This window comes from Coturnix japonica, chromosome 1 (genome assembly GCF_001577835.2).
Source record: "Coturnix japonica isolate 7356 chromosome 1, Coturnix japonica 2.1, whole genome shotgun sequence".
Taxonomy (NCBI): domain Eukaryota; kingdom Metazoa; phylum Chordata; class Aves; order Galliformes; family Phasianidae; genus Coturnix; species Coturnix japonica.
This window is the reverse complement of record NC_029516.1, coordinates 161,413,995-161,482,192: the sequence shown is the minus strand read 5'-3', so window position 1 is coordinate 161,482,192 and position 68,198 is coordinate 161,413,995. Positions and strand designations below refer to the sequence as shown.

At 41.2% G+C, this 68,198-nt stretch overlaps 2 protein-coding genes across 5 annotated transcripts; one reads left to right on the top strand and one right to left on the bottom strand.

The window, feature by feature from the left end:
- The first annotated feature begins 9,847 nt into the window (after nt 1-9,847).
- On the top strand, nt 9,848-49,953 carry ELMOD1 (ELMO domain containing 1). 4 transcript variants are annotated; one of them, XM_015852229.2, is made up of 12 exons: nt 9,848-10,083; nt 26,005-26,097; nt 33,288-33,433; nt 33,587-33,615; nt 34,666-34,763; nt 37,807-37,936; nt 40,787-40,920; nt 42,145-42,213; nt 42,504-42,527; nt 44,915-44,965; nt 46,116-46,249; nt 47,848-49,953. In XM_015852229.2, exons 2-12 carry the CDS (start codon nt 26,081-26,083, stop codon nt 48,018-48,020), a joined length of 1,005 nt encoding a protein of 334 aa, XP_015707715.1. In that variant the 5' UTR covers nt 9,848-10,083; nt 26,005-26,080; the 3' UTR covers nt 48,021-49,953. The 4 variants fall into 4 exon arrangements, with proteins under 4 accessions (XP_015707715.1, XP_015707714.1, XP_015707716.1 ...); XM_015852228.2 differs by lacking the exon at nt 9,848-10,083 and adding an exon at nt 10,288-10,508; XM_032442175.1 differs by lacking the exon at nt 9,848-10,083 and adding an exon at nt 30,663-30,815.
- A 15,974-nt stretch (nt 49,954-65,927) lies between these two features.
- On the bottom strand, nt 65,928-67,907 carry SLN (sarcolipin). The gene is made up of 2 exons (XM_015852231.2): nt 67,773-67,907; nt 65,928-66,544 (listed from the first exon to the last, which is right to left on the bottom strand). The coding sequence occupies exon 2, from the start codon at nt 66,437-66,439 to the stop codon at nt 66,344-66,346; it is 96 nt and encodes a 31-aa protein (XP_015707717.1). The 5' UTR covers nt 66,440-66,544; nt 67,773-67,907; the 3' UTR covers nt 65,928-66,343.
- Nucleotides 67,908-68,198: the final 291 nt, after the last annotated feature.

The window sequence follows — 68,198 nt, the reverse complement described above, 5'->3', positions numbered from 1 at the left end:
ATTGTGACAGCACAGCTTTTCTGATTAAGGCTTCTCACACGTACAATATGAATATTTATGGAATCATAGAATCACCAAGGTTGGAAAATACCTCCGAGATCATCCAGTCCAACCGTCCACCCACCACCAACACTTCTCACCAAACCACATCTAAGCATTTCTTGCTGCTGTCTCTATCAGAATATACTCTGAGGCTCACAACACTGGACAGCATGCGACCTGAAAGCTACTGAAAAACTAATTTTAATTAATTCTCTTTGTACTTCATTACCAGTTTGTTCAGACAAGTAGAAAATACCTGCCCAAAGGTTGTTTCTGTTGAATGCCCACATTCTGATTCAAAGCCCTGACTGCGTGGGCTCCCAGTTCCTGTACTTGGCTGTCTGTGTATGTTTTATCCCCTTGGGTTGCATGCACTGATGGTGGGTAGGAAATATAACACAGGCTTAGTGGGTTGTTACATTTCAGAGAACAAACCGAGGGATTTTGGCAGCTGCCTCATCCTGTGTTCTCCCACCATCATTTGGGTTTATTCAGCCTTATTCTTTTCAAAATTGCTCTCTGGGGGAGAGCAGACTTACTGTGTATTTTCTTTTCTTGAAATATCTCTTTATGATTAGTAGAGTCCAGAATTTTGGATATATGAGGGAGTAACCTTGAATAACTTTGGAATAATGTAGCCTGGTCTAGTGGTTGGTGATCCTGCCCATGGCAAGGGGGTTGAAAATACATGATCATTGTGGTCCTTTTCAACCCAGGCCATTCTATGGTTCTATGATTTTTTTCCCTTGTAAACACATTGAGATTTTGCCTCCATAAACAACGTTCACACCTAAGAAAATTCCACCAATTAAAAGGAAAAAAGTTAAAGATTGTCTGTGTTTTGTTTTGTTTTTGTTTTTGATATAAGTTCAGTTTGATCATGTCAGAACTTCTATTCCCTTTACAGCTTAAGACCTTGAAGCATTTTGCAGTCTGCTCTAATCCTAGGGTTAACATGGGCACGTCTACAGATACCACTGTGCTTATTGACCACGTGTTAAAATATATCTCCATAAGGTTAATGATGTTGTCACTGACTAACCCACAAAAAGCTCACAGAGATTCAAAAAACATTTGTATTTATGTTCTTACAGTCTCTGATCAAAAGTAGTCCCTATGCTGTTAGCTATTTGCCTATTCCCTATCCACTTCAAATGACAGTAAGTAAACAGGTAACAACATTTCTGTTTCCTTCAACAAAATAGAGGTTACTGATCCATATGTGGAAAGAAAATCTTACTTCCTTTTATGCCTAGCCACGCTTTAGCATAATGTGATCACACTGGATTTCCATCACTTTCAAACCCAATTAAAAGAAAATTACAGCAAGATAGTAGGATTTGATGTATTAAGTCTCTTGATTTAAGATGCTGCAATTTAAGAATCACGACAAATAGGATATGTTTCAGGATAACAGTTTGTTATAGAAATAAGAAACCTCTTAGCACGAAATTGTCCTCAAAATCACCCAAAAGCAGTACTGTAGAGGAGCATGATAGTCAGTGATGAGACACAGATGGATTGTTTTAGGATAGCTTTCATGTAATAGTTAGGGACTTTGACAAGTATCTGTTGACCTAAATTCAAAATGTGCCACTGCTGCCACTTAGAATAGTAAAATTCTCCATAACAAACCTCTGCAATGCCAAAGGCTTACATTTTTCAGGAAGATAGCAAGACTGGCTCTGCGCTGCATGTCATTTTGATTCTGTATTTGTAATGTTCAATGCTAGATTTCATATTTCTTTCTAAACACTGAAAAACAACCCAAAAATCCAGTTTTCAGAATTATTTAGCAATTACATAAGACCAAAATAGAAACAAGGAGAATTCTAGGCCCAGTGAAATCAGTGGGAACTGTTCCAGTTAGTACCATGAAGGCAGTGCTTATCCTTATTTTCAAATACTAGTAAACAAAAATCACTCATTCTCAGGAGACTCAAAAGTTCAAATAATATCACTATGCTTTCTGATTTTGACTACACTCTCTGTGTCACTCTAAGGTTTTTCTTCCCTGAAACATGAGACTTTGGAATGCACATATTTTTTTCCTTTAATAAAAGCTGAACTTATTCTGAAATATTTTGAATCAGAACTTTAAGAAACATGTGTAACTGCATAAATCTCACAAGAACACTGTAAAATTTGGCAACGCTTTTTTGTTACGAATGTGTGACTATCCATACATTCACTACCAGCAAAAGTCTCTACGAGGACCATTCTCCTGTGGAGCAAGTTTCTTTGACATAATGATAGTTGTACCTCTGAGTTTTTAGATTTTCAGCTCTGTACTGGGACAGGTTCAGATCTCATCATCCAGAAAGTTTAGAAGGTCAGCAAATATTCAGATAGAGGTTAACTGAATCAAGCACTTCTGCTATGCAGTAAGATTGTATTAATGGAACATAAGCATGTGAGTTTTTAAACTCAGAAGGGAGGAATTGTTTTAATTTCCACTTCTGGATACGCTGCAAGTGTTCCTGTACTGCTGGGTCACCAATGACATGTCACTAGAACAGGGAGCACAATCCTGTAGGCTACAGTAAACTAAAACATTTGACCCCTTCCTGGAAAGTCCTCAGAATATTCTTCAGAACTTTCAGGCACAAGACACAAACAACTGCATCTCTAACATGCACAATGCAGGTCTGAAGAACTTTCATTATTGGTACTGCCACTACAGATCTCCAGCTCTTGTGAGGCTCATGACATGCACGCATAAATATTGACAGAGATTTTCCTCATTTGATTAAGGAAGACTCTAAGAGATTTAAATTCCCTAAGCACAACTACTGGAAAGCATAATATACACGAAGATCAACTAAAATCTCCCAGTGCGGTTCCTTAAATGCTATCTGCTGACAGCTTTTTTCTGCTCACTTAAAACCTCTCAAAGAAGGGTACCTGGCCTCCAAAATCCCACATGCACCAATACTAATCAAATCACACCCCGCAGGCAATTGTTTTACCTCAGTTTTAATGTTTTGGATTTTCTTCGACTATAAGCAGTCCTAGAAACTTAGGGTTTTAAATCATTCCAAAGCCTCATCTCCTCTCACATAAGAATGGTAATGGTATTTCTGCTGCTCTAGAACAGGGGTTTTCATGCAGTTTGAAGCAATAGACCACCATTAGTTTCTCAGGCTCCGTGCACCTCTATAATCACATTTTTGTTTGACAGTACTGTACAATTGCAATACAACATGACACATTCATGGACCATCTACTTTAAGCATGGAGATTATTAAATCTGTATATTACTGCTGGGAACATCTCTCAAAAACAATTCCTGAGCCCCCTGCTAGCCCCCTGATAAATAAGAAATGCTGTTTCCATTGCTAGGTCTTGTGCTAGTCCGGTGCCATTTCTAAGGTGTTGGAAAGTGCAGAACAATACTGTATCATTCAGTACTGTACTGAATGTATCATACTGTACAGTACTGAATGATACAGAATATTGATCTCCCTCCAACTTACTGAACATATATTTTCATTTAGCCTTGAAAACAATGTTCTTGCTTTTTACAACTGTTTCCCTCAATGAGACGGGAAGCATTATCTTTTGGAATCGCTTGTTGAATTGTATTATTCTCTTCTGGCCCTACAGTCAAAATCTTACATTAACCTGGCAAAACCCAGTTCTGTCACAAGCAGTTAGGATTTGGTAGGCGTTCAGAAAGCAATCCTGCACAGGGATCCTCCCTGCTATCTGTACTAGGCAGGCACTCTTCTCTCCTGCATATCCTTGGAAATGATCATCTGCACGATTATCCTTCAGGGTATGAATGTATCATAAGGACAATTATGGAATATCAGGCAGTGAATTTGTCTACTTCATCAGTCAATGCATTTTTAAGCATATCGCACTTGCAGTCCAGAAACAATATGCTAAGCTTATTTTTAAATGCACAGTGTATTACTATTGAAAGTTTTCTCAGTCTTCTGCATTTTCATTATAAACCAGATCCGCATTTCTCCAGTAGGACTGAAGAAAATATCACCATGCGTTCCATAGGCTGGGACTCCATACATCAGCCTCTTTTAGGAATCATCTTAGGAGGTCTCATGAGCTCTTCCTCATGCAATAGATTCACCTTATTTGGAGGAATAGCTGTGCAACCATGCATAAAGCAACTGAAGCTGAAATCTTGAAACATGACCATTTATTCAGGTCACCCCACTTGCTGCTCTTTTAATCCAGTTTTCATTGACTCCTCTGCATCCATACACATATTCAACACATCTGAAAAACATAGAAGTTGCAAGTTTTTCAACTGGATAGGCTAAAAAAAGAATGATTCATCTAAATTTAGTAGGCTTTTTTGTGTGTGTTTTGTTTTTTTTCCAAACACCTCTCTGTGACTCAATTTGCCAATCAGGATGACGTTTGGATAAATATTTACATAACTTGTCAGGGGTTGTGAATCCTTATGAATCATTGTTTGTGTAACACCTGGTAATCCTTGAATGAAATGCAGCATATGCAGTCAGGCTATTGATCTGAGCAGTTGCAAAGGATACATGAGAAGAAGAATGAAGAATGTTCCTTTTCCTTTGATCAAAATTTGTTTCAAAGAAATTCTTCGTTATAAATATAAATCTTCTTCACACATGCATAATGTGATTGCTACACATCTTAGTGAATAAGATTACAACAGAGTCTGATGAAAATCAGTATATTGTTCGTTTTTATTAAGATAAAAATGCAAGTACTTTTATTTTAATAAAATAAAGTGCTCATCTACATCACTGTTATCCCCCTTCTATTTCATAGAATCACCAAGTTTGGAAAAGACCCACAAGATCACCCAGTCCAACCATCCACCCATCACCAATAGTTCTCACTAAACCATGTCCCTCAACACAATGTCCAAATGTTCCTTGAACACCTCCAGGGTCAGTGACTCCACCGCTTCCACTGCCTAACTCCACCATTCCACTGCCTGACCACTCTTTTAGAGGAGCCATATTTTCTAACATCTAGCCTGAACCTCCCCTGTCGCAGCTTGAAGCTATCCCCTATAGAGAGCAATAAGGTCTCCCCTGAGTCTCCTCTTCACCAGACTGAAAAATCCCAGCTCCTTCAGCCGCTCCTCATAAGGCCTGTGCTCCAGACCCTCACCAGCTTTGTAGCCCTCCTCTGAACACATTCCAGGGCCTCAGTGTCTTTCTTGCAGTGAGGGGCCCAAAACCAGACATAGTACTCAAGGTGTGGCCTCACCAGAGCTGAGTACAGGGGGACAATTACCTCCCGGTTCCTACTAGTAACACTGTTTTTGATGCAAGCCAGGATGCCGTTTGCCTTCTTGGCCACCTGGGCACACTGCTGGCTCACGTTCAGCCGAGCATCAATCAATACCCCCAGGTCCACCTCCTCTACACGGCCTTCCAGTCACTCTGCCCCAAGCCTGCAGTGCTGCCTGGGGTTGTTGAGGCCAAAGTGCAGGACCCGGCATTTGGTCTTGTTGAACCTCATCCCATTGGCTTCAGCCCAGCTATCCAAACTTTTACTTCATATGATGTCCTTTCTGACAGAATTCTTTGGTTCAGGAGATGCGTAAGCTAAATGAACATACTGGCTGCTTCACTTAGCTGTTGTCTCTCTGAAGGCTGTATGAGTAAGCCTGGCAGTTCGTCTCCCATGTTATCGTCATCTACTTGCTTTTGTTATTGCCTCCTGTGTTAAGCTTTCTGGCATCTTCAGTAAAAGGAATACAAGAGAAACCAATTGTGGCACTGTAAATAAATAAAATAACAAGAAGAGAGGTTTCAGAAATGATCATGAAGGTTATGTGCAGACTGCTTTAGTTGCTATAATATCAATGCTTGAGAGCCACATAATACACATCTCAGGATTTTTCCGTATTTGGTGCTTGTCCTGAGCTAGACACAAATAATTCACAGCTGTTCAGTATTTCAGAGCAGAATGTTGACACAAATACTAAGTACCACAATGATTTCACACACTAAAAGAAAGTAGATTTCATCAAGAAGAAACAGACTTCCTAAGCAACAAGATTATAGAAGCTGAAGTTCGGAAATATATTCTCCCATCCCACCCTTCTCTTCACCTCAGCAGGATGGTTCTTTATAACATATTTCCAAAGTGTTCTGCAACTCATTTTTAGGAATGCACTCTGAGGGCAGGATCCCTGCAGGTAGTTACACAGGACACTGTCCCAGGAATGGAGACAGCATGTGTAGACCAAAGAAGGGAATCTCTGACTGCATCACATAATTCAGGATCATTACCTGGGCAAGGCTTGGAATGGGGATGAATGAACTGAAGGTCCTACACAGTAAATCTCAGCATGGATGATTACACAGAGTAAAACCAAAATGCTTAAACATATATTGTACACTGTCAGACTTAAAAGAGAGGTGCTAACTCAACTAGCATGAGGATCCTAAGATGAAAGGCTCAAAAAATGCAACGAGTTTTTAATATAAGCAAATTTGGAGATGATTAATACCATTTCTAGACTTGCATAGATCCCCAAGAGGGCCTGTTTTCATACCTCTTATATTTCTTCTCGTTTATTAAATGTAAACTAGAAAGCTTCAGGCAAACATTTAAAAGTTTCTGGCTATGATGATGTAGGATCAATAACTGGACTGGAAGCACCTGTCCTGCATGTACAGCACAGAAAATTATTTACTATGGACACCTTTCCCTACAGAGCTCAATAGCTAACATGCCTCTCCTGGAATTCCTGCTCCCACTAGCAGCCTCTTGGACTTCAGATTCTCCCCACCCCTCAGTGAACTTTTTATCTAGCAGGGAACTCACACCCCCAAATGCACGTGCTTAGAACAGCTATAAGCTGGGCTCAGACAAATGCCCTCCTGTCTGCACATGACACCTTCCAGGTACCACTGGTTGTTTGTTGGATGGCATTCTACACCTTGGGTAATTTGAGCTTGGTTGGTTTCTGAACATCTTGACAAGTGCATTAGCATCAGACTTGCTAATTACAGCATTCTGTTGTCAGCTGCTACTAGCTCTGGAAAGCCTCCTCTGCTTATATTAGTGTTGGCCATTTCTTACAGAGGTCTTCAGCACAGTTTCATATAGAACACAGATTTTCAGATGACAAGATGCACAATGCATTTCCATACAGAGTGAGATCAAAACCATTGAAAACAAAATCAGACTTCATGCATTCCATCAAGCAAAGGTACCAGGAGAAAGTAAAGCCTACATGATACACAGCTTTTCCCACAAGCAAAAACTTAGATCAGCTCAGTCAAAGTAATAAAGAAACACAGCAGTTGGTCCTGTGGTACTTAATCCATTATTGTTCCTTTGTTGGTATCACAAGCATCATTATACTCAACAGTATGCTCCTATTATAGCAATTTTCTTCTAAACACACAGCACTGTCACCAATCGCCAAATGTACTGCGGTCCCTTAAATTACACCCAGCCTAACAGAGCAAGAATACCAGCCACTAAGAAATACGTATACAAACTGTCATCTGATCTACAGTTCCCAGGAAGAGTGCTATCAGTGTGACTAACAGCAGAGGTGTGGTTCATCACATCCCAACACTGCCCAGCTGGCAAAAGGGCCCCTGAAGGCCAGGGTGGGTGAGGAGGATTGAAAGCAGAGTCTGAGAAAGTTTTGATTTATGCTGAGAGGATCATGTCTTATCCTTAATAAGGCTATGGGCTTCTGAAACTGAGGTAAAAAAGCCCTTTGTGCAGATAGGGTTGTTTTTCTTTTCTCTCTTTCTTATCTTTCCTTACTATCCTTATGGCTGTTGTGGTGTTAGGTAAAATGTATCCTTTCACCTGTACTGGTAATGGGATGAAAGTACAACATATGAATGTGCGCAAGAACTTCTTTACAGTGAGGGTGACGGAGCACTGGAACAGGCTGCCCAGGGAGGTGGTGGAGTCTCCTTCTCTGGAGATATTCAAGACCCACCTGGACGCCAACCTGTGTGACGTGGTGTAGGGAGCCTGCTTTGGCAGGGGGGTTGGACTCGATGATCTCTAGAGGTCCCTTCCAACCCCTAAAATTCTGTGATTCTGTGATTCTGTTTTATGTAAAATAAGCACAAGTGTTTTAGCTGCCATCTGTGCTACCAGAAAATGAAAAATCTTACTTGTCAGAAAGAAAACAAAACTTAATGATACCATGAAAGCATTTGTTGAAGAGTAACTCCTTGTGGTGCATTTAATAATGCTTGGGTGGTGCTTCTGAGAAAAGTGCTACATGGTGTCAAAACATGGCAGGTCCTTCACAAGGGCACAACGTGTGTTTTCTTTATTGATCTCATCCTTATCAGTGAATTGTACAACAAGAACTTCCTTCCAAAACAATGAGGGACTGTTTTTTTCTCACAAATATCTGGACAAGGTTGCTGTCTGTTGTTGTTTTTTGTTTTGGTTTGGGTTCTTTTGGTCATTTCTGTCACCTTCTTTAACAGACTAAATTAATCATGCAGGTGACCTTGCTGGTTATTATTACTCACAGCAGGCTGTATTGGCTATTGCTGAGTGTGTGACATTGCTCAACTAGTGGAGTCCCCTTTCTGTTTGTTTTCTAATGCGTTTGTACACTGGGATGTATTAATGTTCTGCTTCTAAATGCAGGCTGTGCTTTTGCTGTGGTGCACAGTATATTCAAGTTGTGGCAAATAAAAGGTAATTATGCTGTTAAAATAAAAGTACAGTGTAGGAAAAGCTTCTCTAAATGCTGATAAGCAGAAGAGCTGAGGGCTTTTTTATCCATGCCACTGATAGCTTTAAAATGCTGTTTAGTTTTAACTTCACATAGGACCTGATAACGAGCATGAAGCAGGTACTGCAACCTGGTATCAGTTAACAGGCAGGAGGCCCTGGGAAGTTCCAGGCCATTATTCTAATCCCTTACCTTGCTGCAATGGGAAGGGACTTGCAACATGAACCCTTCCCAGCTTATGTTCAAAATGCATCTACATCTGTGGACAAAAGTATGATGTCTGGGAAGGAAGGTTAATATGGATCTGGCTTTTGATGTGTCTTGCATAATTATGAGTACCCTGTGCTGCTCAGTTAGAAGTCCTTGGGAAGCATATTTGAACTGCTGCTGAAGCCCCTGAGCGTGGCTTCTCTTACCTAAAGCGGTTCCTGACAGGTTCAGAAATGGGGAAGTTGGGTCTGTAGAGAGGAAAAGTTTATGGAGATACAGTAAATAGAACTGTCACCACAATACAGAAAACAAGAAGAGGAACCAGTTTACTAGTTGTATTCATGCATGGAATTAAGCTTGAAATCTTTGGATGTTTGGATGTGCAAAACATAACTGAAGTGAGAGGTGAGGCAGGAGTGCTGCTGCCTGATGCCCAGTGTTTGGTGGGGCTGCTGTGCCTGCCCTGCCTTGCAGCTGCTCTGCAGATGGCAACAGCCATCGGCACCCAGCTGAAAGAGGGACAGCGTTCCCCAGTGCAGGAGGAGTAAAGCAGCAGCCTGATGTGCCTTCAGTGCTGAGGCATGGACGGCATTTCTGAGCCATCAGTAAACGTGCAACTTTATGACCTTCATATTTTCACTGTGCTTCTTGAATGTTATGGTTGATTATGTGACTGGGGAAAAAGAAAGAGTCTTGGAGGAAATTAAACTATGTCCCCTGTAACAGTCATGCCGAGAGCTATTTTCAGGTTAGACACGGAAAATACTTTGAAAAATAGGTTAATTAGCATTTCCAAAGGACATCGGAAAAACACGACCCTATTGGGCGCTGTGGGGATGGGAACGCGGCCTGCCAGCCTGCCCCAGCCCAGCGCACATCTGGGGAGCTGCGGGTGGCAGTGAGGGTGGGCAGGCTGCCTGCATCGGGCCGTACTTACGGCTCTGGGCAACTTTAAACACGTCTGTGGATGCCTCAGACGACGATCAGTTTTCTCTTGGAGGGGGGAGCCTTACAGCCTGGCAAACCTGTGATCCCGATGAGCAGATCGCAACTTTGAAGGTCCTCAAGATAACGCTGCTGGAGGGGAAGGGACGCGGGTCTGCGTGCTGGGATACAGGGGCAGGGCCGCGGCGGGCACACAGGTACCGTGCGGCCGGGGGCGGCCGGAGGGGGAGAGAGGTGCGGGAGGCCGGGCTGCCTCAATGCCGTCTGCATCTCAACCTGTATCTGTGCAGCGCGCCCGGGGGCCGCCCTCTGCCCTTGAAGGGACAGTCCTCGGCGGGTTGCCGGGGACCGGCAGCATCCTCCCGGCCCCTTCCCCTCCCCGGGGCGGGCTCGGGTCCCCGCCTCAGCCGCGGTGCGGGCGGCCCTCAGGCTGCGGCTGGGCGGCGAGCGCTCCCCCCCTCGCCCTCCGGTAGGCGGCACCGGCACCCGCCTTCCTCAGCCGCCTCCTCCTCCTCCTCACCTTCTCCGGGCGCCGCAGGAGCGGAGCGGAGCGACCCGGATCGCGGCTCCGCACCGCCCGCCGACGGTGGCCCGGGACGCGCCATGGGGCTGTAGCGGCGCGGTGAGTGAGCGGCGCGGCCCGGGGCCCGCGGGCGGCTCCGGGGGTGGCGGCGGGCGGGGCGGCCGGGCCCGGGTCGGGGTCCGGGTCCGACGCCGGGAGCGAAGTTTTGCCCCTCGGGACGCGGGCGGACCCCGTGCCCGCCGCAGGCCGCTCTGCGGGGCGGCCCCGGCGCCGTGCCGAGCTGTGGCCGCGGGCTGCGGAGCGCGGGGGGTCGGGGTTCTGCTGGCGCTGCGCCCACCCATCACGGAGCGGTGATGGCGCGGCGAAGTTCCGAGCGATCCCGAGTTCAACTCCGGGACCGATGAGCGCCGTCTTTGTGCCGGATCCGTCCTTCCCCGCCGCCGCTTTCCCTGCCTTCCCGTGAGAAGGGTTAAAGCGGAGCGGCTGAGCTGCTCGGAGGGGAACGCGGTGGCACCGCTTTATCCCGGCCCGGCTTAGCAGGTAGCTGGGTTTGTGACAAAGGCGTTCGGAACAAAGGAGCCATGTTAGCAACTGTTGGAAATAAATTAATTCTCAGGCTCGCACGCTTTAGTAAACCCGGCTTTTCATTCATCTCTTCCCCTGTCCCCGCCCCCGACCAGCCCAGTGTATCCCGAAGTGAAATAGGAGAAATGGCATCACTTCCCGAAACCTGCATCACCCCCTGCACCGCTGCTGACGCGCAGTTCGCCTCCCGCTTCGAACAGTTCTGCGTTTCTAAAGGGCATCGTTTTGTGCTGGGAGAGCCTCCAAGAGCTGAGGCAGCGGTGCGATTGTGATGAGAACATCTCCTCTCCCTGACACCAGTCAGCCTGTTTGTAGCCCAGTTTATCTGACGTTTTTAGAGGAACCCAAATCCAGAAAAGACTCACTGCTTTATGGGAGAACCTGCTTTCCTCTGACTTTTCCCTTGTGTTCCTCTGACTTTTTGGTTACGTGCAACATTGTGTTTGCAAACTGAAGAGGAGGAGCTGCATCTAGAAAGATCTCCTGACTTGCTCGGTTCTCATAATTTGTGTATTGCTTTCAGTAGTATTTCAGCTGAAACAAGTGCAAACCCACATTCCTGTAGCACTAGATTTATCAGCTGGGCTAATAGATGCTTGGAGACAGGAAGCCTATGGTTCCTCAGGAATGAAATCATGTGACAGCACCAGATATTGTATGTACTGCTGTTGACAGAATAACAGTAGAAAATACTTCCAGGAAAGCACTAGACAATAGGAAATGAGCTAACAACACATTGGTTAACTTTCCTGCTGGCTTGCTGATGAATAATACAATACTTTTTGCTATGTAACCTGCTAGGGCCGAGCGTGTAACTGAAATGCCCACATTTGAGGGACAGCTGTGGGATAGAATTGTATTATTGGCTGCAATTGCATTGGGCTCTTGCAAGCCCAAGGGTCTCCTCTGGCTCAGTGATCTTTCTGTCACTCTTGCCCTGGAATTACAGTCCCACAATGTAACCGATGTTAGCAAAACCTGTTCAGTTATACAGACAGGCACGGGTGGTAAACAGAGCTGGGGCAGCTTTATTTCTCCCAAGGGACCATGTGAAGTGTTAGCGGTGAGTTGCAAGAGCAAGCCAGGGCTGCCTGGAGATCTGATCTTGTGTGGCTTAATGTCCCCTGGCTCATGAAACTATTTTATTTTTATTATTTATTATTATTATTATTATATTTTTAATGAACATCTTCTTGTTCCTCTTGATTGGAAAGCTTGTTTTATGTGACATTCCCTTGGGATCTTTGGCTCTGTAATGTAGGCCAGAAGATTGCATAGAAGAATTTACTTTTCTTGAATGCAGGCTTTGATAGCAGACTCTGATCTTTAAAGAAGGCTGGTCTGACTGAATATTGGAGAGGAAGACAACTGGTGAAATTCCAGTCAGGAAAGTGGAATAGACTGAGGAAAAACAAAATGAAAAGAATCCAAAAACTTATGTGAAGAGATGCAGGGAATGGCCACGGCAGCATAGCACTGAGACTGTGATTCAGGCTTAGCATCCTCAGTATCTGCAGGCACTGAGCTGTGCTCTGTGCCATGTGCCAACACCAAGCTGGGAGAAATGTGGCAGTGCCTGAGCTTGAGCTGGAAATGCTGCTTGCTCCTGCCAGGCTGTGGAAAGAGAAGTGAGACAGCAGGGGCTGCAGGAGCAGCCTCCTGAGTCACTTCACATCATGAGTGGGGCTGCCTGAGTGCTCCTTTTCAGGGTGAAGTCAGGCATTGAACCTGTCTGACTTTGCCTTGAAACAAATTATGGATATGTCTGCACTAGCAAGCTGGCTTGCAGCAAGCCTGAGTATCTGACACATCCTCTGGAGACCCTCTCCTGTGTCCCTGTGCTGGTTCAGGTCTCAGCAGTCTCACTACAAGAGAACTGAACTCTCCAAAGAAACGAAGCCAGGAGTCCCGCTCCAGGAGCACTCCCAATTGATGTTGTAGTCTCCTGTAAAGGATGTTGATTTCAAGACTCAGCTGTAATCAAGTGAGCAGTTCCCATCCACCCACGCACAAAACCAATTAAGAGCCCCACACCAGCTTGGTACTCCTGGCAGTTCATTCTCAAGTGAGCTGTCCCTCGCTTCCAACAAGATGTGAGAAAGCACTTCTCAGCTTTCTGCTGCAGCTGAGAGGCCCTTCGTAAGAGAGTTTCCAGCACTTGTACCTGACTGTAACCAAGGGCCTGGGCTTGGTGTTTTTAATGTGTGCTAATCTGTCTGCAGGTCCCTAGGTTGAGTGATCAGTTATGTTCCGGCCAGCTACAGTCACAGGTGTATATAGGAGTATGGAGAACAGGAGAAATGCAGGAGTGAAAAGATGGAATATGAAGAAAAAACTGTAGATTGAAGAGTTGAAATGGCAGCTTGTAAGAGAAGATTTGGGAGGTATAATCTTCAGCACTGTCACCATAGGAAACCATGTACCTGCGAGTATCTCCTTTCTGATATCAGTTACTTCATCCAGCATTACTTCACATGCATTTTTTTCATCTTAATAGGCATGCATACACTAATGGTTCAGTTCAGTTTGTTCATTTCTTCCTCAGCTGGTATTGTGGGCTAGTCTGGGAACACCTGAAAATAAGTGGGAGGACATGTTCTGGGAGCTGTCTTACTGCATCCTGCCTGCCACCAGTCAGCCAGCCCCAGAGACAAGGCTGGAGCTTGTCTACTGTCAGTATCAGGTGCTTTGTTTAAAAACAAACATCTGTTCCTCCTGCTCCCCACTATGTAGTTTCAGTTTCAAATGGTTAGCATTGTTGTTTTTTTTCCCTTGGCTGAGACATTTCTGTTGGTCTGTGCTAAGTGCTGATGTAGCTGTAGCTCATGTGATATGTATTTTCCTACACAGAGATGGATGCTCAGACAGAGCTATCGTGGCCAAGAAAATGAGTCATGCAGGATCCTGTCTCCTCATCTCTTTGTACCATGCTGCTAATTCACTCACAGTTAACTGATATCTTCTGAAGGTACATAAGGTCCTAAAGAGGCATTCTTTACACAAACAGCCTGTGTACAACTGATTATCAACATTGCAAGCATAGGACTTATATAATCATAGGACTGTTTGGAAGGAATCCTTAAAAGTCATCCAGTCTCACTGGGCTGGATCATCATTTGATGCAGCTAAGGGCTCGGTCCTGGCTCATGTCCAGCTTCCCATCCACCAATATCCCCAGCTCCTTTTGTCAGGGCTGTACTCCATCCTTACAGCTTGTACTGATAGCAGGGATTGCTATGAGCCCTGTTCAAGACCTTGCACTTGGATTTGATGAACCTCATGAGGTTCACCTGGGCCCACTCCTCAATTATGTCTAGGTCCCTCTCGATAGCATCTTGTTACTCATGCATTTCGACTGCATCCAACAGCTTAGTGTCATCCGCAAACTTGCTGAGGGTGCATTTGATCCCACTGCTGATGTCATTGATGAAGATGTTGAAGAGCACTGATCCCAGTAGTGACCCCTGAAGGATGCCACTTGTCACTGATCTCCATCTGGACATTGAGCCATTGACCATCACTCTCTGGGTGCAATGTTATAACCAGTTCCTCTTCCTTTGAACAGTCCACCTGTCAAATCCATATCTTATTAATTTGTAGAGAAGGATGTTAGGGGGACTGTGTCAAAGACCTCACTGAAATACAGATAGGTGACATCAGTGGCTCTTCCCTTGTCTGCTGAAACAGTTACACCATTATGAGAAGCATCAAGTCTGATCAGGCAAGACTTAAATCATAGCTTATTCTTTCTGCCATATATTATGTGCCTGTTTGCCAAAAATGAACGGATAAGTTTCCTTGGACCCCAAAACTCTGATGCTTCTGGGGTCAGCATATTGAGTACGGCTTCTTGTGGTCATTACCAGATTGCACTGATGATGAATAGAAATTTTGCCACTGGACTTTACTACTCTTCATATAAGAAATATAAAGCAAAAATAACAACAAATCCCAAACTACTTTCTGTTTTTTTTCCAGAGTGCTTCAGATATTGCGATTTATCCATGACACAGAAACAGTTTATTTACCGTACCGGTAATACTTTCACAATCTGGTAGGCTGGCAGGTGATAGAAGTGGGCACCTTAGTATGAACCAAACCTGTGTTCATGGAAACTGTCATCCCTTTCCATATCTCTAATAGGCAGTTATAAGAACAAGTCTTTTACTCTCTTTCCCACTTTACCTTCACAGAGCCGCATCCATATCAACATTGGCTTGGGTGCATACTATCAAGCAGGCTGTGCCTCTAGGAAACATGAAGATCAATGTGGGTTTTGTTACATTTGGGCTTGCTAGGCCTTCATGCTGTCAGTGTTAAGGCAGCCTGACAAGAACAGATGGGTTGAAGGAGGAAAAGAGGAGTTCTTGCTGTGCCACTTGCAGAAGGGAGAGGAACGAGGGTGCTTCCAAAGAAAGATAAGGGAAATGGGATATACTCTGGGCACAGATTAAGAAGTCATACAGTCTATGCCCATCTATTTGGTGGGGATACCAGATTGGAACATCCAAGGATCTTAGATAGTCATGTTCTGTGAACTGTGCTTGCCCTGGCCACTGCCATTACAAGTGTTTTGAGTTAGAGATGTTCTTTGCAAAGATCAGTGCTGGTACTACATCTCAGGTACTATATGAGCTCATATTACTGATTTATTGTAGATAAGTCTGCTGAAAAGGCTTAGAAACTTCTTTTACTTACTTTCTTCAAGTAATATCTCTAACTATCGCTTTGCCTTTGTGGTAAAGGTTAGGAATATAAAAAGTACATGCCCTAAGTCAAAAGAGATGTTGAAGGAAGACTTTCAGTGTGCATTGTATTAAGAACGAGTGTATTACAGCAATGCTGTCAATCATCCTGCCCTAGTTTGCATTCTTCCTGGCTTTGCTTTGTTCTTCCCCTTCAGTAATAATATTCCAAGAACCGTTTCCTCTGTTCTTTGTGCTTCTTCTCTCTCATCTTCCCGTGTTGTCTTATTCCCCTTTTTCAAACTTCTGACATCAAATCCTTGCCAGCATCCTGTTTTGTCTGAAAGTGAGCACCTAAAAGAAAGCAAAGGACATAACAGGAAGAGGTAGAGGGAAGGAGGAAACTATGGTACCTCCCCCTTTCCTTGCTATTGACCATCCTTCTACTCTTTGAGAAAGGACACCTCCCATGATTACCATGGGAGGATGTGAGGATGTTTCTTAAGCCCTATATGAAAGTGTTTCATACATTTTGCTTGCCAGCTGGTATGGCTGTACTGACCTTCAAAGTATTCTGTCTTCATTTTGCAGGTTTTCATCATCTTTTCCTTTTACTTGGTCATCATAGTGGGGTGTTGGTGTTACAATTTTCCTTTTTGCTGCAAATGTCCCTGGCACCAAACTCCATTACAGTTTCCATTCTCCACCACTGATAGAGCTTGATTTTGGTGCTACTTAGAGTTTTCTTAGGGTACAGAAGGATGAAAGGAATCTTAATGTAACCCATTTCAGTGTTTTCAACACCTGTTAATGGAAACTAAAACTTAGTAAGATACTTGTGACTCTTTTAAGCTGAAGATTCAACTGGTAACTGTCAGTACGTAAGCCTGTTTGAATGACAGACTTGGAAAGATGCCCCTAAGATGAGTTTTGAACGTGTTACCATTTCACTTTTTTTCCTAAGAATGGCTCCAACCAAAGCATGAGGTTTGCACTGTTTATAGCAACAACTTAAAAAAACTTTCTAGTTTCCATGGACAAATAGATTCTTTCTTCAACTTCTACATGCCCCAGACATTAGTAAAACCAGAGAAATCTACCCTGAACTAGTTGTGTGCTTGCTGCACAGAAGACCCAGAGCTTCTAGCAAGGTCACGTACTTGGAACTGTCCTGGTTTCCTACTCTCTTGGATGAAATTGTAGGTTGTAAAGCTTGCAGAAGAAAAACCACAGTGGGATTTCCAGTCATCTTTACTACAGATAAAGTATGTTGCTCATTTATTGTGGTCCCTCTGCAGATTGCACTAATTTGGGCAGCTAATGGTTGGAGCGTAACACTTGTCATAGGATGCTCAAATACTTCAGTTATTTTTTGACATTATCTGCTGACTTGCTTCATAGGAAATGGTTACTCTCAAATCTTTTAGGGAAAACTGTGCCTGTAAATTCATAGGAGGACGTGCATAAACTCATACATGCTTTACTCTTGCATGCCTACCTTGGAGAGCTCCATACAAAAGTCGTCACTGGTATGTCAAAAGAATCTGAGTGCAGTGATAGAAAAAATGGGCATCAAATGGAGCAATTTTTTGATAGATCAGTATGAACTGTATGACTCTCACCCAGTTCCAGGGTGAAGTGCTTCTCCAGGGGAAAGCACTGTCTGACCTATAACCTAACATCCCTGCTGTCTTTTCGTTTGTTTGTTTTTGTAAGTTAGCCACCTAAATATGAAAGTCTAGGGTTATACATGATTTCAGGCTGATAGTTGATGGGTAGTTGTATTAATCTAATGGCTGCATTTATCCTACCATTTCCAAGTAAAAATAACACATATTGGAGAGGCTGGGGAAAGAACAGAGAAAGAGTGAGCCATTGATAGGATGTTTTTCCACATAGCTATTGTTTACTGGGAACTGGTAAAAATGTGGCAGATCTAAGCTTCAGTTAATTTTGAAGGCAAGCCCGTAGTTCATTTTTACTCTTTACCTTATACCCTCAGCTAATCTAAGTAGTGACGTAGAAACAAAGAGGGAAAGGCAAGGGGGTCTAACTTATTCCCTGTTTAAAGTAGTCATTTTGAAGGATGGAGGGGAGGCTTGATATTGTGTTGGGTTTTGTTTGTTTGTTTCCTTTCTTTCATGGAGCTTGTGCAGTAATGAGTCTGAGAGCTAACCAGGTTTCCTCTTCTGGATTTTATGCACCTAGTCTCATATTATTTATTCTAAGCTTGAAGGAATGTTGCTACAAAGTATGATATTTTATTTAGAACAGGCTGCCTCACAGTACAAGCTGTTCTGTAGTATGTATGGAAACAGAGGAAGTAGGCCAGAACCATGGCACCGTAAGCCATATAGACAGACCTGAGCCAGTGGCTGCTGCTCTACTGGGTGAACTCATCAAGGGCCAAGTTGAAGGTTCATAAGAAATGACGAAATTCCTTTATATAAGACATGAATTAATAAATATTCCATTTGTTGTCCATTGAAAGCTCTTCTCAAGCATGAGACTTCGTTTTCATTTAACTTCTCATTTTTAGCTGACATATTACCTACTCAGTCCTCTTCTGGATCAAATATACTTCCTTAAAAAATAATAAAGTAAGCTTGTTTAAGATTGGAAATACTGAAGACAGAGACAACACTTAAAAGAATTAATGTATTTAAGCGTCTGTTTGCATTTCTGGAAGACTGCAGTATTCTGGGGTGTGGAGAGCTTCTGCTTTTTAACTTCATGTTTTGTATTAGAAAAAGAATGTGCCCATTGAAATATTCACTACTCACCTGAAGGGACTTAATTTTCATTTTTCCCACGTCTTTCAACACTGTAATAGAGCATAACTAATTGAAATCAGTAAAAGTAGTTATTGCCATAATTCCACATTCAACATATATGTGTACGCATATGTGCCTCCTTTGCTGAATTTCTAAAATTTAATTCCTTATAGAAAGCCAAATATGGAACAAATGACTTGGTTTTCAGGGGCAGATAACAACAATGAACTGGAGATGCTTCTATGATGTTGAGCTTCGGCTTGATGTTATCTGTGGCAAAATGTGGCTTATCTACTTAGTAGTTGCCAGGTGATCCTTATCTACTGACAAATTTTAATGTGGTAGACCTAAGTAGATGGTGTTAGAGGTTTGGTAAGTGAGTTTCCTTGAATCCAAGTGCAGTTTTAACTCTCAGTGACTCTTACAGGCATTGTAAAACCCTCCTGCAGCTTCCTTGTTTCTGTCACAAATCTGTGAGATTATTTAGCATTTTAAAGAGGCATTAATGGCCTGGAGTGAAGTGCTGGTGAGATTGCAGAATTGTAGGCTTTAAAAGTATTATTTAGCGTTTTGGGGGAAGGCTTTTTTGTGCTTGTCCTGATTTGAAGCTTTTACTTGGGGCTCCTTCTTTGAATTGCATAAGCATTGTAATATGCTTATGCTTGAAGGACCTTTTAGAGATGAGTAAAATTCAGTGAGGTTTTACTTCATATCCAGCCTTTCTTTCATTCTCCCGGTGAAATACAGAATTGTAAAATGGAGCAGTTTCCAAGGTCATATTGTGAGTTGGAGAAGTCTATGTGGTATTTTTTAAGAACCTATAAGTAATCATAGAACCATAGGATGGCCTGGGTTGAAAAGGACCACGTGATCATCTGGTTTCAACACCCCACTATGTGCAGGGTTGCTAACCACCAGACCAGGCTTCCCAGAGCCACATCCAGCCTGGCCTCGAATGCCTCCAGGGATGGGGCATCCACAACCTCCTTGGGCAACCTGTTCCAGTGCATCACCGCCCTCTGGGTGAAAAACTTCCTCCAGATATCTAACCTAAACCTCCCCTGTCTCAGTTTAAAACCATTCCCCCTTGTCCTGTCACTATCCATCCTCGTAAACAGCCATTCCCCTTTCTGCTTATATGCTCCCTTCAAGTATTGTTCAAGTAAGTACGCTGCAATTAAGACTAGCAAAAATCCTGTTTTTATTGGGTTATTAAATATATACTATATAATTTGTATATTTTTATATAATTATATATTAAACTAACATATTATATATACATATTTATATATCATTTTTTAAGCAACTTTTATTCCACCTTCAGGTATCAGTGCAAGTTGGAAAGTGCTGTTAGGTACTTTTCATGGTGAACAGTGCAATTTATATAGGATTTTAGTGAGAAGTTGATAGCTCCCAAACTAATAAGATAGCAAAAACTTCTGCACCTGATGCTACCCTGTCCAAGTAATCTGTAAAGCAGACATAACTCAGGGTACCTGAGATCTCCCCTTAAGAAGTGCTGGGGGAAGCAGGGGATCAAAAGCTAGGAGGGAGCCCAGGAGATCTTCTTCACAATCTCGTTTGCTGCAGGCTCAGTTCTGAGGTCAGACCAAGCTCTCAGGGCCTTGTCCTCTCCTTCAACATCTGTGGACCCTGCTGAACCTGCTCCACTTAATTGGTGTACTTCGTGTTTTGTTGGCACCCAAAATTAGATACGGTCCCTAAATGTGGTCCAATAACCACTAAGTAGGAGAAGACAATTCCTTTCCTTGATCTACTGGCTGTGCTTCTCTTTTTGCAGCCATGAGCACTGTTAGCTTACTTTGCATGCTGCTGGCTCTTGGCCAGCTTGCTAGCCACCAGGATCTCCTGAGACATTTCATGACATAGATACTTGTCCCCTTTCTAATTCTAGCCATTGCACATTGGTGCTTGGGGTAGAGAAGCGTTAATGATTCTTTCTTTCCATCTATCTATCTATCTATCTATCTATCTATCTATCTATCTATCTATCTATCTATCTATCCATCTATCTCATGTCACACTGTTGGTGACCTAAAACTCAAAATTGTTGTCCCTCACAAATAAATATTTCCAGGCTTTTGAGGTCAGTGATGTGTAGGTGGCAATTCAGGATGCTGCTGGAAACAAAAGCTGAAACCTGAGTTGACAACAGATGGTATGAATGTTGTTCTTCATACCATCATGAAGTATGTGAACCATGTACTTCAAACATGTATTTTTCTTTTTTTATTTGTGTGAGGAGGGAAACTTGAACTAATGGTAATCTAATGATCCACATTAACAAAGTCCTATATTCAGCCTGCTCAGCGGTGCTCATGATATGTGTCTTCAGCAGAGCTATTCCTTCTTTGCGATTGGAATATAAACCTTCCAAATATGTCTAAAATATGTCAGGTGAGTCATTGGCTTGGAAAACAAATGCTGTGAAGATTACTTTTATTATATTTTATCCTGCATATATGGTGATTTTTTCCCTCAACTGAAACTACATCTGTCTTGAGGACAGACAAAGCAACTCCTCGGCTTCAGAGCAAGATATGACTTTTAAGTCTTTCTCGACTTCCTTAAGCCTCCAGCCACTGTTAGCCTTTCAGATAGATGCCTGTTTGGTTGTGCTGCTTAGCAGGTTGTAAATAGCCACAAGAGTCCAACTAGTTAGTGCTTGTTTAAGGAATTTATATTTTGACAAAGAACTTGACATAGTTTTGCTGTGTTGTATAACAGTACTACATCTCTGCCAATTTTTGCTGCTCGTTTTAGGAGTGGGGACTCTTATCTCTTTTAAGATAAACTGAATTAAACCATTTACAGTGAACAGGTATCTGTGTATGTTGTGGGATGGAGGAGTTAAATTTCTTATAAGTGGTGTGGATGAAATTGCACAAGCTGAGAAACTTGAGCCCATGGGAGATCCAAACCTGTATCCTTGCTGTGTCATCTCCCACCTATAGCCTCAGAATGCAAGTCTCAAGTGCAAACTTAATACATTCTGCCAAGAGGTTTTCAGAGGTGGATCTGTGTGCTGTTGGTGTGAGGTGCTTATTGGGTACTAATATCTTGCAAAACAGCTTACAAAATCAAACCTGATTGTGTTTATATTTAGCCTAGCCTGACTGGAATTTAACGGAAAAAAACAAACAAAACAAACAAAAAAAAAAAAAAAAAAAACAAAAAAAAAAACCCACCAACAACAAAAACTTAAAGGCCATCTACAAATAGAGAAGAAAGGAAGTGTTTTCCAGGTTTCTCAGTGAGCAAATGTGAGTCTGTATAGCTTAAAGTAGGAATGTTATTCTTAGGCTGTGGGTGAAAGTGCTGGCGTGGCTCCTGGAGCACTGGGTGGGTGCAGTGACCAGCATCCTGTCCTCACTGGGTGCCTGCTGGCTCTCTGTGTTCAGATGTGACTTCATGACAGAAGTATTTCTGCAGGAATCTGTGTTTTGAGAAACTGACCAAAACTCCCCAAATAACCCGTGTGAACTTCTCAACAAAGGATAATTTGGCTAATTATTTTGCTTCTTTCTGCAAGCTCACTAACTAATTCAGTTACTGTCACTTGCAGACTGTTTCCTTTACTATGAGTGGAACTTAAAAGCCTTTCTTGTCTTCAGATATCCAACTTACTGAGGAAACTCTTATAGTGTACCTTTCCTTAAGATAGGAAGCAGAGTTAAATCTCAGCACACACTAAGTGGCAGTTGCCTGAAATATGGTGGGAAGGCTTCTCTAAAGCTGTGTAAATGTAGTCCAAAGCTATAGCTGTTTTTCTTACTGAAATGTTGTAACAACTTTGGAAGTGAAATTGATCAGTCATTAATTTTATTTGATATATTGTTTTTCTTTTCTTTTTTCTTTTTTCTTTTCTTTTTTTTTTTTTAAGGTAAACGGAATCTATTACATTTTAAGTAGAAAAAGGCTTATAGAAACTAGAGTTGTGGCTCTCAAGGTTTATGAATAATTGAAGTTACTCAGCTGTGAATTGTGGAAATGTATGTTTTTTTCAGAGTTTAAATATTCTTCACACACACACACACACTGTCATGGTTTTGTAATTTTGTAATTTTGCTATCAGTATTCCACATCATAACATCATGTCAAGTATGGATACTTCTATTGAATGTGCAGTCCACAGAAGAAGACTACATATCCCAGAGAACAACAGGGTTAATGATAAGTCATGGGACCAGGACTCTATATAATCTCGTTCCCAGGCTGGAGTGCCCTCCTTCTTCTCTCGAACTTCTTGGAGAGTGGGAAGCGTTCCAGCCGTGTCGCCTAGAGTTCACAATAGGCCTCTCGTTTTTCGGGGACTCTCTCTCTCTGTTTCGTTCAATTTGTTAGCCTCAATTATATTATATTGTGTTATCTTGTATTTCGGTATCATATTTAGTAAAATAAGTTTTTCCTCCTTAGATTGTCGCTGTTTTATCCCACTCCCTTTTTCCCCCTCCTTTCCGGGCCCCGGGGGGGGGCCCACGGGGTGGCTTCCCCTGTCACGGGCATAGGTAAATCTAGGTAACCCGTGACACACACACACAAAATCTTTATCAAACTCCACCTCCCAGGGTTCAAGGAGCGTTTGGACAATGTCTCGGACAAAGGACTTGAACTTTGGATGGTCCTGCATGGAGCCAGAAGTTGGATTCAGTGATGCTTGAGGGTCCCTCAACTTGGGGTAGTCTGTGGTCATAAGGCATCAGTGTAGGCTCTGTGTGATCTGTTTGCACTGAAAGTCTTGCCTCCAGATTCTGAAAGCTTACTTGGTGGTCTGGTGGAACACGATGGCTTTGGGCTTCAGTGAAGAAAGCTGTTCTTACTGCTGTGTTAACCTGGCTGAGGGCTGGGTCCGTGCTGTCAGGGACTGGCTGTAGAACTCGATGAGGTGAACTTCCATTACTCTCCACTCTGAAAAGCCTTGATGTAAGCTTTTGTGGTATTAGGACTTTAGTGTTTCTGTAGGATGTGAGGTAATGGCTTTACGTTGCACCAGGGGAGGTTGAGGTTGGACATTAGGAAAAATTTCTCCTCAGAGAGAGTGATGAGGCAGTGGCACAGGCTGCCCAGGGAGGTGGTGGTGTTCAAGAAATGTGGAGATGTGGCACTGAGGGACGTGGTTAGTGGACATGATGGGGATAAGTTAAAGGTTGGGCAGATAATGTTAGTGGTCTTTCCAACCTTAATAATTCTATGATTCATTTTTGTGACTTTTTTCCTTTCCTTTAGTTAAATGGAGAATTATTCTTTTGAATGAATCTAGGGGTGAGTTTTTAAAAAGGTTTAGAACAAACACTTTTAATACTTGCTATGTCAGTTATGCTTTTTCTTTCCAACTAATATCCCTCCTTTTAGTTTAGTTCTCTGAGTGAAGGCAGAGGTTTATGAACAGCAGCATTAACTTCTTAAGAGCTAGTTTTTGAAACAGTCTAATTTTTAGCAAGCATTCAAATCAAACCTATAATAGGCTGTAGCTGATAACTGTACTAGAAGGAAGAGTGCTTTGCGGCTCCCACCATGATGTAGCTGAATGAGACTGCCCTAGAGTGCAGGCGAGTGATTTCTTTTCCTCTTGATCTTGCTGCTTTACTCTCACTTTGTTGTCAGCATGGACCTTGATCAGGAAGAGGAAGGAGCTGACCTTGGAGGCTGAGGCTCACACACCCTTCAAGGAAGCGTTGATCTGACAACTCCTGGCACCTCTGGCGTCTTCCTTACACAGCTGCCCTCATGGGTCGAATACTGTGCTGAAGCTCCCTTTGTTCACCCTCCCTTTGATGCTAAAAAGCTGAGACTCAGCTGTGAGAATCTTTCACAAGTGGTATCCTTTAAACAGCAAATTATTAGACTGGAGGAGGGGAGCAAGTTACATCCCCTCCAGTTTTTGCCTGTCTCCTGTGCTCCCTGTGCCTGCTGCCATCAAAGGTCTATCAAAAGCTGCAGCGGGAGGTGCTAGGAGCCTGCCTACTGCTTTCACTGAAGAGCCAGAGCTTGATGTCAGCTTCTCTCTACCCTTGCAAGCAGGTGTCTCTGCAGCCACCACCAATTACAGCTGTATTCAGGGGACAGCAACATGATTCAGCCAGTCAAAAACAATATAAATGAAGGAAGGTTTCACAGTTGAGGGATTATATATTTTTAGTAAGTGGTATGAGATGTAATCCAACAGGATAGCTGCATTTTTGTGAACTTAAACACTGCTTCTGTTCCTGTCAACAGGCAACAGCATAGTGTAAAACTTGTGAAATGGAAAGAAAATAAGAACAAGTTAGCTTAAGAAGATTTTTATCTCATCAGTGCTGATAGATTCTGCAAAACAAAAACAAAAACACTGTGTTTGTGTCTGTGTATACACACATATATATGTTTCTTTAGACATAGAGCTTTCCATTATGTGACAAAAGAGGCCAGATTTTGAAGGCCTTCAGGCTGTCTTCTGGAGGCTGCATGAAGGAAAAGTTCTCTTAAATAACTTCTTATCTGAGTAGCCTTCATCCAAGCCTGTACGTGTGTTTTGTATTGGTACAAAACTTGAAAATGTGTTAACTTTAGATCTTAGACAAAGTTTTTCCCAACTGTGAAACTGTACTCCTTTGTTTTCTGGCATGTTAATTGTCATTTACAGGATATAAATAAAGTACAGTAAACTGTGAAGTCTGAATCTCTTCACATATGAGCATTATTTAAGCAATTCTTTACTGTAGGTTTCCTTAATGTGATAGAGGTGGTTGGGAAGAGGCTGTACTGAACGGACAAGGTTACATTTATAAGTCGGTAGGCTTTTTTTGTGTTATTATTTATTTAATTATTTATTTTACTTGAACTTTTCTTGTTCTTCTCCACCTGAAAAAATTGGCAATTACCGTGAAAGTTGCCTTCAGCACGCCAGGTCTCAGAAGGAATGGTCAACATTGTCAACTGTATCTATTTTAAGGCTATTATTAAGACATCTATTTTGTTTATTACCTATAAAATTTGACCCCGGGGAAGCAGGTAATCACCTGACATCTCTCACATTGGGTGATGGGACTCGATAGGTCAGATTGATGATTGGAATTGTTCTTTGAAGGTCTTTTTCAACCTAGATGATTCTATGATTCTAAAAATTAAATCTGGACCCTTACTATCTTTTATGTTTACAAGCTGCTTTTACTCAGCGTCTCCAAGTACTGTTGTAAATTCTGGAGAGCAAATGTTTTCTAACACCCGAGAGAGATTAATGCCTCTTGACACTGCCACTTGGGAGCTGCTGTGAACACAAAGGTGTTTGAAACAGCTTGAGGGAAAATCTGGATGTTCTTACTTTGTGCTCTGATTGAAAGATTTGATTTTTCACAAAATAAACACGGGTTGTGTGCTGGTCAGAATATGTGTTCAGGTTGAAGAGGCAAATTATAATTTTTGTTTTTATAGATGTGATGTTCCATATATATCAGTGGAAACATAGGAAAGATCTTGTTTAAACAGCAACATAGAAAACTGAAGTACCACTCTTTCTTGGTTAGTAAATACATCACAATTCTATTTCTACAGCGCTGGTATCACTTGCAAAGAAGAGGTTATTGGTGATCATCAGTTGATTAAAGCTGCTGTAACACAAGCCACCATCATGAAACACTTCCTGAGGTAACTGTTCTTTATGTTTTTTCAAGTGTTAAGTGATGATAATAATTGCTTCCATGCTGCCACGAGTCAAATGTTTTAGTTGTTATCAGCAGTATGGAAAATGTGAACTAGTTCAGATGAGATTTGTTTCCTCTTCAACTAGATTTCATTGATGAAGGTATGAAAATATATCTGAAATTGGGTCTGCTCCATTTGCTCCTGAGTATGACTTGCAGTTGTTTCTCTGTAAACTAGCAGTACTACAGGGGACTTGTGAACACTGGCTTTCACTATAGAAAGCTCAAGCCATCTTTGTTCTGCCCTCAATGGAGAGAATTGAGTGCACCTAGAAGTTAAGACATATCAAGAGCTCAATTTGTGTATAAACCAAAGCAATCATATTCTGTCTGGGTGGGAGAAACCTTTCTCAAAAGGACAGAAACATATGTTTCTGTATGGAGCATCTGTCACTGTTTTTCTTTCTTTTTGGACTGTTTATGCACATGCTATGGATATCAGCATCATAACCTCCAGTCTGATCATCCATAATGACTGTTGTGAAGCCGTCCTTGCCCCAGGCATTTCAGTGGGATGTTTGGTTTGGTTTGTTTGAGATTTTTTTGAGTCAGCTGTAAAAAAAGACCTAAGCAGAATGTGTACAGGTTAAAAGTGTGAAGTGGTTATTTATTTGCTGACACCCACAAAAGACAGCTAAGATTTAATGAGCCATTAAGTTGAGCATTAATGTGTTCCCTTATGACCTTATCAGGGTGGTGAGAGGGTTGGTTGCTGCAGCTCTATGGCGCAGATTCTCAATGGTCCTCAGTCCTGAATGCTGATTCAGTGACCTGATGGTTTATAGCCATGCTGGGGCATTCCTTCTTGAATCCTGCCAGTGACTTCTGTCTCAGTACTCCTATAACTTTTACCTTTCTTTCTCTCTACAGATTTGATTATTATTATTATTTTTTCTAAAACAGTTTAATCTAGGGTTACACATTTGTGCCATACGTGATCTAGGCAATGATCACTGATAAATAGTTCTCTACCACCCTATGGCTGCAGTGGAAGTCTCCAACATGAAGTCACTGAGAGATTTGTAACTTGCTTTCTCCAAGGCCTGGTATCGTTTGAGCATAATGTGATTTTGTTCCTGCCTTATGGAGAAGCCGAGCTGCTGCCTACCTCCAAGCTGGCAGTTCTTCCCTGACTCCTGCTAACACTTATATTTCCCTTTAAAATGTCTGTTCTGTTCTCTTTTGGTTGCCCTGACCTCACAGTGGTTTTTCTACATAGGAAAACTCATATTGTTTTGATTATTTTTGTTCCTCTGATGCTTCTGAAGAAACTTCTGAAAGTTTTGAGAAGTCTTTATGTTGTTATCTTCACTTAATTAGCCATGGCATAGGCCAGGAAAAGCAATTTCTTGTTTAATTAATTGTTATAGGACTTAATTACGAAAAGTCCAGTGTTCTGAATGTAGAACAGAAGGTGAGGTTAAGGGGGAGGGTGGCATGTGATAGAACACAGCACCTCAAACAAGAATACACAATTGAAATGGGAAAAATATTCTGTTTTCTTACAAGAATCTGGATTTTTCATATTTGAGGTTAATCCTTTTAACGTGAGACTGATATGAGTATTATACTGCTCAAAATTCTTATGTATTAAAAAGATACGAGGATGTTAAGTAATAAACTATGGTTACTCTCCAAGAAGAGTGCTTACTGGCAACAGCAAGTTCTGTTGCACATTGCTGCTGCAGTTGCAGGCTTCTGTGATAATGAATAAAACAGTTAAGTTTAGATCTGTAGGGAGATTTCTGTGCAAGACACTGATAGTTAGCTTTCCAGCTTGGAAATCAGCTGGGAAGTAAAGAAGTTAAGGTAGTTTTTTTTCTATTAGCAAGCTCCCTAGCTGCTACTGTAGGTCACTTTGTCCTGAACTGCTTATTAAGATCAAATGCGGTGTGCTGCTGGTGAGGACTGCTCAGTGTTACAGTACTTGGTGCACAACACAGAGCAAGAGCTGGACTAGTTGATGCTGATGGCAGCTATAGTTTATGAAACTTCAATTTTCCTACTTGGACTTATTTGTGTCTCTTGTATGGCAAGTACAGCTGTGAATACAGCCCTCCAGATGTCTCACCAAGGCTGAGCAGAGGAAAGAATCCCTTTCTTATGTATGATCCACAGGTGTATGAAGCTGTAAGGGCCTCACATGAAAGGGGAGGGAAAATGTAAAACAATGTTGGCTACACTACCAAGACTGCAATTGCTTAGTTTGTACAAATAACACTTGTACATCCTCATATTTAAAGGAAGACAGTAAGAAATTGTTTGCTTTATGCTGTTGACATGGGTAAACTGTTTTACATGAAGTTAATAAATCTTTTCCTGCTGATATTTAGAATGTCAGACAAATACACAACATACACTTAAAAAGTCTGGCATATTGTTTTACTGCTTCTGATGCACATATTTACTCAAGATGTGGGTTGGATAGTTTACGGTTTTATTTTTGGGGGGGATCTTTGATTGTGTTGTGTTCCATGTATTTTGATTTTCTTTGTTTTCTTTTAAGATATCACAGAATCACAGAATCCTCTCAAAGGTACCTCACTAGGTAAAGACCTAGTCCAAAATGGCTTGACTCTGAAGTCACTTATCTTCTTTGACAGTCACCATCACTGCTTAAACTGAAAAGTGAAATTGATGGTGTAAAAGTAGTTTAGAAATATTGTTCATAATCCATAAACTCCAAATTCAGACACTGAATGAGGCATTAATTAAAAAGATGTAAGGGAAATGTGTGCTCTGGTGCCATGTAGAAAGACCAGTCATTACAAAATACGGTCTTTGATAAACTGAAGTCCTAAGGCGCTTGAACAATTAAAATGCAAAAAACTCAAAATGAGTCATAAATTGACTCTGTTGCTTATGCGTTCTAATTTCTCAATCTGAAATACTTCCTATGTTCCTGCTTGTCACAGAACTGTATCGCACATCTTCATAGCCAAGAAGGGGTTGTGCTTATTTGTGCAAGTGGTAGTTACTTTGATGTCTGGGTATTTTATGAGGATTTTATAAGATTGTCATTTTTAGACATCAGTGTGTTTAATGTACCTGCAGTTTCTCTGCCTCTTCATTTACTGTTTTTCAACAGCTGTTGCTTTCCAGTGGGAAAACTTTTTTTTTACATCAACACTCCAGTAACTGGAATAACTGTAAACCCAGGGGCATTCACCAATAATCTGCAGGACTCTTATCTTCCTGACAGTGTTTGTACCTCTAGACCAAGGCTACATCTAAATGAAAGCAGCTGGTCTACATTTCTTTTCTTTTTCAGTTTGCTTTTATCGTAATTATCCCTGGAGTTTAAAATATTATTTATTAAATAATTGAACTTTTCCTCAGTGAAATGTTTAATCCTTCCATGCTTTTTTGGGGGGTTGAGAGTTTTGAGGAGTCTCTCTCTGACACTTGGACACTTCCACCTTGGTTGTAACTTACACTAAAATTCTGTAACACTGGCAGCTTGGAGAACCACCTGTGGCAGATATTTTAGCTTCTGCCAGTAAATCCTCAAAGCTTCTGATGGCAAAATAGTCAGTGAGCACCAGCAACTTAAAGCACAAATTCTGTCTTATTGGAGTTGCTTCAGATGAAATGAAAATAAAGCCAGTAGGAAGCAAGAGAAGAGAGCGTGGAAAGCTTCTGTTAAAAACTATGTTTATATGTTCTCTTGTTCCTATGGTGATTTGCTTTCATCTCTAAATGGAGAGATGAGTTTCAGTTGTCAAATCTAAAAAAGTACAGAACAAAAATTTCTTTTAGTTAATAGCACACTCGTGTATGGCAGAAATGATGACTGGTGATTACTCCTTAGTTGAGCTTCTGTACATAGTTTTGTTTGCACAAATAAGCCAAAGATGGTCAAGTTCAATCACTTGCTTAATCACTTATCTTGTCCATGCACAGCTAGACAGTTTGTCTTCACCTTCCCAAGACTTTATCCTGTTGTGCAACACTTTCTTCACTGAGCTGTTTTTCAGGAAAAATAATTTCAAAGGTTCCTTTCCTATCAATAGGACCTAAAACAGGGTTTGGTGTCAGGCCCAGTGACAGAATAAGGTACAAGGGGCACAAGCTGAGACTGGAAGTCTGAACGAGAGGAAGAACTTCTTTATCATGAGGGTGACAGAGCACTGGAACAGCGTGCCCAGAGAGGTTGTGGAGTCTCCTTCGCTGGAGATACTCATAACCCTCCTGGCTGCTTTCCCTGTGCAACCTGTGTGAATAACTACACTGACTGGTAGGGAAGCACACTGTTTTGCATGCCAAGAAAACTTGCAAGGCCAAGCAGGGAATAAAGCCAAAAAACAATGAGATTCAGTGAAGTGAAGGTGTGGAATTTATCTAAAACAAACAAGTTAATGCTACCACAGTAGCCAGACACATGGTTAATGCAAGTCTTCTATGAGGGTTCTTAACAGTATTCTCTGTCTTCTATTATAGCACCAGTGCTTCTGCTTTACTGAAGCAGTTAAAATAAACTGACTTACTCACAAGTGTGCTTTATTACAGGATTTCTGCCAGCAAGAGTTCGTTTTTGTAAAGAATGACTCCTTGAAAACAAGCTTGTGTTACTTTTTATGCTGTTCATGTTATAAACAGAAGATTTCAGCTGTTGTAATCTTGAGATGGATGAATAATAGAGAATTGAAGATATCTTCAAAGGCAAACTTTTTCTATAAGTAACCTAGTCAAAACTAGTGTTTGTCTGCTTTATTTGCTATAGCTGCTAAGCATGTTTTAGTGAATCACGTGTAGTGTTTGTGTGCTGTAGTGGCTTTCTATAGTAGATACATTTTTATGTAGCTAATTTTAGTTCAGACCACAGCCAAAGTAATATTTTAGTTACAAATGTGATTGCAACCATGAAATATCACAGCTCATCCCATTTAGAATTTTTCCTTTGATTTATTAATCTGCCATTGAATATAAAGGAAGCAACATATAATCAGAAGTGTAATTCAAATGCACCTAACACATTCCATTTCTCTTTCTATTGGGAATTTACCCACATCACACAGTATGATAAGAAAGTTCTGAGCAATAAAGTTGGTTGTGATGTTTCAGCCCTAGAGGTAATTAAGTGTAGACATGGACTTTCTTACAGAAGTTTTTGTTTTGTTTAGATTTGTCTTTTAATAGGATTCATTTACTTCATTAGAAGGAAATCTCATGTGGGCTGCTACATGAAGCTAAGCAAACCTTCCCTCCTTTCTTTCCATATAAATGAGCTCTCTGGGTAATGAACTCAAAGCAAAGCAAACCAAAAAGAGAATGGGTTTAACTTCTGCTACAAACATTTGATGAAAGCCCAGGACTTTATTTGACGTTCTTCACCTCCTGGTTCAATGTTAATTATTGCATGCATTTCTCTGGACCTTTAGCCTGAGCACAGAGCTGGGTCGTGCTGAGAAGGCTGAGGGGTGGCTATTCGTGTTCTGTTTTGATTCTTGGTGCAAGAGGACAGGCTGTTAAGTCAACTCTTTGATGGTTGATACCAAACATCTACTGGAAGAACTGAAATGCATACTGTGAAATTGTGGGCTTGTTTTCAAGCCACCACGAGACCTTGCAGCTGAATGTATCAGCTGACTCTGTATGAGACTTACTCATTGAATGTGTTACATTTCTGACTGTTTGGCTGATGATGGACTTACCTTCTGATAGCTGTTCTTGTTCTTAATACTGAATTTGTTGCCCACCATGAAACATGTATAAAATTCTCACATCAGTGTGTTCTGGCTCATCTTGGGATGGGAGGACCCAAATATTTCCAGGTCAGCATCTGAAACTTTTTGATTGACCCAAAACTTGATTCCAGCATGGGAATCTTTCTTCTTTCTTTGGGTTTCACTTCCATTCATTATGCAACAGAAAGCCTCTGCTGCATAAAGACAAGGGGTTTTCCTATACACCAGTGTTTAGGAGTGTTAAGTGAATTAACTGAAAGTGTGAAGATAAAGTGATGCTTTTAAAGCATGCTAAATACTTGTGTGAATGCCTTCCATTTAGACATAAAATGGCTTTAGTTCCCTTTAGTTTAATCCCTCTTCAAAGGAGATTAAGCTAAAGTGAGCATAAAGCAGATTAAACTCCTGTGTGGACTTTAACATGAGTTAACTTATCTCCCCTTTCCTGAATGTCCTTCTGCAACATGCCCTTCAGGATGTGTTATGAAACGATGGAGCTCTTCCAGCTTTATTAAAGCTATGCTGATTTAAGTGTCTGGACTTCAGTATTTTCAGGATAACCAACTACTCTGCTGTAAAGGATAGTAAGGAGTCTTTTAACAGATTTCCTTTGAAAATGTCGAAAGTATGTGGAAGAGATAATGGGCTCATGATGAATGCACGCAGACTTACAACATAAAGGATCAAATAATTTCTGACCATATAAGAGCAAGCTAGCATACTGAAGGTGTATGGATGTTTTCATAGAATATAGTTACAGAATGATTGCAATTGGAAGGGACCTCTGGAGACCTTGTCCAACACTTTGTTCAAGCAGGAGCTACTTAGAGGGAGATGTCCAAGGCCAGTCGAGATGCCAGTGTTTCCACTGTCAAGTATTGGCAATTTGTCTTTTCTGACATATGGTTTTGACTTCAAGGATACTGAGTGATTTGTGCCACATCTCACATCATGGTGCTTTCAGGGGGGTTAGACACTTGGGTAACGTGGCAGGGGCTAAACTTTCATAGCTGTAGAAATAAGAAAGCCAAATTTTGCCCACCAGCTGTAGCCCACAAAATCTGTTTTTGGGATGGGATTATATAACTGGAATAGCCTGTGGTGTGTGGGCATGATAGCAGCTGCAATGCTTAAAAACACACACACACACACACACACACAACTTGAAAATAGATTGTTTCTAGTGTATTTGTTTATTTTCTGACTTTCATAGGATCACAGGCTAATTCAGACCATAAGGAGCCTCAGGAGATCTCTTGTCCTTTAACAGTCATCTGGATAAATGTTTATGGTGTCAATAAGGGTTTTGGTTTAAAGCTGCTCTTAGGCAATGGGCATTTTGGGGGTGAGGAAGGCCATTCAGTCTCTGTGATGACCTTATTTAAACAAGGCTGGCTCTGCTCTAGACTTATTTTCAGACATTTGTTGTTTTTTTTTTCCCTGACAGAATGTTTATCCAGGTCTGCCTGTACTTCTACTGCAAGTGCTTGTGGCGCTGCCTGAAGTTTGTGGTCAGGAAACTAACTGGGCGATGTGAATTGCAAAGGATCTGTTACAATACCAAGCCTGGAGCTGCCAGAACTATGAAAATAGGTAACTGAATCAATTAATTCTCCAAGCCTTTGTACCTTTCTGTATATGCTAAAAATAGTATGACTTTGTTTAAAAAATAATAGTAAGCTATTTTTATACTGGATTCATTTTAAATTGTCTGACACAACGCTTTCAAATGTTGTTCTCTTACAGAGGCATCACTGAAAGGTTCAAAAAGTAAGGTGAGTGAAAGATCTGATAATTCACCTTTCCTGTTGTGTCCTGTGACATTTTGTTCAGTTGGCTGTTTGCTCACCATACAAGAATCACTATAGGTTTTTATATAATCTCACATGAAAGGCATATTCTACTGAGGAGAGAACTGTGACCACCATAGCAGGTGGCCTTACAAAGCAGGAGTGTGCCCTATGCTGTAGGGACAGTCACAGTGTGGCACTGGTGGAGACAAGGGTGGTGTTTTGTAATTGAGGGTTTCTCAGATGGGTTCCTCATCACAGAATCATAGAAATCACAGAATGGGAGTGTTGACCATGGGAGTGTTCAAGAAATGTTTGGATGTTGTGCTGAGGAATATGATTTAGCTGAGAAGTATCGGTAATGGTTGGACTAGATGATCTTCTAGGTCTTTTCCAACCTTGATAATTCTGTGATTCTGTGATTCTATGGCCCATCAGCTCCCCAGGACCCCCATCCAACCTGGCCCTGAATGCCTCCAGGGATGGGGCACCTGCAAGTGTGCCTCACCACCCTCTGAGTAAAGAATTTCTTCCTGACATCTAACCTAGATTTCCCCTCTTTTAGTTTAAAGTCATTTTCTTATGTCTTAACACTATCTGCCCCCATGTAAAAATTGGTCCGTCTCCTTCTTATAAGCTCATCCTGTCCTAGAGTTTATATAATCAGCAGTCAGTTACTTACATGCTTTATGCCTCAGTTTCTTTGCCTTTAAAGCAAGAGTAAGAGAAATTGAAGGCAGTGGTACCAAGGCAGTCAAGAAAACTTTATTTTTAAATATACTAATGGGAAAGACTCTCTCACTTTATCCTTCCACTATAGCAGTGGTTGTGCTTCTCACTAATCTGAAACAAGGCATTTGTATGTGTATTAAATTCACTCAACAGTCTGAAGCTGTGTGTGAGTGTGTGTGTGTGTAGAATTGACCCTTCTGGGCTGTTAATCTAGAAGTTGTTGGGTATCAAGTTTATCACTGTTAACTTATTGATTCCTGTGGAAGCTATTGTTCAATATATATCCTTAAAACTTCTTTTTAGCGGCTGCAAACTTCAGTAAGTGTTCACCCTGATGCTATTGAAAAAACTATAGATGACATCATGGAGCTGAAAAAGATTAATCCGGATATAAATCCACAGTAAGTTCATGACTTCGTTATGAAACAAATGGGAATTATTGATTTCTTTTCAGTACCCAGGTCCATAGAGAACTAGTTCTTCATAGCTATTTTGGTACGCAACTTGAAGATAGATCTTGTTTCTGGGTGTAAAGCTTTGCTTCCAAAAAAAAAAAAAAAAAAAGAAAGAAAAAATGAATACTCTTTTATGGGGACTGTAATAGAAAAGTTCTGAGTATCCACTTCCTGAATCATATTGCCTTGGTATATTGTTGATATCTTGATTTATGGGGGCCACTTCCCCAGGGATAAAATACTGCCAAGGCAGGTGGTCATGGAAATGACAGTGACGACTTCTTAGCAAGGCTGTAGGGAAGAAAGTGGTCTGTCATAACCAGTGAGCCAGTATATCATTTCTGTATTTTTAAAACTGCTTTGAGTTATTCAAACACAATCTTTAACAGTGCGCTTTTTTAAATGCTGTTGGTTTGGACTATTAATGTCTTGCTAACCCTTGCTGTCCCAGACTGGCTGCTGAAACTTCCACTTCTATTGTACAATATTTTAGGGAGTTGATCATCACCTGTCCAAGCCTTTGGGATTTTGTGCATCTGGTAATTCCATAGCTCGGCTTGCAAAGTAGTGATATTGTCACAAATACTCTATGATTAAGTGAGAAGACAAGGAGGGTGCCACAGCTCAGTTGCGTTGCACAGAACGCTGATGATAGCTGAAATTCAGGAAAAAATAAAAATAAAACAGCAGTGAAAAATTAATGATGGTAACACACAAGGAAAGCCTACGTGTAAATGCAAACGTGCACAGCTAAGAGCCTGACCTTTGGACTTTTCTAACCATAGTATTAGCAGTTGGGCTAATTGAAGTATTCACTTTCCATTGTTGCACCCTTGAGTAATAGGGTGGAATCATGCCAAGAAGAAAGATGGAGTTAATTAAAATAGTATTTCATGTAACACCAGAGATCATCTGGGTATCCCTGTGGCATTGCCTTTGGCTTCTGAGAAGTTGACTTCTAGAAGAGAAGGAGAGGAAGGGTTTAAGTGGCTTGTGCTTGTTCAGGCCCCTGATTACATTTGAATTATTTGGTCCTCATACAAGAGGAAATTAAGAAATATTAATAAAACCTTAATATTTCTAATTGAATCCAGGTATTGTTCATGTGCTTAGCACAGAACAAATGCTAAATTGCTTTCAGGCTAGAAACTGTGCACGCAGCCTTGTATAGGGCTGAGTCTTTCATACCTAGCTCCCCTTCCCTGGCATCCTCCTTTAATTTGCTGAGACCTTTTCCCAGCAGTGAGGAATGTGGGTCTGGGATGTGTAAGGTGGTGCCACGTACACAGAAGCAAACCCTGCCACCAGATTGCTCCTTAATGTTCATTAATTGAAGTTTAGCTAAATTTTAATGATCTGGAGTAAACTTTCATGTGTGACACACTTAGGTTGTATTAAACGCTTCTGGAGAAGCTTCAGCAGAAGCAGGTCAGGTGTGTCTTTAGGCAGGATTAAGGAAAATCCATTGGTGTGCCTGTTATCAAACATCACAGAACCTGCATCCAAACTGTCTTGTTCAGAAGCTCTGACCTTCCTTTGCATGGCAGAGGCATAACATCTCCTCGGGTAAGGACGAGGGGACATGTGTCATATTATGTGTGCCTCTGCAAATCTGTGTGCGGACATTTTTGTTCACATAGCATCTGTGCAGAGCAGAGCTGCCATCCCAGGAATGTTTGGACTGAGCTGTTCTTAAAGGCCACGGGTGTCTGTGATCTGAAAAGGAGGTGGTCCCATTTAACAGTTCCTTTGAAATAAGTGTGTATATTCAGTGGTGGGAGCAAGTAAGCTGAGTGACCAGGTGTTAGTCCACGCTGTTGGGTTATTTTGTAGTTAACAACATGGTGGCTGTGGTGCACTCTGTGATGCACTCTGGCAATTCTGTCAGGCTTTTTATCTTACTTTGAAATGCAACCTTTCTACAAAACGGTAGGGTACAGCAAGTGAAGCATGTGAAAAACAAACATCAAAGGGTGGAAATGCTGCTTAGATTATTCCAAAAGGGTTACAGACACAAACAGCATGCAGTTGCAGCAGGAGAAATGGCCTAATGATGACATCCCTTATTCTGTGTATTAATCTCAAAAGATAAGCAGTGAAAATCCTTCTGCTCAGAAATCTGAGCAGTATTAAGGAATAAACAGAATGTTTCAGTGCACCAAACAGAACAAACAAGGAACCTGTGCAGCTTAATATGTATCTATCATCAGTGCAACCCAGTTCCACTAGAAAAAATATAAAATTAATGCCTTATTTCTGTACGTCGTCAAATATTCTTATAACCACGGCTGTGGTAAACTACATAACTTGTATTCTACAGTAAAATCTTGACCTAAAACTAGATGAACTGTAATTTAAAGCTATAAGAGTCATGTTGGCTTCTTTCTTTCTTTTTTAGTTTTTATGATGTATCAAGTTGATCAACATTAGTAAAACAGATAAAAAGAGCCGTTATTGTGGCTCTTAACAAGAGACAAAAAGAAAAAAAACATCTGCCTACGGGCAGATCTTTCAACTGTGTTGCTTCACATTTTTAGCTTCTTTTTGTGGGCTCTTGTGACATGGAAATAAAATGCTTATTTTTAGCTTTTTGCTGACTTTCCCCCCTGTCCTTTTTAAATTCATTTCTCTGATCTCAGGGCATTGTTTGGGAAGCTGCCATTTGAACGAGGGAAAAGATTCAGTGGTGTGCTTATAACAGATGTTGGAAGCTGCTGTGTATTGTTATAATGAGGCTTTTGTATGTGAAAATTCACCATTTCAGTTTAAAAGCCAATTGTTATTTTTTAATCAAAGCAGTGTGCTAAATAAGACTATGCATCTTATAAAACCTTCTTTAATGTAATATCCATCACTTGAACATCTCCCGTAATAATTAAAGCTTTGGATTATTAATTTCTTTATGTAATATTACGCACATATTAAACGGATATGTATTTTGTAGTGCTGTGGCACGAGTGAATTGAACTGTGTCTCCTTCCACCCTCAGGCTGGGAGTATCTCTTCAGGCCTGTCTGCTGCAGATTGTTGGGTACAGAAATCTGATTGTAGAAGTTGAAAAGCTGCGCCGAGAGCCTTATGATTCAGAGAATCTGCAACATGAAGAAATGCTTTTGAAGGTAGGTAGTTAAGAGATGCTGATAGAGCATGCGTTATCCATCCCACCTCCCAAGGGCTGGTCTTTAAGCCTCTTAATACCTCTTGATGTTTTATCACCTTCCTCCCTTGTGTACCTGCTTCAAGACTAGTCTACAAAGCATACTGGGTGTAGCACATTCTGCATGTAACACCTATAGATACAAAGCACAGTCTGGGTACAACACCTTCCAAGCGAGCAGCTTGTTCCTTGTTGATGAACAGGTGTCAGTTGACTGGACTATATCTAAGTACTGAATATGCAGCTCTTAGTGCAGATAATAGCTCTGTGCTGCGAGATCTATAAACACAGCAGTATGTCCTACTTACACACAACTTTCTTCAAGAGGAGAAGGGTATTTTTACCTCTCATAACCAGAATAAATGCTTCATCTCCTCAGCTTCTTGTATTTTTGAAGATAACACTTGAATATTGGAGAAACCAAATATATTGGTAAATTTCTGTTTATCAATAGAAATAGAAAATAGACCATTATTCAGAATAATACACAAACAATTATGAAAACCATCTCTACTGAGTTTTGAGGATTTAAAGAAAACACTGCATGTAAATAAATACATTTTGAGGAAGGTGATCTTGAAGCTGTAAGCAGGGAGACAGCTATAGACCTCTTTGACTGCAAAGCAACAGAGGAGAGAATTTTCAAAGGTTTAAAAAAGAAAGAAAAAAGACATAAGGTAGTATGGGTTTGTTATTTAAACAAAAATACTGAAGACTTGAGACAAGTTACTGGTGGTTCTGCTCCCACTCAACTTTGGATTTATTTTGTTTTTAGCAGCATGTGATGATGCTGTTATCTTCCACACTACAGTTTGTCACCCGGGAGCTTATACCAGTTACAGTGAAAATTTCTGGAAATGTCACTGTACTGAATTGGGCTTCCAGATACTTTCAGAAAATCCCATTGGGCATCCTACATATGACTCGAATGGTCATAGAATTCCTGTAGGTGTCTGAAAAGCTATTTTTAAGGGTTAGCTCTGTGCTGGGAGGTGGAAGCCTGGCCTGAAAAGAGTCTATCTAGAACCTCTTCTATCCACAACTCAGAATAGGGCAGATAGACTTCTGCTGCTGTGCAATCAAAAGTGTAATTTGTAAGTGTAATTTGAGGAAGTTCATGTATGGGAGGTTGGGGATCCTGGTGCCAACCTACCATCTTGGTCTTTGATAATACCAGGTTCCTGGCTACAGGTCTAATGTGAAGGTCTTGGGCTCCAGGAAAGCATTCTTAAATTTGTTGTGCATCTACACTGCTTGGAGAATAAGAAGTAGGATGTGAGGGGATCACAGGTGAGGAGCACTGGGAACCCATTCTTTTTTCCTGGTCACCTGGTCTTTGGGGTTCTTAGATGTTTATGAAAATGGCAGCTGTGATGTGTAGTCACAAAACATTAAAAACAGAATAAAAGCATAGTGGAACCTGAGCAGTTGGTGGTGGAGGTGTTGAAAAAAGTATCAGTAACTCCACATCCCCAGTGTACCTCTGCAATAGCACTTGTTTACAGCAGGATTTTGCTTTTGTGAATTGTCATGTCAAACAAAAACATGTCTAAGGGTTTAATTCAGCTTCCAGCTCACAGTGGGGGAGAATAAGCCAGTTGGTTTTCATTGCTTCTAGGTATTCTGCTGAGTGATCTCTGCAATGGGTAATTTGAGATCCTAATGTCTATTATTTATTCATGCTTACCAAGAGGGCAATTTATGAATGAGAGGAAAATTAAGTTAATGTGATTGAACTAATAAATAATACTACATTTAGTGTCACTGAATGAAGTGTCAGAGAGTGAACAAGGAAGATGACAAACACGATTTAAGCAACACATGATGCTTTCTATAGTCACTGCAAACTAAAATCATTAGTTTTAACTGCCTAATGGTACTTAATTTAAAATTTGGTTTGAATTGCTAAAATTAATACAGATTCAGAGTGGATTATTTGGAAATGTGCATACTGCTCTTTTCCTTGGGGAGGCTTAATGTAACTGCGTCTTGAGGCCCTACTCACCAGCTATGGTTTATGGGGAACGCTTTATTCTCAATACACTTTAGAAAGCATGGATTTGTGATACAGCACATAAGATGTGCAGAAAGTTATGCATTTGTCAGGCAAGTCTATTTAGTCTGCTTTTAGGTGCCTAGCAACATGTTATTTAAGCAATAAAGAGGCTGGGCCAGTGCAGCTAAGTGGATTTATTCCAGCTGAGGATCTGACTTCTTAAATCATTTTCTTGCTTTTTATTAATTTAATTTTTATGTGATATCGATGAATGATTCACCCCTCAGTTAAATATAGAGGTGGAACGTGCTACTCTTTTATGGATTTTTGTTTTTATGTTTTCTGATCTGCTCTTTAACTCTGTGGTAGCCAAGTCAGCACTCTCGATTTATAACCCTTCTGGAGACTTGCAAAAGACACTGGGGATAAGATTGCTGCAGAGCCTGATTGCTTGCCTCTCTGCTGATGATTTACAGCCAAGTTCCAGCCCATTCCCATCTTGGTGCTTAGGAGGCAGGTTCTAGTTTGAGGCACAGAGCATGAACAAAACACGTCCTTGCATAAGTTGTTCAGGTTGGAAGGTCTTCGTAGGACTGAAACAGACACAATATTTGGGACCTATTGGAGATTTTATTTATTATTTATCTTTTTTCTTTTTCCCCTGGCTCCCCTCACCCCCAGGAATTTCATTTGTTCTTATGCTCTGATTGCTGGAATGGCAGTAAAATTATGTGAAAACTTATCTTGCTTTTAAAAGCAGAAGAAGTCATGCTAATGTGTGGAGGTGTAATTATATTCTACCTGTGATCTTTCTAGTTATGGAAATGCTTGAAGCCCAATTCACCACTGAAAGCTCGGATTTCAAAACAGTGGTGTGAAATTGGTTTCCAAGGTGATGATCCTAAAACAGACTTTAGAGGGATGGGTCTCCTGGGCTTATATAACTTGGTGTAAGTATCCTCCTTTATAGATATATTTGTGTGTCAGAAGCTGTGACAAGCAGCATTATGTGCTGACTTTCTAGCAAGTCTGAAGAAATAATTTCTAAAAGCATTAGGGATTCCATACGAAAAACTTGAAAGAGTATTTTCTGTCTCAGCTTTTAGGAAGAGAGGTTTCTCTTCTTGAATGGCTCTCGTTCTTGAAGTATTCATCATTCAACAGGGTTACACCATTTGCCAAGATGTGTGTGTATATATAACCCTTTTTAATTTATCTGTGAAACAGTAAGTTAACACTCACTTCCCACGAGAGAGTAACTGTAAAGTATGTTTTCAACAGTATCTACATCTCTTTAGGCAAAATGACCTGGAAGTGGGTGGATAAGATGGTTATGTTACTGCTCAGCTTTCTTGTTTTGGAATTCCATGCTGAATTCTTAGGCTAAACACTTGAAATGCAGCCACTGATGTCAGACTTCTGTAGTTGAAATCCTTCTTAAAATTTATTTCTGTACCCAAAAGTAAGCAACAAATTTACACAACTGTTCCCTTCTGCCTTGTGCAGTCCAGATGTTTGCTAACATCTGGGGCTGGCAATTTAGGAATCAATCAGGTTCTGCTATTTCCTTCAGCCCGTGTATCTACTGAAGGTAGTTATGTAACTTAATTTTATCAGATGTTTTAACTCCCTCCCTGTGAGAAGGAAGAAAAATACTTTCTGCTTTTACACAGAGAAAGAGAAAAAAATCACTGACTGTTATGTCATTCTCTGTCCAAAATCAGTGAAGGACACGAACTCTTGAATCTGGATTTGAACTCCCACTGGATAGGAATCTCTCCCACATATTTAATTTCACAGTCTCCTGTGATTACTTTTACCTCACTTAATGAATCTACCAAATCTAGAAGTCTGATCAGCTCCATCTTGAGCTCAGCAGCCAACGTATGCTAGCAGTAAGCAACAGATCTTATGTAGGGCAGGCAGAAAGAGGAGTCTGCTAACCCATGCTCAACAGCAGCTCATGGAATTGCACTTGTCATTTGAGCCTGCTTTTATCTTTCTTTTTGTGGATCTGAATTTAATGAATTCCAGATGTTATATGCTACTCATACTGTATAATGCATGTAGTGACACTTAAAAAGGCTGCAGCTGGTGTGTGTGGATAGCTAGGATTCTTAACATTTCTTTTGCTGTTTTTGTTAACATTTTACCCTAAACATATACATCTGCAGGTATTTTGCTGAATGGGACACCGAGGTAGCCCAACAAGTTCTTTCTGATTCTCTTCATCCTAAATACAGGTAATGCATGAGGCAAGCAAAGAGTAACTTGAGAGATTATTGTGCTGGTTATTGGACTGGGAAGGGTGCTGTGTGTTCTCTTGGTGGGGTATTGGCATGTGCTCTGTCTGTTTTCAAATGCTGATCCTGAAAGCTGATCAAATACAAGAGGCACATTTATATACTGAAATCTTTGAAATAGTGAAACCTACTGTTAAATGTTTTCACTTAATTTATAATTTCAGTGATTTCATATTTTTGTTTACCTTTGTGTTGTTTTTTTGTTTGTTTTTTGTCTTTTCATAATGAAGGGAAGTCACTAAGAAGGAAATAAGGTATTATTTTTTTTTTCTTTTCTCTTAGTTTTATGAGACTACTTGTAAATAAGATCAAACCATACTTCACTGTGGAGTGTTATAAACTGAAAACCTTTCTACTAAACCAAGAGAACCCCATTGCCTTTCTCCATACACCATGGTGTTAACTTGTTTATATGACTGTCCTGCACTGGGACCCTCTGAGCATGCTAATATATAAAGAATGAAACCAACCTTGCTTGCTGTAGCTGGAGAATTCTGTTTCAAACATATTTAATAGCAAATTTAATCAACAAATTTTAGGTGAATTTTAAGTAGGGGTAGGAAATTGTAGGCAGTCCAAATATGCTCATATCAACTGTGACCGAATTGGTAATCAAAAGTAGCCTATGCCAAGCATTGGGTAGCACAGCTGAAAAAACTCACTACGTTCTCCTTTTACTTATATTCACATACTTTGACTACCTTAGGTAGTGACTGGTCTAAGCTGCCTAGTTCAATGTCCTGACTTCTGTGAGATCAGGTGCCTTCAGATGACAAAACAATTGTACAGTGAGTAAGATCTATTCTATAAGGACTAGGGGAATGGATGCCTCTTAGCCAGTGCAACAGAAATTAGTTGTCTCAAAATATTTTTTAATCTTCTACCTGTAACCAGTAGTGTTAGATACCACTATAGGCAGGTGCATGTGTGAATCTTGTAAAGCTTTTTATCTCATTATTTTGTAGTGAAGTCTCTAATGGTAATTCTGTGACAAAAAGCACTTGTAGGGTCAGACGGAATGGAAGCACAATAGACTCTGCGCTTTGATTTAAATCCTCACATTCAGTTTGTCTGAGGCTTCTTTTTATATATTGGCATTCACTCTCTCACTATAAGCACCCCCCAGATTTGGTCTGCCCTTTATGTATTGTGCTGTGCATGGATGCTTTGTTAATGTATGCCGATGAACAGGGATTGTCACGACGCTTAAAAAGCTTCATAGAAAATAGCCAAATTTTTGTTTAACTGAGACCAGGGCTTACATTGGAAATAGAACAATGCTGCACAAGTGATGAGTGTTCAGTGCTGGGCTGGGAATCCTGTGTTCTCCATTTACATGTGTGATTACCAAGTCTTGCAGTGCTGCATGATCATGTGCAATTTTTATCCCTTGAAAGAGCATTCACTACAAGATGGATGCTGCTCATGGTGCATGTGGTGTTTTCCTGGTGTGGTTGCTTAGCAGCAGTGCTGATTTCTGACCTGATAATGATCAATGTAGTTCCTATTTTTGTTGAACTGAATTGCTTGTGCACATCCTAAGTGTGCTGCCTTTGCTAAACATTTGCTTGGGGTTTTTTTATTGATGTTATGCCATAACCTACAAAATGACTGCATTTGTTGAGAATAAGTATACATTGGTGTGCACTTATGCAGCAAGCCACTTAGGATGCAAAGTTTTGTTCCCACTTACATCACTTGGTAACAGATTAGGATGGGTGTGAACCTCTCTTAATCTTTAATACTTAAAGGAAATATCTCTTAAACACTATACTTGAGTGAAGTCTGGGGCACTGTTTTTAGTGTAATATAAACTCACTGTAGTTCAAGTATAGTCAAGGAAAGGCACATTCACATAGTTATCTATGATGTGCAGTCTAAAGCCTGAAAGGTCTGTGTTACTTTACTATGCCTAGACTCCCCACAGACTCTGTATCTTAATCTGCTGGTGAGGGTGAGACCCTCGCCTGCTTGTAGTTAGTGATAAAAGCACTGGTTTCATTTAAACTTACTATGTAGATACAGATAAAGCCTGGACAGTTAAATGTCAGCTCGTGGTAGCTGCATCATATAGCTTTGTTTGAAATAAATTTAATTAAAAGGGGATTCCCTAACTATTGCATTAAATAACAAAAACACAGTCCCTTCCTTTTGGCTGTTGAGTGGCTTCTGGCTTGGATGGACCTGAGAAACATTCTTCCTATAGAAAGTTTTTGTTTGCCTCCAAGTGGATCACAACTCCCACGATGATCATCATGTACATCTTTGAGCATATGTAAAGATAAATCAACTCACTTTCTTCTTTATGTTTTTTTATCTTTGCATAGCTCAGGCTTAGTTGGTGTGGGTCAACTTTGAAGTCAGTATAGAAAATAATTGGTTTTTACTAAGAGAGGTGATGCTGTCACATACTTTGTAATGATGACAAAGGATATCAGTGATACCACAAAACAAGCTACTCATTTCAGTGTGTCCCTGTATCAACCCATTCAGTCAGAAACGGAGTTAAATTAGCAGTACCTATAGGAATAAAATACAGTCTGTGTTTGTTTAATGTTACAGTAGCAAATAAATGGAAAGGAAACATTTGTCTTCTAGTACTTCCTGGTAATATCTGGGTTTTGTTTGTTTTTTTTTCCAGCCAGTTCAGCAAAGTTGAATGGGAGAAGAAAAAGTTTGATAAGGCAATTGGGTAAGTTTAAAAGTCTTGTGTGTCTGTGGCAACTTTAAACTTAACTCGCATGCTGTGTATTTGAAGGAAACAGGGAGTAGTCTGGGCTATTTCTTTAAGGAATTTCCAGCACACAAACTGATATGCATTGCCTTAACCTCATCTTGATTTTGATCAAAGATTACCAGATAAACCTACTTTGAAGTACAAATTAGGAGTGGGCAAAATCTTGCAGCAAAGAAAAAGCTTTTTCTGTGTGCTATGAATAGTGCAGTTATAAATGACTGTTTAATTCTTCCTAGTACATAAATGATGACAGGTTCTAATCTGCTTTCAATAAAGTATAATTATGAGTGTATCTGAGAATCTATAATACCTTATTTTAATGCTTGTATTTCATTGCTCTGTGGAATTTAGTTTTTTTACTCCTGGGACATACAAAACTAAATAAGTTTCCTTTGCTTTCTTATTTTGGGAAATGGTCATTGCCAGAAATATTCAGTTCTTTAAACAGCAGGTTTACAAATGATTAGAGTTCTAATTTGTTAATATACTTTCCAGGTTGATCTCTTAGCAGGTCAGAGTTTTGCTTCATAGGTCAGATACTTTAATTCTCTTCCCAGCATGCCCTGACTTAAGTTTTTGCCTGTGTAACTAGTTCTCTGCTGACAAGAAATTGGAAATGACTCAGCTGGGTTTCTCCCATGGGCTTTTTAGCCTTAAGAGTGTCATTATGGGAACAATTGTCTGAAACCGATGTTCCCAATTGTGGGTTTTCAGTTGGGCCAAAAGGTTAAAATAGTGAATATCAGGTCACCTTGAAGGCACAGCCACCATGTGGAGTGCTTATTCCATGTGAGAGGCAAGATCAGGGACTCCTGAGTTATTTGTTCCACAGGAATTAACATGTGCTGCTCCACTGAAAATGCTGGCACAGTGGTGAAACTCCTATTTTCACTGTGTCTATATGTTTCACTAGGGAAATGCTGCCATTAGAGGGTACAAAATAGATAGGATAAATGTTTTTCCAGTTTTTCACCCCCTCTGGAAGCTGCTGAGGAAGAGAATTAATACACTTCAGTATCACACCATCTGCAGAGTCAGTGTCAGAGTTTCATACTGCCTGTGAAAAGAAAACAAGCTCTCAACAAATACTTACTTGTTTTTGCAGCTACTCGTTTGCTATTGTGGGCATCAACATAACAGACCTTGCATATAACCTGCTTGTGAGTGGAGCTCTGAAGACCCATTTCTACAACGTTGCTCCAGAGGCACCGACACTCACTCACTTTCAGCAAACCTTCTGTAAGTAGGGAGATGGGAAGGTGACTTGATCCGTGTTCCTATTACTCTACCCTTGCAGACAGCAGAGTATAGTAAATCTGCTGACACAGTGCAGGTACTGTCATGCTGGTCTTGCTGTCCTATCTTTGTGATCCAGTACTTAGTTGCAACGCTTGATGCCACCAAACCAGGGAGTGAAACAAAGTGCAAAAATTAAAAGTGCTTGAACTGTTGACCTTCCTACCTGCTTAAATTGATTTTAAGTAATAAAAAGAAAGAGCTTAAGCTTTTAAAGAGCTTCTAAAGATACTTCTCCCATAAATCCATCTTAGATATCTTCATTTACATACAAATGTTTCCCTGCACCCTCCAGTAGACTTGTTTTTATCCAACCCTCTATATTCAAGCATTCCTTCTATGGCACAGACCTGCCATGCATCTTTGCCAGAAGGGTACAACAGCAAGCACCACATTTCTAATGGTTTTCAAATTGCAATCAAGGAACAAATATCAAGAAGACAAGATGGGCTGATTTCCCTATTTATGATAATTCAGTGGCATGGTCAGCTAAAGTACAGAAGGTATCTTTTGGAAACTGAGTTTTGGAGATGAAGATCAAATGTTTTACATTTTATATAGTGATTTTTTAAGGGTTTTTAACTGAGCTTTTCTTTGAAAGAACCATCTCTTGGAATGAAACAGCCTCTGGCTGCTGGAGTATATAGATCCAAAGATGTGGCCATGGTGGTAACGAGTTGTCAGTCCGACTAGATGGTCTTAGAGGTTTTTTCCAACTTTATGATTCAATGTGTTTAAGGTGCCTTTTGAATAGAGTTTCTCAAAATAATAATGAGAAACTTTGCAAACATACAGTGAAATTTAAGTTAGAAATATGCGTGTGTATTTGTGGCTGACTATAATGAAATAGAGGGAAATGGATAATACCAGATAAGCCTCTTGTACAACAAACAGCATCACTTCCTGGACACACATAACCTGCATGTTTCACTGTGTTGCAATGCGAGGTTACATATCCTCAATGGCTCATATAATCATAGAACCAAGAATGTAATCAGTATCATCTTTCCTGCTCATTAGTTTAATGTTTTAGTTTATTTAACATAGTCGAATGAAGTTAACAGCTCATCATCCATATATATGTCAGGATGTTTAATGAGTTCTTTGAACTATTGGAAGTTCTGCCAATGTTCATCAAACCTTGAGCTTGCTTCTAAGTCAGCTTTCTAAAAAACCTTCTTGAAATTAAGGGGGGATATTCTTACATCAAATAGCCTTGTTAAGCATGTGATCAGATGTTTTCCTGAGATGAATTTCCAGCTGTTCTATTAAGTGTCCAGCATGTGCAATGCCAGTACCATGGCAGCAAACTCTGCCAGTTCCTTTTGTTTGACAAGACATAAGTCATGCACGTGCCTTAAGCTGCAGCAGTCTTGCAGGTAGACTTAGACTTATCCCTGCATAGTTCTGGGAAGTGCCAGACTTCAGTGATCAGAATTCTTTGTGCTCATCATAATTATGAATTGTCAGTTCTCTTTTGATTTCATGTGATTTAAAATACTGCATTTCTCTTATAATCATTGTTAATTGTTCTTTTGTAGGCTACTTAATGCATGAATTCCACAAATTTTGGATTGAAGAGGATCCACTGGATATAATGGAGTTCAACCGCGTCAGAGAGAAATTTCACAAGCGAATCTTGAAACAGCTCCAGAACCCCGAGATGGCTCTGTGCCCTCACTTTGCTGCATCAGAAAGCTTAATCAATATGTAGTTATTCACGTGATTTTATTTGGAAACACTCTTTCACTCTTGCTTTAGATCACTGTTTAGACCATCACTAGCATACTGAATGACCATGGCAATTGTATGCATGTTTTTGGTGCAGTATTCATCTATTTTTGTCACAAGTACTAGATCCCCTTATGCTTCTCTTGGGGGATTTCTCATTTTAAATGGGTGCTCATATTGCGGCATTATGCGGTGTTACATTCTGAATTGATGTCTGGGTATCAGAGTTTTTCTATTTTTTTAGACTTTTCTCATAATTCAGCATCGAAAAATTGAATTGTATTTCTCTAGCTGTGTTTTGTATATGTGGAATATGTGGCTGGATCTTGTATTGTGAAAGCTTTTTAACTTATTGGTATGTTCAAAGATAACTACTGGCATTTCAAGCGAAATATATGTTTGGACCTCGTCTAGGAGATAATATGTGTAACTTAATCTGATGTAGACAAACACATTAAAGTCCAGTTTTCTCCATGCAGCCATATATGCTTAATGCAGAGATAATGAGGCTTAATAGATACAAGTTTCAGTAAGAAGTTTATGCAGAATTACAATCAGGCTCCACAGCTGCATGAATACCAAATGATCTGGTGATGCTCACGTATTCCCAGGGAAGTGCAATCACTCACAACTACTGGATACTGGTAGGAACCAAAAATTGCACTGTCAGGTTGTCGGCACCAACACCACCATGCTGAAGCACAGTTTAAATTCCTGCACGTTCCTTTGGCTGTACAGGGCTTGGTGTTCTGTGTCGCATGTTGGAAGGCGGTGATGTGATTTGATTACGTTGCGCTTAGTGAATTCAGGGGAGCAGAAATCAATATATTTTTTTGACCTACTCAAACTGCAGCTTTGGATGTCAGTTCAGTTCATAAGGACTGGGAAAAATAATTGACTGGAAGGTTTAGAGAAAACCCACACGAGTTTCCCAGACTACTTAAAAACAAGTAATGGCAAACTGCATTTTTTTCTAAAATCAGAAATGAGTGAAAGTGTCTGAGACTAAGAATGTGTAGTATATTGAACAGCATCTACCATGGCATTTCATACCCATGGTATTTTTTACCTTCTAAGCAAGCAATTTTAGTATTATATGTTTGTGTAAATCACTTGCATATGGAGATTAAACTTGGAGTAGTGTCCAACTACTTGTGAGTTATATGAATAAATCATATGTCATTCTAAATGGAAGCACTATGGGTTTCATTTTGCAGACATGTAATAGATAGAAGGGTTATGACAGCTCTGTGGTATTTTCTTAGTCTGAAGAGTGATGTAAATTTACCTGGATCAGGTTTGTTACAGCAGTTCTGGTTACAGTGTGAAGGATTCTGTTTGTTTTAGCATTTCAAGTTATGGTGTCATCACAAAATAAATAAGCTTTGGATTTAAGCTCTCATTTCTTAGCTCAAATGTGAGGTGGGAATCGGGACTTTTCTGCAGGGCTGAGAAGTTGCATTCTTTGCAGACATAACAGAATCCTATAGGTGTTGCAATAAGTAGTGTTGTCTGATGACTTCAGAAATACAGCACTGGAGATTATAGCTATTACATATTTTGAATGAAAATACAATGAATAAAAAATGTGTTGAACTTGTAAATAATCTATGATAGCAACGCATCAAATATTGATGACTTTTTTATAGCTTTTGGAGCCTCTAATGTTTTCTTGCAACAGTTTTCATTCTTTCAAATCTTAGCCTCTCACCTTATTTCTTTCCATGGCTCTCATACTCCCCTTCTGCAATACATTAATTAGTCTGCACTGGTTTATTTTTAATCTTCTGCATGGGAGTGAATGGAGCTGGCATGAAGGTCCCTGCCATCTTCTCAATGCTGTGATCTTCTCAGTTGCCGTGCCCTGTCCCAAGTTGTCCCAAAGTGTCAACTTCAAATAAAATCAGCAAATGTCATCTGGCCCCATGTCAGATTGTGTCACTATAATGTAGCTGCTGTGGGTGATTTCTTTCCTGTCTTGCAGGGAGGTGGATTTAATGAAGCTAAGCGTGAAGTTCCTACTCCCGTTGAGCCCCTGCATGCTGGTGCCTGTGGAGCTTATTTTACTGCCTATTCTTACGTAAGCTGTGGGCTGTGACATCCTGGCTCTCCATGCCCTCATCAGTCCTGGGGTTAAGAGTGTCCCCAGTGACTGACAATGTGGCAATGCCCCAGGATGAAACTTAAAACCTACAGTGGAAACAAAAATGTTTATTTTAGAAGTTATCATTTATTCTACCATTGGTACATCTCCAAATTGTGACCTGTGAGGAACTGGTTCCTGTTTTTGCTAGAGAGAGAATATTGGAAGAAATGGTAAAGAAACAAAGGTGTAAAAGGTTGTTTCAAGAAAGCACAAAGTGTTTGCGCTCACTGCAGGGAACAGATTTGGAGGGTTTAATTTAGAACAGGAAAGATTTACACTGAGTAATTTGAACAAGTTTCTCAGGCAGTTACACCAGGCAAATTGTTTACATTAACCTTGTCATGCAGCATGAGCACATTAAAAAGGCAGAGCCACATTGTAATTACTATCAGCACTGACCAAAGCTGTCTGACCTGCCTGCCTCTGCACTACGAGTCTGCAATCAGGTTTGCACCAAGCAAAATGGCTTAAAATGATGGGAGGTCTAAGCTGCTCATTCACTTAATAACAAGATGAGATAATGTACCAATATTATGCAGAACATGCCTCGCTTTGGGTGGGCAGATGAAAATAGCATCACTGGTGACACCACATTGTGTATGGTTTATCCCATTGGCTTATTCTACCAAATATGAGTTTACCTTCTTGCCAGAGCTCCTTGGACAAGGTAGGTGGGCACCGATTTGTGTTCAGTAAGCTCTGGGCCGTCACCTCAGGTAGGGGCTGCTCGCAGGGCTCATGGTCACAGTGGGGAGGAGAGCAAGTGGTGTTCTGCCTTTGGCTTTTTGGCTTGTAGCTTTTTTCTTCCTCTGTAGAAAGAAGAACCATTTTTGCCCAGGTTCTTACCACCTCGTTTGGAAGGTATTTGTTCAAGTGCTGGTGGCAGTGTGTATCTATACGCTCTTTATAGCACCAGAGAAAGTCCATTCATGCAGTTATTCTTGGATAAATGTTTCTTCTGTCCATCTCCTGAAGCTGGACTGGAAAATTTGCTGAGGTGTAAAGGGAATTAGTCTTCATTAATAGAATAGTGATATTTACAAACTTCTGTACCCACTTTATGTCCTGTGCTGTGCACTCTACATGGCAGTGTTGGCTGAGGCTCACTGCTGCAAGTAGAGAATTGTTGGCATAGTCATAGTTGAAATTAGTGCTTCTAGGTGGATCAGGAGGTACATGAACAGAGTGCTGATACTTGGGTAAATAGAAGAGGTCTGCTGCTACTGAGCCAAAGAACTGGTGGAAGCATAGTGAAGGTTTCCTTTATACAGTTTGTTCTTATTTCTGCCCTTCATGGACTCTGGTTAGCTTTTAGCATCCTGTTTGCTGACCTGTTCATTTCTGTCATAATTTGACCTGAGGTTTCAATCTGTGCACATGTGCAGTCAGCAGTGCAGGGTTATCCCATGAGCGGGATATTGCCAATTGGAGTTGCTCCTGTGTGAGCTGTAGAGGGAACCTCAGCCTGCAGCTTTGCCACCTGGACAGACTGACTGAGGTAGGAGTCAGTTATAGCCTGTAACTGTAATCACATGCAGTTTTATCAGTGCTAACTTCACCTGTTTGGCAGATGCTTTGGGGATATATAGGATCTCTCTGTATGCTTCTCTCTGCCCTACAGTTGGCTCTTGATGTGATCAACATATGACCATCTGAGCATTGTAGTTCTCTGAGAATGGCTCTGATGATCTGTAATTTCCAGATAACTGCCCCGTTATCTCTGTAGCCTGCAACCAGACTTTCACCTCTCACTCCTCACCCGGATTTTTGTCCAAATTTTTGCACTAATGGATCTTCCAGGCTACGCTGAGAAAAACAAAATGTCTCTCCTCTGTACATTTGCACTGATAACGTGGTGCAGCTAAAAATCACATGAATTATTAAAATAGATGTTTTGCAGAAAACAATCCTGAAAAAAGATAAGAAAATGAATTATTCATTGTTTTCCTTGGTTTGCAGCAGTGCAGGTTTTCTATGAGACTTGCCAAAGATTAGACAGGAGTTTTCCAACAAGATCATGTAGAAATATAGCAGAATTGGCTTTGTACGTTCCCCTGTGAACAGCACGCAGAGAAATCAGGTCATTACTTATTCTAGTAAAGGAAACTGTTCTTCTCTATATAGAGCTATAATTAGAAAAGGAGATTTAGCTATAAAGCCTCTGAGCAAGAACCGAGTACAGCAGCTTAGATCATAATGAACTATGGGGAATGGCAGAGGATTTATTTTCTGTGGTGCTGTGTTCTTAGACCTGTGCTCTATTGCACCAAAGGACTGTAAAACCATGTAATTAAAGGAATTCTGTGCCCCAAAATGTTTATGGTGTGAAACAAAGGTGAGCAAGACAGGAGAACATTGGGTTAGCACCTATGAGCACAGTTGGCAGCCCTGCAGACCAGAGTGAAACAAAAGGAGCTGGAGAATGGAACACGGCTATGTGCTTACGGACTCCTTTTCCCTATTGCAGGGGCAAACATGAAGATGGCATGTAGAGATGACTGTGAAATACCAAACCAATGGACAACAGAGCACGGTTTTGTAACATGCTATAAATTAGGACAGATATATCCCTGGTGCATACAACATGTCTGGGAAGGTCCTTGAAAGAAAATGCAATGTACGTGTTGAAGGAAGGATTCATAAAGAGGTGGGTCCAGACTTGCAGATGTGGGATCAGGAAAGCCACAGCACAGGCAGAACTGAACTTGGTAAAGGAAGTTAAAAACAATATGAAGGCATTCTACAGGGACACTGGCCAGAAGAGACAGGCCAAAGTGAGTGTACATCCCTTGGTAAATGTAAAAGGAGAGCTGGCTTCAGTAGATGAGGAGAAGGCTGAAGTACTGAATGAGTTCTTTGCCTCAGTCTTCGCTGGCAGCCAAGTATCTAATATTTCTCACCTGTGTCCAGGTCTGGGGCCCCTGGAGACGGTCGGGAGGAGGGCCATGAAGATTATCAGAGGGCTGGAGCACCTGCCCTACAAAGACAGGATCAAGGAGCTGGGCTTGATCAGCCTGGAGAAGAGAAGGCTGCAGACTGACCTCATTGCAGCCTTACGGTATCCAAAGGGAACCTACAAACAGGAGGGGAGCCATCTCTTTCAAAAGGCTGATAATAGCAGGTCAAAGGGAAATGGTTTTAAGTTGAAGGAGGGAAGATTTATGTTAGTTTGGGGAAGTTCTTTACTATGAGAGTGGTGAGGAACTGGCACAGGCTGCCCAGGGAGATTGTGAGCACCCCGTCCCTGGAAGTGTTCAAGGCCAGGTTGGATGGGGTACTGGGCAGCCTGGTCTAGTATTAAATGTGCAGTTTAGCAGGGATTGGAGCTTGATGATCCTTGAGGTCCCTTCCAACCTAAGCCATTCTCTGATAATTCTATGATCTGAGCCTGAGAAACTTAGGATAATGTGGGGCAAGTTTCACGGCTAGAGATGAATAGTTAAGGCTGCGCTTCATAAGAGAGACCAGTCACAAATTATTAACAAGTTGTAAGCACAGCCAAATGTAAAAATTTGAGGAGAGTGGAGTAAGGAAGCTGAGCAACTTGGAACTGTATTAAGGTTAAAGTTTGAACAGAGAGGACATTCTGATAGTTCTTTACACATCACATCCTATTGTGTCAATAGGATGTGAACCTTACCTAACTGATGAGAACGGCATGTGGTCTGCACCTTCTGCCACAGACCTCTCAGCCTGAGGCAGCCTATGAAATTTGTCTGCTTTTCCTGGGTGGAGCTCCCCCTACTTTGACATGGCAGAGGAGAATGCCAAGTAGAAGAATGTAGTTATCAGCCTCTCTCTGTCAGGGATTTTTATGATGCTGATTTGCTCTTTCTCCCATTTAACCATTCACATTGGTTTATTAGTTCGAATTTAAGCCAGTGCACATACACTTCTCATTGGTTTTCATGTGTCTGGCCCACTGACCCTTTAACTTCTCTTCCTTTCACCCTCTGTTGCATACTTTTGGCAGACAGCCATTTTGTGGAAGATATGAGTTTTCCTCCCTCTGCCTCTGGGGCCAAAAAGGAGCAGGAAAAGAACTTTGGGAGCAGAGGTCTGTACAGGCACCAGCCCCTTTAGTAAGCCCCCTCCTTGCATTCTGCCCTGCCCCAGTTCACAGGGTGCTGCTGTGACACTGGGGACGGGAAGGTTGCTCTTAGTTTGGCCATCTCAAGGCTGCTGCCTCCAACTGTTTCACTTCTTACATGAGGGCTGTGGATAAGAGGCATGAGTGTATGGCCATATTAGGAAAGCAGGCCTTCTCCAGCTCCGCTACCAGTTTGGTACACAGGAATGTTCTGCCCCTAAAGCACAGTCTGACTCTTAACAGGCTCTTTCCATAGAGAATCAGCCTCTCCTGACTCAAGGGATGGATCTTATCTGTATTATTCTATTTCATGACTGAGGTCAGCCTCAGTTAAAGTTGTACCTGCCTGCTGTGCAGTGTAAATTTACAGATCTGGCCAGAAGCAGTAAAATCAGCAAAAGCAAAGAATAGGGCGCCCTGGCTCTCAGCATAGAGTTATAGTCCCAGAACAGTGTTACCCTTTCATTTTGCTGGATGAAAAGGCAGGTCTGAGGGAGCTGTGAACATCAACTACCCACTGAGTGGGTCAGAAAGTCTCCCTTGATCAGTGATGTGAGTGCCCTTGTGTTAAAAACTACCCTCCGTGTTCATATCCTGGGGGACTATTTGAAAAACCAGGCAGTGACTCTGCCAGCATGTAGAAATAAATACCAGCACTTTTGGAGTACTGAACTCTTTTCTAATTCCAGTGGAGATCCAAAAGCTACAGTGAGGTCATTTGGAAACCTGCAGCAATTCAAATCATTTTGGAGCTGCCTGAACAGCAAATAATAGAGATGAATACTGGCACTTCAGTGTATTGTTCTATATTCTTAATTTGCACTTATACATGAAAATTAAACAACTCTGGCTATCAGCAGTATCTTTTGTGATTCTCTTATATTTATTTTGGATGTGTATAATCACTGTCTATGAGCCTCATGCATAATGATAATTAACTTCTACACCACAGTACTATTCCATTATTTTTCAAGTATAGCAGCGACAGCTCATAGACATTTGAGTGATGGAAGTTAGAGACTCCCCTTCCTCACAGAAAAGAACTGTCTTTTGGTCAGAGAATTGTAGGAGGCAGTTCAACCAATATCATTTGAATTAGATCATCTGTGATGCTACTGAAAATTCAATCAACACTATAAAAATAATATCAAATGCGTAAAATTTAGAGAGGCTGATAAGAATGTAACATTTTTTTCTCTCTTTCTTTACAAGATCATGTTCTCAAATAAAAAAAGGAGACTGAGAGATACCCAAAGGCGCACAGAAACTAGGAGTGATGTTTTACCTGTATGTGCACATCCGTCTTCTATTCTGCCAGAGGTTAATTCCAGCATACCACAGCTCACTGCTCCTAGAATCAAATCAGTTGTAATCAATTGATTTTTGTTTTCATACTAAATTGCCTGACACAAACATTTCCATAGAGGGGGAGAAAAATCATGCTTTAGAAAATGCCCTTATTTATTCATTTTAAACAAGACCACACAACATATTTCAACAAGCTTCTATTGTATGACTAACTCCAAATAACCTTATTCCAATCAGGAAAAGTAATACTTGGCATGTCAGAAGGAGTTCAGTTCCAGAGAATCCCAGTAAATGGTCAAATATCTATTCATGATACAGGGGAAGATGAGTTGCAATGGAAAACTGTCATGGAGTTATCTAGATCAAACTATGTCTATGACAGGGGGGCAGTAGGTCCGTGGGCCCCCAGCTCCCAACAGATGAGAAGGGAAAGGGGTAGGGAGATGGGAGCTGGGCTCAAGGAAACAAACAGAGCAGCAGCAACAATGTAAGGAGAAAAAACTTGTTTTACTAACTATGATGTCAGAATGCAATACAATATAATAAAATCTATTTGAAATTGAGGCTAATAAATCAAGTGAAATGAGTGTGAGAGAGGTTTCTGAAGACCAAGAAGCCTACTTTGAAATTGAGGGCGCAACAGCTTGGAAGCACACCCACACCTGCTGCCAAGCAGTGAGTGAGAGATCAAGCATCACTTCCATGATGTGTTTCCCTCTCTGATCATGAGGTCCTCTGGGACATGTCGTTCTTCTTTGTGCTCTACATGATGTTATGATGTGGAATACCAATAGCAAAAATTACAAAACCACAACAAAAACAATGAATGTAATTCCATTAGAATGTGGGAGAGCGCTGAATCCTCAGTTCCTCATTCCCTGTTTCAGCCATTAGAAATCCATTTCAAAACAACAACAAGTAACTGGGAGTTCTTTTAGAGCCAAGCACCATGTTTTGTAGTTGGTGAGTAAAACTTTTGGGAAGGAAGTTTTTAGGATCTTAATTTATCTACTATAACAGCCACACTGTTGTCATAGCTGAAGTTTGTATTACTCAGTATACATAACACATAGAAGACATTGCCTTGTGATGCTTAATGCTGTTATGCCATCATTCTGCAGTATTTGAAATCCGAACATTAAAACAATGCATTGAAGTAAGAATTTAGACCCTCCAGGCAGAGGGCACAACTTCCTCTGTTCAATATTTAGAACGTTTATATAGAAACGTTTCTCAGTTTCTATAGACAATGAGCTAACCATCCTGCCAGTGTCCTCATTTTGTCTTTTTACGCGTTTCTTGACCCGCATCCTTACCTGCTCCATCCATCCATCCAAGGCCGCACTACCGCGTAGGCTGGAGGAGCGTCATTTCAGCACCCTGGACAGCGCCAAGGGCCGCGGCGGAGGGCGGCGCTGCTGCTCAGCGCTGCCGGGTCCGGGGAGCAGAGCAAGGAATCGCCTCCCCTGCCAGCAGCCCGTGTTTCTCCTGTCTACACTCTTGTTTCAGCCTCTTCCTGCTAACTGATCGTTGTGACAGTAGAAATTACTATTTATGCTTGAGTTCCTTGTGAAAATCAGACTATGGCAATCGCACCGAGGTTGTGCCCCTTTAGGTGTTTGTAATGATACTGGGAGGTTTTCATTCAATCTATCATGCTCTCCCCACCGTGGAGAAAGACTCCCATGCTTTAAGGCCTGAGGAGATCCAAATAGTTTGCATCAGCCTGGAGGGAATGAAAGTTCTGTAGCATCTGTCTTCCTATCCTATATCAGTCAGGCTTGAAGAAAACCGCATGGAAAACTTCTTTGCTAACGTTCGAGCCCATTATTTGTTTGTTTATTTGTTTTGCATGGAGAATATTTTATTGCTTTCTCCTTTGCTGCTATGCTATGTGTATTCAAAGGCTGTTATATCTTTTAACAATTCACTTTCATTTGGCCTGGTCCCATCCCCAGTGAGGTTTCCACTGCCCTGTGCTGAGGCTTCCATTGGCTGCCCCTGACCTGCTCTGTTCCTTGGACTTTCCATCCAAATGGTGATGGGAAGAGCCCCAGCTTCCAAGCCCTGCCCTGCTGGGTTGGGGAGCCTCCATAGAATCATAGAATGGCTTGGGTAGGAAGCGACCTCAAGGATCATCAAGTTCCAATTTCCCTGCCACAGGCAAGGTTGCCATCTGCTAGATAAGTACTGGATCAAGTTGCCCAGGGCCCCATCCAGTCCGGCCTTAAAAACCTCCAGGGATGGGGCATTCCTGGCTTCTCTGGGCAATCCATTCCAGCACTTCACCCACTGTCTCAGTAAAACTCTTCCCCAACATCCAATCTAAATATCCCTTCCTTCAGTTTAAAACTATTCCCCATTGACCTATCACTATCTCACCTTGAAAAATGTTTCACTCCTGCTCATAAACTCTCTTTAAATATTGTAAGGCTGCAGTTACATCTTCGTGCAGCCTTCTCTTTTCCAGGCTGAACAAGCTCAGTTCCTTCAGCCAGATCCATGGTGCCCTAATGACAGGTAAACTACAAGCAATAAATCTTCAAAATACCTTTTCAGTGTTTACAGTCTGTGGCTTAACATTCCTGTGGAGCCAGTAAGACTATCCTCATATTTAACAGCTCTTGATAGTAGTTTTTTCTTCCACAGATTTCTCTAAACATTTTAAAGTATATCTGTATTGTTTTCTTTCAGAACATCTTGTACTTCTGAGTTTTACGGTTTAGTTTTACTCATTGGAATGCCTTTCTTTATGTTTATTTGAGGGACAGAAAAAGCATGAATAGTCAGCCCACGGCCTTATTCGTTACTATTCTCATCTTTCCTTCAGTCATCTTGTTTCCTAGCTAAGAAGAGCTCATCTGCTTCATTTATTCTCACAACAAAGTTGTCACAATGATTTTTGTTGTTATTGTTTTTCCTCTCTGCAATTTTTCCAACACTGAGAATGGAGTTGCTGTGATTGGGGAGCACTTTGAATTCAGACCCGTATCCTTCCTGTGTACCGATATCTGCCATGCTCATTACTTTGTGTGTTGAAGGCATTTTCTCCGTATGTGGCCTATTTCACCTTTGTCAATCTTGAATGCTATCCACCATTTTCTTATTTATCATTTGCCATTGAGACAACACTGTAACTCTTTTATATGACATCTATGCCACCAGCAAATACTGCAATCTTCCTATTTATCTCCTTTTCCTGTAAATATGCTAAACAATGCAGTCTCTTCTGGACATCCCTCCGCTAGGCAATTTCATGGTTCATTCCCACTTCCTTTCTGTCTTTCAGACAGTTAAAGGGAGAACTTTTCCTTCTATGTCAGGAAAGCTTGGGTTTTCTTAAGTGTATCAATCAGTTCACTTCTACTGACATGGTCACAGAAAGTAGTTTCCCTCTGGTGAAGCCTTGCTCTTTTTTTTCACTCATATACCTATGAATTCTATATATTCTCTGCATGAGGGTTTGGGTTTTTTTGTTCATCTGTTTTCTGGTTGGTTGGTTGGTTGGCCAATGTGGAAATGAAACTTGCTGGACTTTAAGTCTCCAGCTCTCCTTTGCAGTCCTCTTAAAAACTGATATTGTTTATGTCACCTTCTATTCCTCTGGTACCAGTCTCACACAAGCAATAAATTACACTCCACATAAACTAGACAGGTAATTTCATATCTGAGTTCCTCAAAAATCACTGGCTGAACATCACCTGCTCCTTGTGATATATGACGGTACATTCTATTGACTTCTGACTCATCAGCTGAGACCAGTTCTCCAACTCATCATCTGCAGATAAGTTCTAGCATGGAAAACCTCCTAAGCCTTTCCACAGTGAACACTGCTGCAGATAATTAATATACCATTCTTGTAGAAAACCTGTGTTCTCTGAGCACTCCTTTACCTACTGTTTGTAGACCCTGCAGTCTCTGTGGCAGCTTTCCTGTTTTTGTTGTCTTTTATTGGTAGTTTTTAATGCACCTGCCTTGTTGTTACTCAGAATATTTTCCTTGCTCTCCTTATGATTCTGTATTTAATCTCTCTGATTTTATTTTAATTTTTTTCCAATCTGGATGCAATTTCTGTGTTTTGAACAGCAGTATTTTATTAGTAATTATTTCCTGATTTTTTTTCATTTTTCTTTTTTTTCCCCATATTTTGCTAATTCTTCTTGTAGCCTTTCCACTCCCATAAGAGTGTTTCACTCATGGACTGCAGTTATTATCACATTGTCATTTTTCAAAAGTAGAATTTTTATCTTGGTCTTGTGTGCTCTTCATGACTGTGACAACTGACTGCCCAAAAAATAAGAATTTCTGTTGTTTAAAGAAAAAAAGAGCTTAAATTAGAGCCCAACATGACACTGATCCACTTTATGGAGGGGATCAGTAACAAAATCTTTCCATGACTTTGCATCTAGAAGATGAGCAGAATAGGTTTGAAGATTGCTTTTTATGCAGACAAGTTTTCCCCAAGCCTATAGGGAAATATATTTTCAGTATTTTCTATGCTCAGCTGAGTACTGCCTCAACACAGAAAGACTATAAAGGGACCGTGACTGTTATGCAACAGGTTCCTGTTTCTGTTCTCAAGGAAAAATTTATTTAGCCTCATCATGACATAAAGTTGATTATATCTTATTGAATAGTTTCAGTTTAATCTTTATGTTGGTCCACAAGTGAAAGTGCAGCTGATATACACAGATGTACAATTCAGTAGGGAACAATCCTAGGCTGGAAAACCTACAGCTTAGAGTTTTCAGTGCTTGTTAGCTTCTGATTTCACTTTGTTTTATACCATTAAGAAACAGAAACACATTCAAAAAAATACTGGACTACATTTGAAGTTAGAATCACAGACCCATTTGAGTTGAAGGAGACTGCCAAAGGCCATCTAGTCCAATCCCTCTGTGGTGAACAGGGACACCTACAGCTCAGTAAGGTTGTCCAGAGTCTGGTTGAACAGCAAAATGGCAAAATACTGCAGGGAAAAGAGGTTCATGCAAAATCCATTCTATATTATTTATTGCTCAGCTTGTTCCACAGTTCTGACTAAAAAATTATGTTGCTCCCATCAGATACCTTGTAGCATGCACCTATTCACAGCAATGCGCCAAAACTGTGCCACTGCCACGAGGCCCAAAGATAAAAGCCACTGCCTGGATTCTGGGCAGGGAGAAGCACTTTAGAGATGAGGAAAATGGTCATTTGGAGGAGAGACACGGAGCTTTGTCTGCTCTCCTGGGGACACAAAGGGGCACGCATACAAAGCCAATGGATGAACAGTCTCAGGTTGCACCAGAGGAGATTTAGGATGGATATTAAGAAGAATTTCTTTATGGAAAGCATGGCCAGGAATTAGAACTGGCTACCCAGGGAGGTGGTGGTGTCACCATCACTGGAGGTATTTAAGTGATGTGTGGATGTGGCACTAAGGGACATAGTCTAGTGGTTGATTTGCAGTGTTAGGTGATGGCTGGTCTTGATGGCCTTAGGGGAATTTTCCAGCCAAAATGAGTCTGTGATTCTATAAAGTCACATCTCACCATACCCAGAGGTGTTCAAGAAATGTTTAGATGTTGTACTGAGTGACCAGTGATTGATAGGTGGATGGTTGGACTGGATGATCTTGAAGGTTTTTTCCAACCTTGGTGATTCTATCATTTAGATAACAATGGCTGCCAAAGGCAAATAATTATTATTAATCATCACCCTCATCCACCCATTGCAAGAGCTGGCAGAATATTGGTGCAATACAGAAAGCACATCAACCGTTCATTCTGCCTAAGTGTGTGCTTCCTTACAGTCTCTCACCAAACAGCCAAGTGCAAGCAGAGATTAGCATTAGCTGATAAGCACAATGGAGCCTGCTTAAAAATACTGTCATCTCTCTTTAGAAGCTGACAGCTGAACTGTTAAGCTAAGAGGTCAGAGTTGATTGGCTTGAGCTGCAGCTGTATACAGCCCTGGGAAGGATGCCAAAGGCTTTTCCAGCTCTGCCTCATGAGAGGTAAGCCCTACGCACAAGGGGGAGGTTAGCTCAGCTGTGTAGGTGAAGAATGATTTAGGAGCCCTGGTGATGGAATCCCAAAGTGTGATCAGCTGTCAGTTTTCTTGATCCTTCCTAGCTCACTGCACCAGTAAAATATAGATAATTGCTGTGCAAAGTTCTTCTTGAATTGCAAAGGCGCCTATTGCCTTTGGGACACTGCCAAATGCAGTTGTATAAATAGAATAGCGCTGGACTTGCTGTGTAGCTAGGAAGTTATTTATGCGTAATATTTTCTTGGTTTGGTCCGGAGAAAAATTCTGTGTATACAAAGGAATGGGATCTTGACATAGCTGAGAATCTTCTTTTTGCCTTCCTTTCTCCAACCCTTGTTTTCTGTCATCTACTGACCACACTACACACACACACACACACACACACAGTGTGTGATTTTTTTTCCATGGATAACTGAATTTCGAGTGAATGTGAAAACTAAAAGTATCAGGAAGAAAACAGTGGTTTACAGTCAGTCCACTTAGAAATGCAGCACCTGTGGTTCCTCACTGTCAATAGTTTGTTTTTCCCATTCTCTCCTCTCATTGCAGAAAAGCTTCCTGCCATGTGGCTCAGATGTGGTGGCTGCTCTGTCAGAGCTGCTGGTTATTGCTCCCATGATAGACATTGCCTGACTCGGAGTATGGGCGATGGAGGGGAAAGTGGGCATGAGTCACTCACTCTACAGCAGCCATGGCATAATCCAGGAGCAAAATGAACACCACTGGTTTACAGCACAGCATTGCTTCAAACTAGCATTCTTTACAATGAGAATCTGGGCAACGAGATTCCTCTTTACAACTTGTACAGCAAAGGCAGTAGAGTGTGATGTACTCCAGAGTCATGGAGTGGTTTCAGAATCATAAAAATGACAACAGGTTTCACTGGCAGAGAACAACAGCCAAGGTTTCCTTTTTTTTTTTTCTGGAATTTTAACTTTCCTTGACAAAAACACTGCTCTTAAAAAGGGGGGAAAATGAAATAAAATAAAATAAAATAAAATAAAATAAAATAAAATAAAATAAAATAAAATAAAATAAATAAAAGAACAGCACAGAAAACCGTTTTGACTGCAATCATTTTCATAAATCCCATTGAACAATCTTTAATATCTGGGCAAAATTGTAAACCTTGGTGCCTAATATTTGGTTCTTAGGTTGTGATCCAGGCACCCCCCATAGCAGTCTGATTTTTCCCAAGAGCACGTTGCACATGCTGTGTTTTTGATTTCTGCAGTGTGAAGTGCTGAGTGCTTAGCAATTCTGAATTACCAGGCCCATGGCCAAGTTTCTGCAGTCTGAACATCTAAAATTAGATAGCTAAGATCTGGTCCAAAGCCCAGTGAAGTGAATGGGAAGGCCACTACACTGGTTCTGGACAAGTTTAATTAATTTGTACTTAGATACCAGGAAACAAAAGTACCTTGTTCGGGTTCAAAAGCAGGCACAGCTTTGCTTGAATTTGGTAGTTCCTGCAGTGCCTTCTAACAAAGGTGGGTAGGAGGGAAAACAGGTTGAGTACAGTGATGCTTTTTCAGAGGTACAGTCCAGCCCTTGCACCTGGAGTGCTGTTCCTGGTGCTGTGCTTCCCAATACAAGAACTCTACACTGGAGAGAGTGCGGCAGAAAGGACTATGAAGGTGATCAGGTATTAGAGTAGCTGCTGTAGAAGAAAAGGCTGGGAGAGCTGCAACAACTCAATCTGGAAATGAGAAAGCTCAGGAGTATTCTATCAGTATCTATGTAGTTTATTCCAAAGGTGATGCCTCCTATTTACTTCAATGGAAACTACAACTGATACAAAGAGCACAATAACATTGTTAACATCGTTTGATAATGTCAGTGGGTGCCAGTTTTTCTGCATGGAGGAATTCATTGTCACACCTTTGCTTCATACACATTTCTACATTAGCCATCATTTTGTCAGACTGTCCCCCTGCTATCGCATCTGAGCATAGGAGAACACCTTTTAATGGTTGGGGTGGATGAGTACTGGAATAGACTGCTCAGAGTGCAACTTTTAGGAACAATTTGAATGTATGTTTTGCCTAAAAGAATTATTCTGAGAAATGAAGGGCAAACACCATTAGTGCAGAATTGCTCTGATGCTCTCAGTCTCCCTTACACTTCAAAGTGCTGGTGACAAAAAAACAGTAAATACAAAGAGCCATCACTCCTCCAGGGTGTCTCTGGCAAACAGAAAGGTACAAGAGTGGGTTTGAGACTCCAGTGTAACATCAAATATTTGCATTTGGGTCCCTCAAACAGTGGAATCTGCCTGCATGTGTGCACTTATAGGACAAGAGGAAATGGTCTTAAATAGTGCTAGGGGAGGTGTAGGTTAGATTTTAGGAAAAAATTCTCCAAAAGAGAAGTTTTGGTGATGTATGGCACAGGCTGCCCAGGGAGGTGGTGGAGTCACCATCCCTGGGGGTGTTCAAGAACAGTGTCCTTAGGGACATGATTTAGAGGGCATGATGGTGGGGAGTACTAAGATTAGATGATCTTAGTGGCCTTTTCCAACCTTAATGATTCTATGACTCTGATTCAGATGATGTCCTTTGTTGCTCATGTGCCTACAGACCAATGCAATCATGTCATATCAGGACATCTAGTTCTGTTGGCTGAATTAATTTTTTCTGTCAGTTTTAGGCCAATGGTGTAACTCAATGTAGGCAAATAACCCAACCTTTTATTTGGAATCTGCCTGAAAAGAAAATGACTTGGACAGCATTCTCATTCTAACACTGAGTTCAAGGTGTCTACCCTTACTCGTGCTGAAGACAGATGCATGAATGCTCCAGAAAAGGCTGATGGTTGAAAGCTATGGGTGCCCCAAACTCTCAAAGACTTTCTTCCCATCTGAAAGCTCCCAGGGCCGCTCTGAGTTGTGTCTGTCCCCACTGCTGCTGTCTCAGCTGGGAAACCCACACCTCCATTCTTTCATTGCTAACTTGTGACGAGACCAAATGTGTACTGTTTGCTCATAACAACACTCTCTTTGGGAAATGCTCTCATGTTCTGGCACTGGCTTAAAAGCCTCAGCCCTCCCACGTGGCAGCGATGTCCCTGGTGAAAGCTGTGATGCGTGGGAGAACCCAAAGATCTATTTTTGATCTTCAAGGGAGGTCTGACTATGCTGGCTGGAGACTCAGTGTTCAGCAGGGGTAAGGAGTCACGGCTTATGAAAGATGAGAGTCTTTCATGCTGAATTATCAAGTATTCACCATATTTAAAAATAGATCTTTCTGTGTCCTTCGCCAGCCACTCCTGTGTGCCACAGCCTATAAACACAAACAGACTGTGTAAATTAGTTAAATTACAGCAGCACTAGTGTGAGGTGCCTCCAGCAGAGACAGGCTGCAAATTCATTTCCATGTTTCAGTTTTCTCAGTGTTTCCTGAGAGGAGGTTGCCTCACCCTTAGCCATAACCTGGAGCAAACAAGAGTTGACTTTGCACCAGGGTTTCTTGCAGCGGTGGGAAGACACCACAATAGACAAAACAACACAGGACAATAGGACAGTCCCCAGCAGTCTCTAAGCACCAGGCACAACTAACAAACAGTGCTATCACCATCGTTTTGTCTCTTTCCTTAAGGCTGTTCCAGCAGTTACTCCTCCACCTAAAAAAACCCAGAGAGCAGACTGCAGTAACTGTAACAGGGGTTGTAACAGGGGCTGTAACAGTAACAGCCCCACAGTTTTTCCCACCTGGTACAGGATCCTGTAGAGCAAAGAGATCTGTGTCAGCAGCATGGCACACCTATAGCTGCCTTCTTGTGTTTTTAGAACAGAACAGCATAGAGTAGAGTAGAGTAGAGTAGAGTAGAGTAGAGTAGTCCAGATGTAAGAGACCTACAGAGTTCATAGAATCATAGAATGGCCTGAGTTGGAAGGGAACTTAAATGTCGTTTAGCTCCCTACTCCCTTGCAGCACAGCATGAGCTCCTCTCCACAGGCACAGATCCAACAAGCACAGATCAGCCCTAAATAGACTCTGGGAATCCTCATTCAAAATCCAGCTTCAGAAAATATAATTATCTGTGATATAGAGGCTCTCTTTGAAGTCTACCTCCACAGCACAGGTGGCATAAGTCACATTGGACATAAAAGTTGCTGGAATCGACTCATCCTGTGTGGCTGAGCATCGGCGAACCTGCAGGATCACAGCTGTCACTATACAGGAATTCTTTGTGAAGTGCAAATAAAAATCCGGGTGACAGAGGCAACCAAACCACCAGAGCTGTGTGACACACTGTGCTCCAGCTATCAGTGGGTCTCACCGTGAACAGCACTCAGAAAAGCTACAAAAAAATGGTTTTACATGTTCTTTATTGAGGTGAAACAAGATCAAGCGAACGCGGGGGTTTCACATTTCTTTCTGCTAAGCAAGTCTGTACCTTTTATGCTGGCTAACAGACAGACCCACTGCATGCTGCAGGGGTTATACCCTGCCCTGATACCAAAGAAGCAGGTGCGTGGGCAGAGGGGCACAGCACTTACAGCCACATAAGACATTTCCTTAGGATCTCACATTTTACAGTTGGATCAGTGCAGAATAAAATAATTACACCATCACAGACCCATTATAAACGTGAACACAGGCAACGGAGACTAGAGAGTAAAAAAAGATCACGGCATCCCGAATTGACCAAAAGCTCATAACAGAGATGTGTTACTGGCGTCTACCCACAGAGACCCAGATTAGCTCCAAGAGTTTCTGACCATCCTTTACTCCTGATAGGACTTCACCAGGAGCCACATGAGCAGCACAGTGATGAGGACAATCATGAAGTTGAGGAAAAGTTCTTGTGTGGATCGCTCCATTTTGGGGGATGTTCGGGGCGAGCAGAGGTCAGCGGGCAGAGCAAAGGGAAGCCAGCAGGGGCTTAGCAGGGAGCGTCCTTGAGCTCAGCCTTCAGGTCACAAGCTCTTGTAAGGAAAAAGGAAAATACGTGAGGAACAGATACAGGAAGGCAAGTCTGACAGAGCTATCTATATCAGCATGAATAAATGTTGGGTTTTGTGCCTAGAAGTTAATCAGCACTGCGGGTGCTACAAAGCAGCGGCCATCTCCAGCAGCTTATCGCCTTCTTGGATTGCCAGCATTTGACAAGAAACCATCTCAGCGTCACCCCGAAACATTTCTCCCAAGGAGGAGCAGCCCCTGGAACTTTGCATTTCAAATAAATAAAGACCAAACCCATGTGTGACTTTGAGTTGATGTACACTGCAAACATACTTCTGTTCAGCGTTCTCTAGACTCTGAGGTTTGTTTGCATATTTCATATTTCAAAGAAGAGAGTTGCAGAGCATTCTCCTATAGAGAAAAGCTAATACATCCCTAGGATTTGTTAAAGCTAATAAAGCTAAGAAACCTCTCAGACCTTTATCCCAGACACTCATCCAGCATTCCTTAAATAATCTTCTCTACAAATAAAATTTTGCACAGAAATACTACAGCTGGAAAAAAAAAAATGAATTTCAACTTCTCCTATATGTTAGAGGAGAAAGCAATGAATTATTGATGGTACCACTACAAGTGCACAGAGAACTTAAGGTTAGGCATTTTCCTTTCTGAAGAACTTCATAAACATTGTGAGTTAATCCTGTGGGTGAAATGGGATTTTCACAAGAAACTTCTGACTTCCCTGCACTTTCAAGCCTTTCCAGGTCTATAGCAATCCCATTCAAGTTAGATTCAAAAGCCATTCTGTTGGTTATTGGTTTTATTTACTTTATCACAGCAAGTTTTGCACTTTGCATGTTCATAAGTTCGTACAGAGAAATGAGGATGCTTTATCAGGAATGTCACGCACCAATCCCATCTGCATGCCATGTGAATAAAATAAACCCCTTAGACAAATGAGGCATAAGCTCTAGACAAACAAAGAATTTCAGCACGCAACCAAAATCTTCAAAGAGAAGAGAAGCCAGATTGGGCTCTTGTACCTATGGTGCAAACAGGAGAAGCCTTGGGACCATACCAGAGTGAAGGCAGAGGGTTTAAATAGAAACTGCTTGAGTTTGCAGATTAAATATTAAAAGCCTACTGCATGCAGTTCATAAATTCCTCCATTCCCAAGCTGTTCTGCCAGCCTCCCGTATCCCTGGGCAAGAGAAAATCTGACCTAATAAGTAAGCCAAGTTTTTTTTTTACCTTATGAAGGTGAATGGGACCCAGTGGTTCTGCCTCTGGGGCTCTGGGGCACTGCAGATACAATTTCTCTCTCAGCTGCTGCCTATCTCCCACTCGATCTGGTGCCTCGTCCCACTGTGGGAACTGAAGTAGTCTGAGGGAGGAGAGCAACAAGTGTGTTGGCTGCTCAGGTGCTGACATCACCCCCAAAATATTTTAAAAGGGCTAAGCTGGGCTGCAGGGTTTGATTAAGGCTGTTTAAGCTGCAGGGTCTATGAGCTGGTTTACTCACATCAGCTCTCCTCTCAGCATGCTGTGCTGGGAGGCAATGGGATCTTACAGGGCATTCCTTGTGTCCCCTGGGGTCTTCTCACCCAGCATGGAGAAAAGGCAAAGAAGAGCCACGTGCAGAAGCTCATGTGCTGATTTCAGCAGCTCTGAAGATCA

What these genes read in the sequence shown, in the direction of transcription:
- SLN (XM_015852231.2), bottom strand. Translation starts at nt 66,439, where the DNA reads ATGGAGCGATCCACACAAGAACTTTTCCTCAACTTCATGATTGTCCTC.
- ELMOD1 (XM_015852229.2), top strand. An exon ending in TGAAAGGTTCAAAAAGTAAG is followed by an intron (nt 33,616 to 34,665) that starts GTGAGTGAAAGA and finishes ACTTCTTTTTAG; the next exon opens with CGGCTGCAAACTTCAGTAAG. An exon ending in ATGAAGAAATGCTTTTGAAG is followed by an intron (nt 37,937 to 40,786) that starts GTAGGTAGTTAA and finishes TGATCTTTCTAG; the next exon opens with TTATGGAAATGCTTGAAGCC.